A 72,089-nucleotide genomic window follows, 5' to 3' on the forward strand; every position below is an offset into this window, starting at 1 on the left:
CAGTGGCGGATCTGTCAAACATAGAATCATAGGAAACCCTACAGTGCAGAAAGAGGCCATTCGGCCCATCGAGTCTGCCCCAACCACAATCTCACTCAGGCCCTAACGCCATATATTTTACCCGCTAATCCCTCTAACCTACGCATCGCAGGACACTAAGGGGCAATTTTAGCATGGCCAAAATTGTGCTTTTCCTGTCTGACTTTGAGTATTCCAAACTCATGGGTTGAAAACCAGAGAAATGCATCTTGACATATTTTTAACTCTTCTTTATTTGAAAATGATTTGGACAATGCGGTGATTCACAGGATATATAATGATCCACATTCACTCCACAGAGATACAGCAGGACACACTGCTCATTAGGTTGATTGACCAGGTTAAAAATTGCCCCTAAGAGTCCTGGGATGCGTAGGTTAGAGGGATTAGCGGGTAAATATGTGGGGGTAGGGCCTGGGTGGGATTGTGGTCGGTGCAGACTCGATGGGCCGAATGGCCTCCTTCTGCACTGTAGGGTTTCTATGTTTTCTATGATCACATCATAGTAATTGGCTGAATTTGGGGATTTTAAGGCGAGATTTCGTTCAAGATCAAACCCTGTTTTGCATTCCACCTTTAATTTGACGTTAATGTTGATTTGCAGATTACTTCCCGCTTTAGTCAATGGGAAACGAATATCCCGTCAATAGCAGCTGCAAAGTGACTTTATCGGTGGTTATTTAGAATTGCTTCTCTCCTCAACAGCGACTGTCCCAGCTATTTGGAACTTAGACTAGTCTTAATAAAGGATGCTTTTCTTCTTGCACAATGTAAGAAACGTCAACTTCGCTGCGAAAGAATGCTTTTAGTTGGAGAGGGTGTTTCTCCATTCGTTCACACAATGTGTGGATCGCTGGCAAGGCAGCTGGCATCTGCAGTCCATCCTTAATTACACTTGGCAGTAGTTAAGAGTCCGTCACATTGTGATGACTCAGAAGTCACATGCCGAACAGGTCAGGGCGGATGGCAGATTTCAGCCCCTAAAGAGTAATAGTGAGTCTGGTGTGTTTTTATAACAACCAATGGTAATTTCATGGTTCGCGCCATTGAGACCTGCTTTCAATTCCAGATTTCATTAACATGTTGACAATGAGAAAACCGAGTCATAAAACTTGGAATGTTTAACATTGGGAATTTTAACATAAGCGACTGATTGGACAGAAGAGGCAGCTAAAGTGGAAAAAGAGATTCGTTTTCACAATGTGTGCAGGATAGCTTTCTAACCCATTAAAAAATATGCCAGGACGAGAATATATGATATTGGATCTAGTGATGGGGAATTAACCCGAGTGGAGTATGAGCAGGGGGCAAGTTAGGAGACAATAATAAGCATTCAATAGTAAACCTAAAGTTTCATGGAATTACATTCAGAGTCAGATTGCAGTTGGGGATTTAGGAATAGCTGAGATTACATTGTCCAATGCTGACAGAGGATTTTATTCAATGCGATCGGTACAATTTGCTCATAACTAAAAAAACGTGCACAGCAAATCATCGGAGGCGCCCATGGAAATTGCAATATGTGTTATAGGCATGAGCGAGCTGTGACACTAAATGTGCGGAAAATTCAAATAAGCAAACACACGTTATATACAAAGCCCAGAATATCGGCAAGGGTTGGCCTGGATTCGTGAAGGAAACTAGAACAACAAATGAAAGCTGAAAAAATCATTGAAAAAAGAAATAGGTGTCTGAAGATAATTAAATAATATTCAATAAAGTCTGGATAAAAATAAAACAATGAAGGAAAATGTAATGCAATGCCAAGCTGGAAACAGACATGTGTCTTCTCAGGAAGATGAATATCAATGCAAGTAGTAAATTCACAGTCCTCGGACCAGATTTTCCTGTGAGTACCACTGACAGATATATCAATGACACTGTTTTTCCTCACTGTTTCCTGTCTGGCGAAGAAATGAATTACATTTGCCTAAAAATCTCCTCAAACTTGTTTTCCTGTCTTCTGATTGAAGTGTTACAATGCCGCCACCTGCCGGCGTCTCCAGCTACTGCAGGCGCGAGTCTCAATCTCAAAGAGGTTGATGGCTGCATCTGAACAAAGAACAAAGAACAATACAGCACAGGAACAGGCCCTTCGGCCCTCCAAGCCCGTGCCGCTCCCTGGTCCAAACTCGACCATTCTTTTGTATCCCTCCATTCCCACTCCGTTCATATGGCTGTCTAGATAAGTCTTAAACGTTCCCAGTGTGTCCGCCTCCACCACCTTGCCTGGCAGCGCATTCCAGGCCCCCACCATTCTGTGTAAAATATGTCCTTCTGATATCTGTGCTAAACCTTCCCCCATTCACCTTGAACCTATGACTCCTCGTGAACGTCGCCACCGACCTGGGAAAAAGCTTCCCACCGTTCACCCTATCTATGCCTTTCATAATTTTATGCACCTCTATTAAGTCTCCCCTCAGCCTCCGTATTTCCAGGGAGAACAACCCCAGTTTACCCAATCTCTCCTCATAACTAAGCCCCTCCATACCAGGCAGCATCCTGGTAAACCTCCTCTGTACTCTCTCCAAAGCCTCCACGTCCTTCTGGTAGTGTGGCGACCAGAACTGGGCGCAGTATTCCAAATGCGGCCAAACCAACGTTCTATACATCTGCAACATCAGACCCCAACTTTTATACTCTATGCCCCGTCCTATAAAGGCAAGCATGCCATATGCCTTCTTCACCACCTTCTCCACCTGTGACGTCACCTTCATCTGGGAAGCGGTTGCTGAAATGTGAATATTGAAATGCATCGTTCGGGATTGAAGTTTTCAGCAGAAGCTCAGCTGCTGCATCCCAATGTTTTCTTGCAGCTCATTTTGATGTGATCAAGTTCAGGAGGATCTCCCGAATATACCTCCCCTAATCTTATCAACAAATTGGCCACCAGTAGCCCCAGGCTCCACTGATTTCCACTCAATTATCAAAAACAACATTGACAACTTCCTCTTCTTAGTTGTAGCTCATTCCAAACCCTGTGAAACATTTTGCTCAGGTTTCTTCCAGCATTTAATATTTTCTTGCCTTGTGACCTCATTTTGAAATGAGATTCACTTCAATATCCGAGACATTGACATCCTTCACTTTAGAATATGAGAAATTCGCGACAAATAAATCAATGTTTATTACCTGGGACAAGCTGCGACAGCCGGAACTCTGATACTGAGTCTAGTTCTACAGCGCAAAAGGGTGGGATGAAGAAGAAGAGAGCAGTAGTGATAGGGGACTCAATGGTCAGAGGTATGGACAGGAGGTTCTGTGGTCGGGACAGAGACTCCTGCATGGTTTGTTGCCTCCCAGGTGCAAAGGTCAGCGATGTCTCTGATCGCGTGCACAGCGGTCTAAAGTGGGAAGGTGATCAGCCAGATGTCGTGGTACACATTGGTACCAATGATGTGGGAAGGAAGAGTGAGGAGGTCCTAAAGAGTGAGTACAAAGAGCTTGGAAGGAAGTTAAAAAGCAGGACCCCGAGGGTAGTAACCTCAGGATTGCTACCTGAGCCACATGCCAGTGAGGGCAGGAGTAGGATGCTTGGGCGGATGAACACGTGGCTGAGGAACTGGTGCAGGGGGCAGGGTTTCCAATTCTTGGATCATTGGGACCTCTTCTGGGGCAGGTGGGACCTGTACAAGAGAGACGGGTTACACCTAAACTACAAGGGGACCAATATACTTGCAGGGAGATTTGCTAGTGTTATTGGGGAGCGTTTAAACTAGATTTGCAGGGGGATGGGAACCAGAGTGCCACAGCAGATAGTGGAGCAGGGGTAAAAAGACAGGTTAGTTCAAGCAAAATCACAAATGGAAGGGTAGAGTGTGGTGGAAATAATCTTTTGAGGTGTGTCTATTTCAATGCCAGGAGTATTGTGGGGAAGGCAGATGAGCTGAAGGCGTGGATAGACACATGGAAATATGACATTATAGCCATTAGTGAAACTTGGCTACAGGAGGGGCAGGACTGGCAGCTCAATGTTCCAGGGTTCCAATGTTTCAGGTGGGATAGAGGCAGAGGGATAAAAGGTGGGGGGGTGGCATTGTTGGTCAGGGAAAATATTACAGAGGTACTCAGGCAGGATAGATTAGGGAGCTTGTCTACAGAGGCCCTATGGGTGGAGCTGAGAAACAGGAAAGGTATGACCACATTAATGGGGTTGTATTATAGACCACCCAATAGTCAGCGAGAATTGGAGGAGCAAATCAGCAGAGAGATAGCTGACTACTGCAAGAAACACAAAGTTGTGATAGTAGGGGATTTTAATTTTCCACATATAGATTGGGACTCGCATACTGTTAAAGGTTTAGACGGGGTAGAGTTTGTAAAATGTGTTCAGGAGAATTTTCTACATCAGTATATAACGGTGCCAACTAGAGAGGATGCGATATTGGATCTCCTATTGGGAAATGAGTTAGGGCAAGTGATGGATGTGAGTGTGAGGGAACACTTTGGATCCAGTGATCATAATGCCAATAGTTTCAACCTGATCGTGGATAAGGATAGATCTGGTCCTCGGGTTGAAGTTCTGAACTGGAAAAAGGCCAAATTTGATGAAATGAGAAGGGATCTGGGAAGTGTGGATTGGCACAGGCTGTTCTCTGGTAAGGATGTAAATGGAAAGTGGGAGGCCTTCAAAGGAGAAATTTTGAGAGTGCAGAGTTTGTATGTTCCTGTCAGGATTAAAGGCAAAGTAAATCGGAATAAGGAACCTTGGTTCTCGAGGGAGATTGTAACACTGATTAAGAGGAAGAGAGAGTTGTATGAAATGTACAGGCAGCAAGGAACAGATCAGATGCTTGTGGAGTATAAAAAGTGCAAGAAGCTACTTAAGAGGGAAATCAGGAGGGCTAAAAGAAGACCTGAGGTTGCTTTGGCAGACAGAGTGAAGGAAAATCCAAAGAGTTTCTATAGGTATGTTAGGAGCAAAAGGATAGTGAGGGATAAAATTGGTCCTCTTGAAGACCAGAGTGGTAGACTGTGTATGGAACCAAAAGAGATGGGGGAGATACTAAATGGTTTTTTTGCATCCGTATTTACTGAGGAAACGGGCATGGAGTCTACGGAAATAGGGCAAACTGTTAGGGAAGTCATGGAACCTTTACAGATTAAAGGGGCGGAGGTGCTCGCTGTCTTGAGGCAAATCAGAGTGGATAAATCCCCAGGACCAGACATGGTATTCCCATGGACCTTGAGGGAAGCTAGTGTTGAACTTGCAGGGGCCCTGGCAGACATATTTAAAATGTCAGTATTCACGGGGGAGGTGCCGGATGATTGGAGGGTGGCTCATGTTGTTCCGTTGTTTAAAAAAGGTTCCAAAAGAAATCCGGGAAATTATAGGCCAGTAAGTTTGACGTCGGTGGTGGGCAAGTTATTGAAAGGTGTGATAAGGGATAGGATCTACAAATATTTGGATAGACAGGGACTTATTAGGGAGAGTCAACATGGCTTTGTGCGTGGTAGGTCATGTTTGACCAATCTATTAGAGTTTTTCGAGGAGGTTACCAGGAAAGTGGATGAAGAGAAGGCGGTGGATGTTGTCTACCTGGATTTCAGCAAAGCCTTTGACAAGGTCCCTCATGGGAGGTTAGTTAGGAAGGTTCAGTCGCTAGGTATACATGGGGGCGTAGTAAATTGGATTAGACACTGGCTCAATGGAAGAAGCCAGAGAGTGGTTGTGGAGAATTGCTTCTCTGAGTGGAGGCCTGTGACTAGTGGTGTGCCGCAGGGATCGGTGTTGGGTCCATTGTTGTTTCTCATCTATATCAATGATCTGGATGATAATGTGGTAAATTGGATCAGCAAGTTTGCTGATGATACAAAGATTGGAGGTGTAGTGGACAGTGAGGAAGGTTTTCTAAGCTTGCAGAGGGATTTGGACCAACTAGAAAAATGGGCTGAAAAATGGCAAATGGAATTTAACGCAGACAAGTGTGAGATATTGCACATTGGAAGGACAAACCAAAGTAGAACGTACAGGGTAAATGGTAGGACTCTGAAGAGTGCAGTTGAACAGAGGGATCTGGGAATACAGGTACAGAATTCCCTAAAAGTGACGTCACAGGTGGATAGGGTTGTAAAGAGTGTCTTTGGTACATTGGCCTTTATAAATCAGAGTATCGAGTATAAAAGTTGGAGTGTTATGGTAAGGTTATATAAGGCATTGGTGAGGCCGAATTTGGAGTATTGTGTACAGTTTTGGTCACCTAGTTACAGGAAGGATGTAAATAAGGTTGAAAGAGTGCAGAGAAGGTTCATAAGGATGTTGCCGGGACTTGAGAAGCTGAGTTACAGAGAGAGATTGAATAGGTTGGGACTTTATTCCCTGGAGCGTCGAAGATTGAGAGGAGATTTGATAGAGGTGTAGAAGATTTTGATGGGTATAGGTAGAGTGAATGCAAGCAGGCTTTTTCCGCTGAGGCTGGGGGAGAAAAAAACCAGAGGGCATGGGTTAAGGGTGAAAGGAGAAAAGTTTAAAGGGAATATTAGGGGGAGCTTCTTCACGCAGAGAGTGGTGGGAGTGTGGAATGAGCTGCCGGATAAAGTGGTAAACTTTTAACATTCAAGAAAAACTTGGACGGGTTCATGGATGAGAGGGGTGTGGAGGGATATGGTCCAAGTGCAGGTCAGTGGGTCTAGGCAAAAAATTGTTCGGCACAGACAAGAAGGGCCAAAAGGCCTGTTTCTGAGCTGTAATTTTCTATGGTTCTATGGTCATATAATCCGTACAGAGCTAAAGGAGGCCATTTGGCTTATTGAGCCTGCACCGATAACAATCCCCCCAGGCCCTATTTCCGTAAACCCATGTAATTACCCCCGACGCTAAGGGGCTAATTAGCATGGCCAATCCACCTAACCTGCACATCCTTGGAGTGGGAAGGAACCGGAGTACCTGGAGGAAACCAACACAGATAAGGGGAGAACGTGCAAACTCCACACAGTCACCCAACGGTAGAATCGAAGCCGATTTCTGGCGCTGTGAGGTAGCAGTGCTAACGACTGAGCCACCGTGTAGCCATTGTATGTCTCCATGTAGCACAGCTTCGCTAATGGGTAAGGAAGCGAAATCTGAGAGGCCGATCCTAACACAAGAACTGGAATAAAGCTACCAGGTGTGGTTGCGAGTTGATTTTTCCTCGCTGGCGTCTCTTGGCAAACCGATGTAACCACGGGTCACCTGGGTGATGCACGGCAACCTACAGGTAGTGCCGCCATTCTCTCTGGGCTCACTAAGTGACATTCCGGTATGAAAATCCATATTGTGATCCTTTCTGTCACACCCACAAGCATCCTGGAGAAGGAGCTTTGACGTCCCGCTGGTTGCTTGTCTCCATCTGCCTCGCCTTGTATATGTGACAATCTTCCACCCTGTGGACGGAGCAGAGGCCCTGAAACTGCATCTATTTGGCGAGTCTAACACATTTAGAAGCTTTGGCTTTGAGAGGGCAGATTCATTCCTGAACTTGTCCCGCCAGCAGGTATCCACAATGCGCCGCGCTCACACAGCCAAGATGGAAATGATTGAGCTTCTTTTCTGAGATCTGTGAATGGTCCATGTTTTACAGTCACTCGGCAAAGTCCTGAGAACGCACCCTGTAAACAATCAGTTTGCTCCTCAGGGTCAGCCTGATGTTATTCCATGTGTGTTTTAAGAGCGAGCTGCTAACTGCTTTCTCCATTGGTTTATCAATTCTGTCACCCTGGAATATGGGAGCAGAATTTGTGAATTATTTCCAGCCGGGTGATATATAACGTCCAATAACCAAGTTTTCCTTGATGTTCATAGTTACTGGGAGAAAGTGACAGCTAATGACGTTAGCTGAGTCACTGTTGGTCTTCCAATCTATCCTGTAAGACAATAAACCAGTAAATTTCCATTTCAATGTTATCTGCTGTAAACGGCACATTGAATGCCGGAGTCTATTCCCCACATGTTGTAACTGCAGTAAAATGCGTGCTCCAGGTGAGGCTCGAACTCACAACCTCGGCATCGCCCGCTGATTGCACTGCTTTATAAGTACCGCGCGCTAACCGATTGCGCCACTGGAGCACAGGAAAGTGACCTGACTTTATTTAATCACAGCAAGGAAAACGCCTGTTCGCATTTTCACCTGATCTGTCCATCGTAACTTGTGGCGTTGTTTTCGTTTCAGTATTTTTGAAATTCCAGTATTTTTGATATCGTCAGGATCAGCAGTATCAGCTTTTCCCCTTGTTTGAGGGGTCAAACACGAGGGGCCAGAGATTTAATGTCGAGCAAAAGATTCAGAGGGAATTCGAGAAAAACAAAATCAGTTGGTGGGTGTTGGGAATCTGGAAAGAACTGCCTGGGAAGGTGATGGAGGCCGCAAATGTTACAACCTGGAACAAAATATTTGGATGAGCAGTTTGAAACATAAGATTCAAGGAAAAGGGGCAAGTGAAGGAAAATGGGATTAGCGACTTTCCCGATAGTTGTTGACGATGCAGACTTGATGGGCCGAAGAGCATTTTCTGCGCTGTTGACTGTGTGACTGTGACACTAAGTGCCTCTTGATGAAAACAAATTATTGCTGATGCTGGAATGTGAGTTTCCAGCCACGGATTGAATGACTTTTTAAAAATGTATTCGTTCAATGAAAACACGACACACAACGTCTGTAAAGGGGGAAACTAGATTAATCTTCCAGCTGGATAAACTTGTTTAACAGTTGGAAATGCGACGCTGGCAAAGTGGTCCGCACTGCTGCCTTACTGCGCCAGGTACAGGGTTTAATTCCGGCTTTGGATGACTGTGTGGAGTTTGCACATTCTCCCCGTGTCTGCGTGGGTTCCGTGCGGTTGCTGTCACAGTCCAAAAATGGTTAGGTGGATTGGCCATGATCAATTGCCCCTTAGTGTCAGGGAGTCCAGCAGGGTAAGTAAGTGGGGTTACGGAGATAGGTGGGATTGTTGTCGGTGCAGGGTGAATGGGCCGAATAGCCTCGTTGTGCATTGTAGTGATACTATGGTATGGCAAACGCTGAAATTTAAACTATTGACATGTGTCAAATTTTGCCGCTTTCACGTCACATCTCAGACATTTCCACATCGATGAAACATTACCCACCAAAAAATTCACCCTGATTCTCCCTCCACTGATTATTGTAGAGTAACAGTGAATCTGGGCATACGATCGGCTTCATAGCTCAGAGGGCCAGTCATTGTGTCCGAATGGTTAATGTAATGGAGTTAAACTCCATCGGGATTTTCCGCTTTTCATTATTTCTGGTTTTAACTAACTGGTGTGTCTACAGAGCGAATTGAATCAAATCCATCCAAACACTCGGGAGTTTTCCCATTTCCGTTCATTCACAGAAATACGGATTTTGCAGTGAGAAATGTAGCGGAAACGGAGAAAGTTTGGCGTTAGGCTTGTTTTCAGTGTGCGTGTCTCTCCTTCGGCCTCTGTCACTTTGGTTGCGTGTGTTTGTGCGGGGTTCTCTGTGTGCGTCAATGTGCCACAGTTCCCCCTTGGGAATGAACAGTATTTTATCATCACAAAAGTATTCACATCAGTTCAAAAGTTTAATCATGAAATGTTACAGAGAAAAGATCAGTGTGAAAGATGCAAGAGGAGTTTGTAATGTTTGGAAGGAGGTGCAGCTAAGAAGTGGAAGATGTTATTGATGATTGAGAGAAATGCATTCTAACCTTGGGGATCCCATAGGTCGGTTAGAGTCATCGAGAGTCATAGAAGGTTTATAGCATGGAAACAGGCCCTTCGGCTCAACTTGTCCATGCCGCCCCTTTTTTAAATCCCTAAACTAGTCCCAATTGCCCGCGTTTGGCCCATATCCCTCTATACCCATCTTACGCATGTAACTCTCTAAACGCTTTTTAAAAGACAAAATTGTACCCGCCTCTACTACTACCTCTGGCAGCTCATTCAAGACACTCACCACCCTCTGTGTGAAAAAATTGCCCTTCTGGACCCTTTCGTATCGCTCCCCTCTCACCTTAAACCTCTGTCCTCTAGTTTTAGACTCCCCTACCTTTGGGAAAAGATGTTGACTATCTAGCTGATTTATGTCCCTCCTTATTTTATAGACTTCTATAAGATCACCCCAAGTTGGGTGTTGTTATTTTTAAACTTTGCTGTTTTCCTGGGTGAACTCCAGCTCCCCATTCCTCCAGCAGTGTCTTCAGCATTCTTCAAACTGACTCTTTCTCCATCTCGCTTTGTAATTTCACAGACTTCCCTAATTTCACAGTTACTGGTTTCTGAATGAAAACTGCTTCCCCATCAGTGGAAGGCAAAGAGTTTAGTTTAGTGTTTAATTCAGTGAGATGTTTTCTTCTCATTCGACGCAGATTTGGATTCAGATCTGTGCGATATTTCTGTCAATATGAACGATTAAATCTGACCCAATACCACCCAGATTTTACCTTGTATCGCCATTTCTATCGACAGGGCTTTGCAGCCTATCACTGTCCTTCACTATCTGTGAGTGTTCTTGGCCTGTTGCGTATGTGACATTTCCAACTCGGACTCAAAACTACAAATCTCACTCCGCTGATTCTGACGGAGCTGTTTTGATCAGGAAGTGAATCAAATATTAATAAATTGAGGCCGGTCTGAGACCCGGAAAGCGCCAGGTCCTAACCACTAGACCACCAGAACCTCATCTTTCTGATTCTCCCAGACACTGATTATAGGATTGTGCACAGTGCCAATTATTCACAGCCACACTCTCCTTCCAGTCTTATGCACACTGCCAAAATTTGAAATTGTTCATCTTTTCACTCTAGCTTCCAGTGGACGAAAGCAGAGCTGTGTTAAGCTGATGTTGTTCAGCAGATTGACCACAAGAAGGTTTATAACAGGTAGATGCTAACATTACTCTTTGAATGCGGTGAGCTACAGTGAAATGTAATGCTGTAGAAGGTAGCTTACTCACTTTGACAGAAGGAACCAGCGAGGGCAATGTAAATATGAATTGCTGTGGGATTATGGAATGAGACAGATTTTTCACCCTGCTGTTCAAACTGGCACAAGGATCGCTCTTGGTTGCGATCGGGAAGTAATTCCAGCTCCTCTTAACTCATGTGCTGCACGAGAGCAATTAAACTTCATTCCCTGACCGATATTCGAACCGGCACCACGGGCCTGGCAATTATTCAGCAAGTGTGTGTGTTTTGGAAGAAACGCCTTGCTCCTTGCAGAATATTGTTGGTTTCATGGTGTAACGGTTAGCACTCCAGACTTTAAATCTAACAATTCAAATTCGAATTTCGATGTAACCACTTCGAGGCCCCACCTTCTATTAAAATTGGGACAGATGAGTGAGTGACGCCTGCAGGTGGATCTGCGGCTTCTCTGCCTCGATTCTTGAGAAATCGCCCTCTGGGGCTCATGCAATGACGCCAGGAGAGACATTCGCTGCATCGTCTACAATGTGATTGGGACGGAATTTACTGAAATTTCCTCATTGTTTCGAATTCCACTTTCTGAGAATTTTAAACAAAATGCCGTTCAGCAAACCAATCATCAGCTTTAGCGAAGAAAAGCAGGATTCCGCTGAGATTTGAGTCCAGAGTGCTCACCATTTACACCACAGAACACAACAGCCACCTGCACATGATTACTCAAAGAATTTGACCTCGTTCATTCGATGTGGCAGCGCCAACAATATGTCGTTATCCGCCACCATTGATATGCAAAAAACTCACATGACACTGCTCCACAAATCTACCTACTGCAAATAATTTCATCCCAAGCCGTATCGGGAGATATCAGCAGAAATAGATATGTTTCACAGGGAAAAGTGCCCAGTCACTGAGTCACACAGAAACGGCCATTCGGCCCATCGCGTCTGCACTGGTCAAACAACAACCTCTCTATTTTAATCCCATTTGCCAGCATTAGTCCATAGATTTGCGTGTCTTGACATCGCAAGTACACATCTGAATGCTTCTTCAATGTTACGAAGGTCTCTGCCCCCATCGCAATTTCAGACAGTGAGTTGCAGACTTCCACCAGCCGCTCTGTGAAAAAGTTTATCCTCACATCACCTCTAAACCTCCTGCCACTTTCCTTAAAGCTTTAACATCTAGTCATTGATTCTTCCATCAGGGGAAAAGTTTTTCCTGTCTACTCTCGCTACAGCCCTTATTGCTAGGAGGGACATGGACAGAGTGGATAAGGAGCAGCTTTTCCCCTCAGTTGAAGGATCAGTCTCGAGGGACATAACTTTAAGGTGAGGGACAGGAGGTTCAGGGTTTGCGGGGAGGTTGGGGGGGGGAGGGCGGGGGGGGGGGGGGGCGGGGGGGGGGAGGGCGGGGGGGGGGGGCGGGAGGAGGGCGGGGGGGGGGGGAGGGGAGGGCGAGGCGGGTGGGGAGCGGGGGGCGAGGAGGACAAACTCTTTTTAAACCAGAACGTAGTGACGGTCTGGAATGCGCTGCCTGGGAGGGCGTGGAGGCTGATTGTCTCACATCCTTTGAAAAGTACCTGAATGAGAACTTGTCACGTCGCCAAGTGCTGATAAATGGGTTGAGGTGGGAGTTCGGATGTTTCTAATGTGTTGGTGCGGACTCGATGGACCGAAGGGTCTCTTTTGCGCTGTATGATTCTATGAAATCCCAGGTCCCGAGTCAAACCCAGACGGGGCGTGAATGACTTCTCAACCATGATATATTTAATGGTCACTCTCCAGTGTGACTCTGCTATTGTATCAGTAAATGCGATGACCGAGTGAATACTTTTTCACTGTCAGCTGGTGATGACCTTATTCACATTTCATTTTACCCATCAGTTTTCAGCTCAGAGGGGGATCTCAGAGCTCTCTTTGCAGTAAGTCCCACATTCTGAGAATTCACCAGTTAAATAAAGATATCATGCTACAGATGCTTGATTTCTGCGATAAAAACAGGAAATCCTTGAATTTTCAGCCAATCTGACTGCGTCTGTGAAGAGTGAAACATTGTTTACATTTCTAATCTATGACCTTTCATCAGAACTGCCCTGTGTCTGTGCACAACTCGATTCACCTTATCAATCAGTGAAAACTGCCCTCTACTTCACAGGGTGTAAGAGGGACATGTTTGTCGGTGCAGCCAAACAAATATTGCTTTATTGGGATCTAATGTATCCACCTGACAGGGCAGAGGGGACTTCAGTTTAAAATCTCAAAGGGCAGTGCATCTGCCAGTATAGCGCTCTCTCAGTATTCTGCGGGAGTGTTATGCTGTTCGATTGCTGTGCTGAAGTCTTAGTAATGAGATTTGACCTCATAACCTTCCAACATAAATTTTTTACCAACAGAGTCACAGTCAAACAAACTATTCAATATAACAGAATTAATGGCAGTTGTGGAGTAATTTACTTCACCCAGAAGGTGAGGTATAGAAGTCACTGCCTGAGCTGTGTTGAGGCGGAATCCTCCATTGGATTAAAAAGAGCACACTTGGAAAAAAACAGTTCAGGTCCCGTAACCTACAGGGATACAGAGTAGGTAGACTGTAGGATTAGACTGGATTCCTCATCCCCGAAGGCATAGACAAGATAGATCGAATGGCCTCCTTATTGGGATGAATATTTCCATGTTTCATCATTTCAATCCTTAAAAATAATTAAATTTTTCCAGTGTGATTTATGAGTTTTTTTCAACAAAAAGTTTGTGAAAAGAAACTGTGGAGAAGGATTGAGAGCTTTTAGTAAGATAAAAGCAAAATACTGCTGTTGCTGGAATCTGAAAGAAAAACAGAAAATGTTGGAAAATCTCAGCAGGTGTGACAGCAACTGTGGAGAGAGAATAGAACCAACCCGAAGCGTTAGCTCTGCTCTCTCTCCACAGCTGCCTTCAGACATGCTGAGATCTTTCAAAATGTTTCTGTTTTTGTGTTGTTGAGAGTTTTCAATGTAGGACAGGAATGAAATGGATCAACAGAGCAACACGTTTCCAATCAGAGCAGAAACAGGTGATAGATACAGAATGACTCACCTTTAGTTTCTTAATTTATCCAATTCCCACCACTTTTCCCTTTCATCCCCATTGTTATTTAATCTGTCCTGCCTTCCACATGATCACAAATCTTCTCCTCCTTTCGTACCACTCCCTGTTCCCTGTCTGTGACATTTATTGAAATCTGTAACATCTCTAACTTCTTTCCAGTTATGATGAAAAGTCAATGACCTGAGTCATTCACTGTTTCTCGCGCTACAGATTGGGTCTCACCCGCTGAGGACTCATCACATTTTCTGTATTTGAATGAGAGCAATGATTCCCCTGTATCCAGGGTGTCTGACACTGATTTTCACAGTGCACTGGTCAGAATGTTTGTTTACATTTGAAATTACCCAGTTTGATTCCACGTGGAGGATTTACATTTATATTCTATCCGGAAGATGGTGACATTGTGGTAAAATCAGTGGAGTATGAATCCCGAGGCTCAGGAACACAGGTCCAGATCCCACAGCCTAGAACTGAAATCGAAGTGAAAGCTAGGCTCACTAATTAAGCTTTTTTTCTGATTGTCATGAACACTCGTGTGGTCCCTTACGGAATGAAATCTGCCATCCTTACCGAGTCTGGCCTACGTGAGAGTCCAGCTCCACAGCACTGTGATTGACTCTTAACTGTGCTATGAAATGGCCCAGTTTCGTGACCCAGCGAACTCAATTGGTGTTATCATTATCTAAAGGAGACACTTACGTCATCCAAACAGGAGATTTTGAAGGAGAAACTTGTCTCTGGTGAAAAAGATCTGAGATTAAAATAATGAGCAAGGGGATATAGGGTAAGTCAGTTTGAAAAATACAGTTCACCGGTTACCTGATAGTCTAGTGGCTTGTGTTCAGCACTCTCCTAATGACGTTTTGGTTCAATTCCCGCTCTCCCCAAACTGATTTACTCTCCGATCGAAAGTGGATCCACTAGAATCAGCTGAGTGAGGTTTGCAAGTTTACATCAGAGCTGGAAATGTCACGTGTACAACAGTTAACATAGAACATAGAACATAGAAAGCCACAGCACAAACAGGCCCTTCGGCCCACAAGTTGCGCCGATCACATCCCCACCTCTAGGCCTATCTATAGCCCTCAATCCCATTAAATCCCATGTACTCATCCAGAAGTCTCTTAAAAGACCCCAACGAGTTTGCCTCCACCACCACCGACGTCAGCCGATTCCACTCACCCACCACCCTCTGAGTGAAAAACTTACCCCTGACATCCCCCCTGTACCTACCCCCCAGCACCTTAAACCTGTGTCCTCTCGTAGCAACCATTTCAGCCCTTGGAAATAGCCTCTGAGAGTCCACCCTATCCAGACCCCTCAACATCTTGTAAACCTCTATCAGGTCACCTCTCATCCTTCGTCTCTCCAGGGAGAAGAGACCAAGCTCCCTCAACCTATCCTCATAAGGCATGCCCCCCAATCCAGGCAACATCCTTGTAAATCTCCTCTGCACCCTTTCAATGGCTTCAACATCTTTCCTGTAATGAGGTGACCAGAACTGCGCGCAGTACTCCAAGTGGGGTCTAACCAGGGTCCTATAAAGCTGCAGCATTATCTCCCGACTCCTAAACTCAATCCCTCGATTAATGAAGGCTAGTACGCCATACGCCTTCTTGACCGCATCCTCCACCTGCGAGGCCGATTTAAGAGTCCTATGGACCCGGACCCCAAGGTCCCTCTCATCCTCTACACTGCTAAGAATGGTACCCTTCATTTTATACTGCTGCTCCATCCCATTGGATCTGCCAAAATGGATCACCACACACTTATCCGGGTTGAAGTCCATCTGCCACTTCTCCGCCCAGTCCTGCATTCTATCTATGTCTCGCTGCAACTTCTGACATCCCTCCAAACTATCCACAACACCACCTACCTTGGTGTCGTCAGCAAACTTACCAACCCATCCCTCCACTTCCTCATCCAGGTCATTTATGAAAATGACAAACAGCAAGGGTCCCAGAACAGATCCCTGGGGCACTCCACTGGTCACTGACCTCCATGCAGAGAAAGTTCAAGAACAAACACAGAAAGAGAAGGGTAGTGATAGACTGCAAGGCGCTGACAATAGAGATGGTGATGCAAGGTAAAATCTGGATGGTAATTGTCAGATTTTACCGTTTATACTGCCACTGAATTATGGAACTTTCCCCTCCGCAATGAAAAGCATTTGGAACTATTTCTATCCGGTTTCAAACCGTCAGAAGCGAAAGTGATAACTGTAGTGGAGTGTTTGTTGTGTGTTGTCATTGGCTAAAAACGTCACTGGTGTTGAATCGGAATGTGCAATTTTGCAGGAGAAACTTGTTTGTGGTGAAAGTAGTTTGGAGTGAAAATTAAAATAACAAAAGCAGCGTGTATAAAGCAAATTGTAAAACACGTTGTAATCGGCTAGGCTGCTGGTTAGAGTTTGCCACTTTCACTCCTGTTTGGATTGCAGATCAGGAAATGAAGATTTATTGCTCGCCTCCAAACCATGAAACCAAATATCAGTTATTTCCTGGAAGAACATAGAAATCTGAATCTCGCCTCGTGTCCTGTCCTTTCTGAAGTGAAGATCAGGAGCATATTCAACAGGAAGTTTTCTTGTCATTTCTGGCAGGAGATTGGGAATCAGACGAGTTTAAGGACAGTTTAAATGGTGCCGGCCCTTCACTGCAGCTCATCCTGCTTCTGACTGGAGATGATTTCTGTTTGTCACACAGTTCAGGATTACCTGATTCATTTAAGGAGCAGGCTCAAGCTGCCTGATGGCATTTCACAGTTCCATTGCTGCCAATGTATTTCAGTAGCAATATCAGTAAATAAAATAATCACCATATCGTTAAGCGTGGTCGAGCGGTCTACGGCTCCAGTCTCGCCGGAGACGTGGGTTCGAATCCTACTGCTGCCAGAGTTGCTTTAAATTTTGTTCATTGCCGCTGAAGTCTAACAGCTCAGATTGAATGCAGGAGTATGTGCGGTTTCGTTTTTTGGCAGGAACAACGATGAGAGACATTACCAATGTAACAGTTGTTGTGATAAATGAGCGTGAGTGGACGGAGTAGAGGTGCTCCCATGGAGAGCACACATGGGTACATTGAATGGCTGTTTGCTAATATAAACAACAGGATTGCAAACACTGAGACTGTGTTCCCAGCCCAGAGATGGACTGGGATTTTCTGACTGAAGTTCAAATCTTGTCATGTATGTTTCCCGTCATTCCTCATTGTGACTATGTCTTGAGTGAAAGTTATTTGAAATGAAGCAATGTGTGTAGAGATGATCCACTCATTGTAAATCTCTCACATCAGCTTCACTGGCGGTGTAATGATCAGAATTCGGCGCTGTCGCCCCGGGTTCCATTCCCAGTCACGGAATGAATAACCTTTTGCTTAATACTTCATTTAATGAAAACACTCTCATCATCCTTTATGGAAGGAAATCTGCCGTTCTTACTTGGTCTGGCCTACATGTGACTCCAGAGCCACAGCAATGTGGTTGACTCTCAACTGCCCTCGGGCAACGAGGGAGGGGCAATAAATGCTGGACAGCCTGTGACGCCCATGTCCCACGATTGAATAAATAAAAGAAAGCTTCACAGCGTATGTGAAGGGAGAAACAATATTAATCTTTCAGCTGGATGAACTTGTATCAGAGCTGGAAAAGTCAGATATGTAACATCAACAATAAGCTCTGAAGATGAATCACATGACACATACACCACATATGTCAAATAATGCACTTTCAAGTTGCACATTCAGGCACCTGCCTGAAAACCCGACTTGTTCCTCAATCCACTGATAATGCTACATTTACGCCAAATTAAGCGCAATACTTGGCTTTATAGCTCAGTGGTTAGAGCACTGGTCTTGTAAACCAGGGGTCGCGAGTTCAATTCTCGCTGGAGCCTACTGGTAAAATTTAAGCTGACGGGAGCTGTAGGAAAGGTGCAGAGAAACCAGAAGAAGACCACTTTGAAACGTGTGCAACAGAGCGGTTGTAATTTTGGAAAGTGAATACATATTCTCTTCTTCGTTAAAATAGAAAGAGCAGGGCAAATTTGAAAAGGTGAGAAAGTCATATTCAAAACAAAATAGATGTGTTTGTACAATGAATGAATAAAGCTAGCATGTGGATGCAGCAAATTATTAGGAAGGGAAGTTACATTTTGTTTTTTAATGCCGGCAGACTGGAGTACAATAATAACATGGTGTTGCTACAGTTGGTTTTGTTGAGACCACGTGTTGAATATTCTGTGCAGTTATGATATCCACATTTAATAAAGGATATGCTTGCATTGGAAAGGGCACAGGGAAGGTTCACCAGTTTGGACCCTGGGATGAAGGAGTTGTCCTGTGATGAGAGGCTGAATAAATTGGGCTGATATTCTCTGGAGTTTAGAAGAATGAGCGGCGATCTCATTAAAGCTACAAAATTTTGGGTTTGATAGGGTAGAGACTGAGAGATCTTTTCTGCTGGTTGGGGAATCTAACCCATGGTGGCACAGTCTCAGGATAGAGGCTGATCATTTAGGACTGAGATCAGAAGAAATTACTTCACTGAAAAGGTTGTGAGCCTTTGGAATTCTCAGACAGTTATGGTTGCTCCATCATCGAGCACATTTAAGGTTGGGATAGACAGGTTTCTGGTCTGTTGGGGAATTCAGGGATATGGGGTGCTGGTGGAAAAACTGAGTTGTAGCCCAAGATCAGCCATGGTGGTATTGAATGGCAAAACAGGCTCGATGGACCGAGTGGTCTACCCCTGCTCCTATTTATTGTGTTCATCTGTATGATAAAGCCAGTAATTCATATTATCATAAAAACAGAAAGTGCTTGAAGTTCTCAGCAGGTCTTCCAATAAATGTGAAGCACGACACAGAGTTAAGGTTCCGAGTACCATAAGACTCTTTTCAAACCAATAACTGAGGGTGTGTTACAACAATTAGCACAACATCGAGACAGGGAATCCAGGCAGTGAAAGCCCTGAATTTAAACTGCTGTAGTATTTTTGTTGTAAGCGTGTTCAGGAAAGTTAGCTGCCAACTGAAAGGTGGAGGCTTTAGAGCACCCTGAACCAAATAGACTCCCTCTATTCCTGCTTCTACTTATATTCCCAAAATATATATACTTTGTGTCCTTTTGAAACAGGGAAATAGTGTCTAAACTTTGCCAGTCTTGTTGTTATTCAGCAAGTTACCATACAAATAGATCTATGAATATTAATTTCAAATAAAATGATCATACTGCTGTATATTTCCAGCCAATTAGAAATATTGGGTTCACAGTAACTGACAGAAATTCATGCTGTGATTGCAGATATAGAGCTAGAACCCACCGTCACACCAAGTGAGTTCACTGTCTGTGTAAATGTTGCTCAGTGAAAATATCACCATCCTCTGCTGTGCAACATCTGAGCACTGAGTCAATAAACAATAACCACTCAAAACAAAAATCCGAAAGGGTCAATCTTTCTCACAACTTTCGAATCTGTTGTTATTTTCTGTACCATTTACCATGAAGGTACATGAATAAGTGAATGTAGTTTCTGACGGTAAAAATATGTTCACGCTCTCGGGGAGCTGAATCACATTGATGATGCATACACGCAAACAGACACCGAGTGACAGGGGCCTGAGGAGACACAAGCACCCATAAATCATGGATTTCACCAACTGGGTTCAGTTTTGTTCCATTTCTGGCTGGAGTTTTGGTGAATTCTCACTGATGAACAGAAATGAAGGAACCCAGAACTGAAGCAGGAAAATAAAACAGACGGGGATGTTTGGAAGGGTTGATTCAATTTAACCAATAATGAATTCTGAACCACCTAATGGAATGATTGCTGAGCAGTGCAGTGGGTAAGGTTCAAATCTCCGTGAGAAAACAACAATAGATTTCAAATCCATCGCCAAAACCACTTGGCCACCACCAAAGCTGATGTTAATGTGTTAGTCATACTCATAAAAAATCATAGAACAGTTACAGTGACAAAAGGGAGGTTTCAGCCCTTGCAGGTCACCCTGAAACTTCCATTCCTCTCGTTTCTCTTCTTAATACCACTCACTGAGCAGACGGACTTGAACCCACACCTCCATAGATACTAGAGCCTAAATCCAGTGCCTTAGGCCGCTCAGTCACAGTGGCAGTGGAAAGCGTAGCAAAAAATTCCCTGAGTGGTATCGGCACAGAGCTGAGCCTCTCAAAGTATCTGAGAAACACAGCGAAAGGCTTGTTGCCCACTTGTTACACCTCTAACCCTTCCAGCTCTGATGAAACATCATCTAGCTGGAAGATTTCCTCTTTTTCATGTTCTCTTGGTGTAATTGAATGAGAAATTCCTTTTTTAAAAGTTTTTTATTAGTGTACAAGCAGTCTTATATAAACACTGAAATGAAGTTACCGTGAAAAATCCTAGTTGCCAAATTTCGGCACCTGTCCGGGCACACTGAGGGAGAGTTTAGCATGGTCAAAGCACCTAAATAGCATTTCTTTCAGACTTTGGGAGGAAACCTGAGTACCCAAAGGAAACCCATGCAGCCACGGGGAGAAAGCGTAAACTTTGCACATTCTCAGTGATCTATGGCAGGAATCGAACGCGGGTCCTTGGCGCTAAAAGGCAACAGTGTGAACCGCTGTGCCAATATGCCACGCCTTGTCAGTTAACACAGCAATATAAACGCGTTATTCTCTGATTGGGGATTGAATCCAGGATAGTGATGAAAGCGCTGAATCCTAACCACTAGGCCAGCAGGGAAGTTGACAGTGACTTGGCCAATCAACTGACTATCATCTGTTTAGCCGTTGCATTCTTTCCGGTCCGTCACATAACAGACAGATTTCTCATAACAAATGCTCTGCTTAGTTCCCCATTTATCACTTTCCATTGAGCCGGGCCATGGTAGTGGAAGCATTGACCACCTAGGCCCCACCGTCACCAGCTCAATGTCCATCATTCCTTCTGTTAATTAATCAGGTTGCTCTCAATCACAAACTTTCCCTTTCATTCCTGAAAATGAGTTGGTCTCTTTGAAATGCAGTGTTTCCGTAGCATAGTGGGGACCAAGGTCACCTCACACACAGTGAGTTCAAAACTTGGCAGAAACATAATCAAAACGTGTTCACTGAAGGGTGACACTGACTATCACCCTTCAGATAGGTGACAGAATAAACAAATGAAATGTATTTCCAATTGAGAATGGAGGAAAACACATATAAGAAATTGTGTTTCCCTATCGCCATGGACTACCAGATCTGCTGAGCTTTTGCAATATTCTCTGTTGTTATTTCTGATGTCCAAGATCTGCAGTGTTTCACTTTTATTTACCTGGAGAATGTTGTGAATATGGAACCCATAACGACAGGGATTAAGATCATGGTTTTATGAAAGGCAAATCATGTTTGACTAATTTGCTAGAGTTCTTCGACGATGTAACAAGCAAAGTGGATAATGGGGATCCGTAGATGTAGTATATCTGGATTTCATGAAGGCATTTGATAAAGTGCCACACAAAAGGTTAATTCATAAGGTTAGATCACATGGAATTAGGGGTAAGTTATTAGCTTGGATAGGTGACTGGCTGATGGACAGAAGACAGAGAGTTGGGATAAATATTTTTTTCTGGATGGCAGGAAGTAACTAGTGGGGTGCCACAGGGTTTGGTCTTTTGGCCACAGCTATTTACAGTCTATATTAATGACTTGATACAGGGATAGAAGACTCTATAGCCAAATTTGCAGATGACACAAAAATAGGCAGGACAGTAAGTTGCAATGAAGAAATAAGAACCTTACAAGTGGATATAGATAGGTTGGGAGAGTGGGCCAAAATCTGCCATATGGAGTTTAGTGTGGATAAGTGTGAGGTCATGCATTTTGGTCGGAAAAATGGGAAGGGAACTTATTATCTAAATGGGGAGAGACTTTGGGGTGCTCCAGTGCAGAGGGATCTCGGTGTTCTCGTTCACGAGTCACAGAAAACTAGCATTCTGGTGCAGCAGATAATAAAGAAAGTGGATGGAATGTTGGCATTTATTGCTAAAGGAATAGAATATCAAGGCAAGTATTGTTGCAACTATACAAGGCATTGGTGAGAACGCATCTGGAGTATTGTGCACAGTTTTGATCCCCTTATTTGAGAAAATGTGTAGTGTCATTGGAGGCAGTTCAGAGGAGGTTTGCTAGATTGATTCCAGAGATGACCGGTTTGTTGTAAGAAATGAGATTGAAGTTTAGGCCTATACTCTATGGAATTTAGAAGACTGAGCAGAGATCAAATTGAGGTATACAAGATGATAAAAAGTATGGATAGACATGGAGCGGATGCTTCTTCTTGTGGGGCACTCTAGGATGAGAGGTCATAGTCCTAGGATAATGGTAGCAAAATTAAAACAGAGTTGAGGAGAAACTATTTCTCCCAAAGGGTTGTGAACCTGTGGAATTCGCTACCCCAAAGTCTGGTGTATTTCAGGAGGAGTTAGACAGATTTTTCATTGGTAATCGGTTGAAGGGTTATGGGGAGAAGGCAGGAAAATGGGGATGAGGAGCTTATCAGCCATTATTGAATGGTGGAGCAGACTCGATGGGCCGAATGGCCTAATTCTGCTCCTATATCTTATGAATTTATGATTAAGCTGGAAACTCAGGGACAAGTCCCACTTTAAAAGTAATGCTCAGCAGCTGAAAGTGGAAAGGGATTCACTCAGTCATCCTATTTACTGACAAAACATCACAATCACACCAGACAGAGAGCATTCAGATACTTCATGCATGCAAAGTGGTTTCTTCAGCTCCCCGCTTCCTAATACTCCAATTTCAAAAGTTCAAATGATTTGATCTATAGTCAGTGCATTCTTATTGTCAATACACTGCTTAAATGTACCGTGTCAGCAGAAAAAATAGTCACTTGCTCTTGACATCATTTGAGACTCCGGTATTTTATATTACACTGTAGAGGTTTGTTCTGCTGTCAATTACACCCAGGAGATAATTAAGGTGCCTGTGCACTTTCATTGCTGCATTAGTTATTTTGATAACTTTATATTTCGATCTCATGGTTGCAAAACATGTACGACAACAGCATCGTTCAATGGTAGATATCTTCCCCAGCATTCCCAGTCAATCAGAATGTTAAAAGCAAATTACTGCGAATGCTGGAATCTGAAATCAAGGGAGAAAATGCTGGAAAGTCTCAGCATGTCCGGCAGAATGTTCCCTATTCTCACAGCGAGCTTCGGCACATGCGCACCGGGGTCTCTGAGAAGGGGCATGCGCAGAATGTGTTCCGATTGACGCATGTGCAGTGCGGATTCCTCTGCTGCAAGAAGCAGAGCGTTTCGGTTCCGAAACTGGAGTTAAACAGGCGATTGTTGAAGGGTAATGGAGGCGGCGGAGTGGATGGGGAAGCTTCGTAAACACACAGTAGAGGCCGCAAAACCAAAATCAGATCAAAACCTGACAGGGTCAATCGATTCATCAGAAGCTGAATGTAAGTGTGTCTGTGGAAAAAAGATTCAAATCTGACTAGAAATAGGGAAGAGCAACAGGGAAGGATTTGAAAATGAGGATTTTCATTTAAAAATGAATTGTTTAACCGGGAGTCTGCGTCAGTCAGTAAGGACAAGGGTGATGGGTGACTAAATCACTCGGTGCAGAGGACAGGGATTCAGACAAACTCAAGATGATCATAGGTTGAATGTGCGAAACTTGCTGACTTAGACTCAGCCATTTTAAAAAGGTCTTGGTCCTGTTTTTAATTTTTAAAATATCCATCAGGATATCAATATGTGTTTTCTAAGTAATTTTCAGTGGAAAGTCTCAGACCCCTCACGAATAGAAACCTATTCTTGGAGATGACACATATGTGTGTTTGGAAGGTCATTTTAGAGTGAGACCCAGGATAATGCTCTGGGGACCCAGGTTCTAATCCCACCAAGGCAGATTGTGGAGTTTCAATTTAATTAAAGTATGAAATTGAAAGTCTAAGGATGAGCAAGAAACCATTGTGAATTGTCATAACCACCCATCTGGTTTACTAATGCAGCTTAGGGAAAAACCGTCCTCACCTGGTCTGGCAGACATGTGACTCCAGATCTACAGCAATGTGGTTGACTCTTAAATGCCTTTTGAAATGGCAGAATAAACCACTTAGTTGTATCGAACTCCAACCAAGTCAATAAAAGGTGTGAAAAAGGGCGGATGAATAGGCACCGGAAATGACAATGGCCAAATCAGCCAATCGACCCTGCAAAGTTAATAAATAAACATTTCGCCATGGTTGTGAACAGTCTCATTCAGCCTCAGACAGTTGCCAGGGAGTGAACGTAAGAACTCGGAGCAGGAGTAGACCATCTGGCCCCTCAAGCCTGCACTACCATTCAATAAAATCATGGCTGATCATTTTGTGGACTCAGCTCCACTTACCCATCCGCTCATCATAACCCTTAATTCCTCTACTGTTCAAAAATGTATCTATCTTTGCCTTAAAAACATTCAATGAGGTAGCCTCAACTGCTTCCACAGATTCACAACCCTCTGGCTGAAGAAGTTCCTCCTCAACTCAGTCCTAAAACTGCTCCACCTTATTTTGAGGCCATGCCCCCTAGTTCTAGTTTCACCTGCCATTGGAAACAACGTCCCTGCTTCTATCTTATCTATTTCCTTCATAATCTATATTTTTCAAAGTAGAATCCCTACAGTGCAGAAGGAGGTCATTCGGCCCATGGCATCTGCACCACCCACAATACCACCCAGGCCCTATCCCCTTAACCCCATGCAATTGCCCTAGCTAGTCCCCTTGACACTAAGGGGCAACTTAGCATGGCCAATCAACCTAACCTGCACATCTTTGGACTGTGGGAGGAAACCGGAGCACCCGGAGGAAACCCACGCAGACACGGGAAGAATGTGCAAACTCCACACAGACAGTGACCCAACCAGGGCCCCTGGCGCTGTGAGGCAGCAGTGCTAACCACTGTGTCGCCTCGCATTTGCCCCTAAGATCTCCCCTCATTCTTCTGAATTCCAATGAGTACAGTCCCAATCTACTCAGTCTCTCCTCATAAGCCAACCCTCTCAATTCCCGGAATCAACCTAGTGAATCTCCTCCGCACCCCCTCCAGTGCCAGTATATCCTTTCTCAAGTAAGGAGACCAAAACTGTATACAGTACTCCAGATGTGGCCTCATCAGCACCTTATACAGCTGTAATTTAACCTCACTGTTTTTAAACTCCATCCCTCTTGCAATGAAGGACAAAATTCCATTTGCCTTCCTAATTACCTGCTGCATCTGCAAACCAACTTTTTGTGATTCATGCACAAGGACACCCAGGTCCCTCTGCACAGTAGCATGCTGCAATTTTTTACCATTTAAGTAATAGTCTATTTTGCTGCCACTCATCTTAGTGTCATCTGCAAATTTTGACACATTACACTTGGTCCCCAACTCCAAATCATCTATATAAGTTATAAACAATTGCGATCCAAACACGGATCCCTGAGGCACACCACTAGTCACTGATCGCCAACCAGAAAAACATCCATTTACCCCCTCTCTTTGCTTTCTGTTAGTTAACCAATCCTCTATCCGTGCTAATACATTACCCCTAACACCGTGCATCTTTATCTTATGCAGCAGCCTTTGGTGTGGCACCTTGTCATTAGCCATCTGGAAATCTAGATACACCACATCCACAGGTTCCCCATTGTCCACTGTGCACCTGATATTCTCAAAGAATTCCACCAAATTAGTCAAACATGACCTGCCCTTCATGAACCAATGCTGTGTCTTTCCAATGGGACAATTTATATCCAGATGTCTCGCTATTTCTTCCTTGATGATAGTTTCAAGCACTTCCCCTACTACAGAAGTTAAGCTAATCAGCCTATAGTTACTTGCCTTGGGATGGAGTGGGATGGAGTCAGTGTCCATGGGGTGGAATTTTTAGCGTGGACTGAAGACAATGGCTTCATGTTTCTCATTAACTGGAGGAAATTTCTCTTAATCCAGGACTGGATCTCAGTCCAGTCAGGATACTGTGTGACTTTGAGGTGATGATGTTCACATACACATGCAAACCTGGTCTTTCTCGATGATGGAGGTTGAGGGTTTTGGAGATTCTTTCTGGTTGCAGATACATAAAATTGCTCTCCGTCATCTCTTCTCCTCCCAGCTCCCTTGAAATGAAAAGTATTAGAGTCATAAGTCAATTTACATAAACACTGCAATGAAGTTACTGTGAAAACCCCCTAGTCGCCACACTCTGGCACCTGTTCGGGGACACTGAGGTAGAATTTTAGAATGACCAATGCACCTAACTAGCACATCTTTCAGACTTTGGGAGGAAATTAGAGCACCCGGAGACCCATGCAGACACGGGGCGAACATGCAGACTCTGCACAGACAGTGACCCAAGCCGGGAATCAAAACCGTTCCCTGACCCTGTGAGGCAGCAGGGCTAACCACTGTATGATGCAACTCTTCATCCCACCCACCTGCTCCCTCCTCACATTGAAGCCCAGGTCTTGAATTGGTTGAGACTGGGTCACAGGTTACCTTCCCTGAAGGACATGAGTGAACCAGTTGGGTTTTTACAACAATCTAGCAGTTTTCATGGTCACATTTTTCTAGTGCCGATCCCACAAATGACCATATTCAATCAGCTCAATTTCACAACCTGCCTTTGTGATTTTCATAGAATCCCTACAGTGCAGAAGGAGGCCATTCAGCCAATCGAGTCCACACTGGCCACAATCCCACCCAGGCCTCTTTCCCGTAACCCCACATATTTACCCTGCTAATCCCCTGACACTGGAGTCAATTTAGCATGGCCAATCAACCTAACCCACACATCTTTGGAGTGTGGGAGGAAACCGGAGCACCTAGAGGAAACCCACACAGACACGGGGAGAACATACAAAATCCACACAGACAGTCACCTGATGCCAGAATTGAACCCATGTCCCTGGCACTATGAGGCAGCAGCGATAACCACTGTGCCACCGTGCCGCCCCACAGGTTCTCTCTCATTCACTTTTTTCTGTTTTAAATCAATTTCACAGAATATTAGAAGGGGAGGATTTGAGTCGGGAAACTGAAATCCAACATCGCATCAGGATCTGACAGAGTCACCTAATTTATCGTAATCTGCATATCATCGGATTTTGAATATGGAAGGAAAAAGCACCATTCACAGTGGGGAGAAACCATACATTTGTTCTGTGTGTGGACAAGGATTCAGCCATTCATCAGACTTGTCAGAACATAAATGCAGACACAATGCAAAGAAGCTGTTGGAGCCTGGGGATTGTGGGAAGGGATCCAACTCCCCGTCTGAGCTTGAAACTCATCCGTTCAATCACAGTGAGGAGAAACGGTTCACCTGCTCCGAGTGTGGGAAGGAATTTGGTCGGTTGCCTAATCTGTTGAAGCACAGGTACATTCACACTGGGGAGAGACCATTCACCTGCTCCACATGTGGGAAAGGATTCACTCAGTCATCTAACTTACGATCACACCAGCGAATTCACACTGATGAGAAACCTTTTAAATGCCCAGATTGTGGAAAATGTTTTAAACGTCCTGGGAACCTGATTTCCCATCAACTAGTTCACACTGAGGCGAGACCTTTCAGTTGTCCACACTGTGGGAAGGGTTTTAAGAGTTCTGGGAAACTGATGACCCATCAAATAATTCACAGAGATGAGAGACCTTTCAACTGCTCGCACTGTCAGAAGTGCTTTAAAAGTTCAAGGGAACTGAAGTTCCATCAACGTGTTCACACTGATGAGAGACCTTTTAAATGTCCCAACTGTGAAAAGTGCTTTAAAACCTCTGGGGATCTGATGTCCCATCAAAATGTTCACTCTAACGAAAGACCTTTTAAATGCCCAGATTGTGGGAGGTGTTTCAAACGTTCCAGTGAGCTGAGGTCCCATCAACGACTTCACACTGACAACAGATCTTTGAAATGCTCAGACTTTGAGAAGTGCTATAAACGTTCCAGTGAGCTGATGTCCCATCAGCGAGTTCACACTGACAAAAGAACTTTGAAATGCTCAGACTGTGGGAAGTGTTTTAAACGTTCCAGTGAGCTGATGTCCCATCAACGGGTTCACACTGATGAGAGACCTTTCACGTGCTCTCACTGTGGGACTGGGTTCAAGCATTCAACCAACCTCACTAAGCATCTGCGCAGTCACAGCGGAGAGAGACCGTTTACCTGCATCAGATGTGGGAAGGGCTTCACTCAGTCATCCCACTTACTGACACACCAGCGAGTTCATACTGATGAGAGACCTTTTAAATGCCCAGATTGTGAAAAGTGTTTTAAATGTTCCAGTGACCTGATGGCCCATCAACATGTTCACACTGATGAGAGACCTTTTATTTGCTCAGACTGTGGGAGGTGCTATAAATATTGGCAGGGTCTGATGTCCCACCAATGTGTTCATATTGTGGAAGGATTAGATTGATGAGAACATAGGCTGCAGCAGAACTAGCAGAAAGGGTTAAAGCCGCAGCCAGGCTGCAATATTAAAGTTTACTGCAGGAAGAAAAATTGTGAGTAACCATCCTGACCTCCAGATAGAACCAGACAGTTACACACCAGGTGGTGAGTACCAGAGATAGTAATAACAATGGAAATCCAAGGCACTGTTTATCATGACTCGACCATGTCTCGAAAGAATGCATAAAGTCTTTGTCCCCCTAGAAAATCTAATCCAAAACCAAAGACATGGTCGGTGAGGTGATAGTTGTAGCAATTAACAAATTTACATGTCAGAAGGTGTTTATAATGATTTCATATTACATTGAAATAGAAACAACCAATACAGGAGGTAAAGGGGGAAACAGTACAAAATAACATCACCAGGGTAACTGATAGAGCATCTTTATGCGAGATTGCCTAATCAGGAAAAGAGGACCACAGATCCCATCATCATTAATCACAAGTATAGTTCTGTAATGACAAAAACTGAATTAACAGATAATGGCCCAACCTGAAAACTGAACGTACACATTGTAACATAAAATAGTATAAGAATGCTGTTGGATTCCACCTGAGCACAGTCAGAAGAATAGCCTTCAGTTGATTCGCTGAGTGCTCTCCTGTATGTACAGTCCAAGCTTGAATAAACTCCATGTTGAACTCCATATAGTCTCAAAGATTCCACTCGTTTGATCCCTCCAACAACACTGACGAGAAACCAGTCAGGACCTCTCAATTGGGGGCTGGACTCAAGAAATCATCAGACCTGATTAAACAGTGAGGAGAGATCTTTTAAATGCCTAAAATGTGTGAAGCGCTTTACACGTTCTGGCAATCTGATATCCTATCAAATTGTTCACAGTAATAAGAGACCGTTCAGGTGCTCTCACTGTTGCGCTGGTTTCAAACATTCAAACTACCGCACAAAACATCAGCGAGTTCACACTGGGGAGAGACCATTCACCTGCTCTAAATATGGCAAGGGATTCGCTCAGTCATGCAACTTACTGAGGCAGATGTGAGTTCACACTGACGAGAGGCCTTTTAAATGCCCAGACAGTGGGAAGTGATTTTAAAGGATCCGGGAACCTGATGTCCCACCAACATGTTCACACTGAGGAGAGACCTTATAATTGCTCAGACTGTGGAAAGTGTTCACTGGAGTTTAGAAGACCTGCCAAAGACCGCAAGAAACTACAAAAGGTCGTGAATGTAGCCCAATCCATCATAGAAACCAACCTCCCATTCATTGACTCTGTCTACACTTCCTGCTGCCTCAGCAAAACAGGCAGCATAATAAAGGACCCCATGCACCCCGAACATACTCTCTTCCACCTTCTTCCGTCAGAAAAAAAGATACAAAAATCTGAAGTCATGTACCAACCAACTTAAGAACAGCTTCTTCCCTGCTGCCATCAGACTTTTAAATGGACCTACCTCGCATTAAGTTGATCTTTCTCGATACCCCAGCTATGACCAAAACGCTACATTCTGCACCCTCTCGTTTCCTTCTCCATGAAAGGTATGCTTTGTCTGTATAGCGCGCAAGAAACAATACTTTCCACTGGATACTAATACATGTGACAATAATAAATCAAATCAAATCAAAGAGTGAGAGGGGATCTCATAGAAACTTATAAAAGTCTAGCAGGGTTGGACAGAGTAGATTCAGAAAGAATGTTCCCAATGGTGGGGGTGCCTGGAACTATGGGTCATAGTTTCAGGATAAGGATAACCTTTTAGAACTGAGGTGAGGAAACTTTCTTCACCCAGAGGGTGGTGAATGTGTGGAATTAATTACCACAGAATGTAGTTGAGGCCAAAACTTCTGATTTCAAGAATAAATTAGATATGGCTCTTTGGGCTAAAGAGATCAAGGGATATGGGAGGAAGGGAGGATCAGGATATTGCATTCGATGATCAGCCATAATCAAGATGAATGGCAGAGCAGGCTCGGAGGGCCGAATGGCCTATTCCTGCTTCTAGTTTCTGTGTTTCCACATAAAATATCTGGGGAACTGATGACCCATAAACTAGTAACTGTGACCCTACATTATGCTTTCCTTCTCCCCTATGTACTTTATGAATGCTTTGTCTGTGTAGAGCAGGAAACAATAATTTTCATTGTATTCCACACATGTGACAATAATAACTCATGTCAAGATGAGGCAACTTTTCCTCACACTGAGAGATGCATACATTTTAATGTTTGTCCGGTTTCTGACAGGTAGCCTTTAATGAGTCAAGTGAACATGATAACCACCGCAGTTAAGAAACAGATAAAACAGAGAAGTGTTTAGAATTTGATGTGTGTCAGTTGCTTTCACTGATGAATGTCAGCTGTGTGTTGCCTTGTAAGTTTCACAGGAGCCGCAGTGATGAGGTTGGTGGGTTGTCAAACTTGTAAGTTACATGCAAGCAGCTTCTGGGACTATTTCACCTCATTGGTGATTTCATGAAATATAAAACATGTTTCACTCGTCACAGATGTATTTAGGTCAGCTGAAAATTCCAGGATTTTCTGTATCTAATACAGATATCAAGCATCTACAGCATGTGGTTTTTGTTTCACTGTTAAGTTCTTAGAATGTGGAACTTGTTGCAAAAGATTAAAATCCCCCTCTGAGCTGAAAACTGATTGGTAAAATCACATTGTGAATAAGATCACCACCATCACCATCTGACAGAAGAAAGGGATTCACTCAGTCATCCCATTTACTCACACAGTAGCAGAGTCACAGCGGACAGAGACCATTCAGATACATCATGGTTGTGATGGGATTCACACCCCAGCCAGGTGTGACCTGGGATTTTCTCCGTTTTCCCACCTGTAAACACTCCAGCTATAAAGGTTCTGGGGATTTCATCCACGATATGTGCATTCTTACCCACAATACGAGATTTAAATGTGTTTGGGGTAGGAGTCACTTGTTCCCTCCACCTGCTGGAACTCCATTGAGTTCATATCTAACTTTATGGATTTTTCTGTTAGAACATAGAACATAGAACATTACAGCGCAGAACAGGCCCTTCGGCCCAGGATGTTGCACTGACCAGTTAAAAAAAAAAACTGTGACCCTCCAACCTAAACCAATTTCTTTTCGTCCATGAACCTATCTACGGATCTCTTAAACGCCCCCAAACTAGGCGCATTTACTACTGATGCTGGCAGGGCATTCCAATCCCTCACCACCCTCTGGGTAAAGAACCTACCCCTGACATCGGTTCTATAACTACCCCCCCTCAATTTAAAGCCATGCCCCCTCGTGCTGGATTTCTCCATCAGAGGAAAAAGGCTATCACTATCCACCCTATCTAAACCTCTAATCATCTTATATGTTTCAATAAGATCCCCTCTTAGCCGCCGCCTTTCCAGCGAAAACAATCCCAAATCCCTCAGCCTCTCCTCATAGGATCTCCCCTCCATACCAGGCAACATCCTGGTAAACCTCCTCTGCACCCTCTCCAAAGCCTCCACATCCTTCCTGTAATGTGGGGACCAGAACTGCACACAGTACTCCAAGTGCGGCCGCACCAGAGTTGTGTACAGTTGCAACATAACGCTACGACTCCTAAATTCAATCCCCCTACCAATAAACGCCAAGACACCATATGCCTTCTTAACAACCTTATCTACTTGATTCCCAACTTTCAGGGATCTATGCACACATACACCTAGATCCCTCTGCTCCTCCACACTATTCAAAGTCCTCCCGTTAGCCCTATACTCAACACATCTGTTATTCCTACCAAAGTGAATTACCTCACACTTCTCCGCATTAAACTCCATCCGCCACCTCTCGGCCCAACTTTGCAACCTGTCTAAGTCTTCCTGCAAACTACGACACCCTTCCTCACTGTCTACCACACCACCGACTTTGGTGTCATCAGCAAATTTGCTAATCCACCCAACTATACCCTCATCCAGATCATTAATAAATATTACAAACAGCAGTGGCCCCAAAACAGATCCCTGTTGTTAATTACATTAGAATAAAGCTTTGGTTGTAGGACCCCGTACACTTTGGATGCGATATTAATTGATTTAACAGTGTTATTTTGTTTTTTGATGTTTCAATCACAATGGAATCAGTGAACAGCCCAGCATTGGTTACAGTGCGGAATGTCCTCTATCCGTAGCAGAGAAGCTGCTGGCGCAGGCGCAGTGGCGAATTGTGAATTGAACATGCGCATTGCTGTCTCATACTAGAGCATGCGCAGTGTGGGTACTGCTCTTATTGGTAGGCGGTTACTGGGCTCCGAAACCGGAGTGAAATTGTGGATTTTTGGAGGGTAATGGAGACGGCGAAGTGGGTGGGGAGGCTTCCTAAGCACCCAGTCGAGATGGTAAACCCAGAGTAAGAACATCCCGGTCCCTGGATTGCAGTAATTGCGGGACCGCTTTTTCGCCGGCAGACGCCAGTTACCGGCCACCATCTTGATAGGGCAATGGGCAGCATGGCGCTTGCGCGCTGATGCTGTTCCAGACAGCAAAAGAAAAGTTGTGAATTTCTATCCTGGGCTCATGCTAATGATGGCTTTTGGAAAACCCTTTTACGGGGGATTAGAAGGGGAGCATTTACACACACAAAACTCAAATCAAGGGAAATCTTTGTCTCTTAATTTCTATCCTGTATTGATAGTGATGATTTTCTTGCAGGATATTTGAAGATCAGGATTTCAAGGTGGAAATCTCAAACCAAACATCAGATCAAAGACTGACAGAGCCACTCGATTCATCAGAACCTGAATGTAAGTGTGTCTGTGGAAAAAGGTTCAAACAATCTGTGTGACTGGAAATAGGGAAGGGCAATGACAAGGAGGGATTTGAAAAGAAGGATGAGAATTTTAAGTTGAGTTGTTTAACCGCGAGCCTGTGCAGGTCAATAAGGACAGGGGTGATGGGTTCATGAATGGCTCAGTGAAGAGGATATAATTAACAGAGGTGTCATTAATATGGAGAGATGCTGCAATTGTGTTTATGTGACCGGACATAGGGCATTAGGCCTTCTCTTGCACTGTAGGGATTCTATGATTCTAAGTGTGTCTGTGGAAACAGATTCAAACATCTGTGTGACTGGAAATAGGGAACAGCAACACCATGGAGAGATTTGAAAAGAAGGATGTGAATGTTAAATTGAGTTGCTGTTTAACCGGGAGCCTTTGTAGCTTAGTGAGGACAGGGTGATGGGTGAGTGAATGGGACTCAGTGCAAAGGATATAGGCAACAGGGGTGCAAATAATATGGAGTGTTGCTGAAATTGTGTTTCTTTGACTGGACAGTGGAACCTTAAGCTACGACGTGACCCACCTCTATGAACGTGCTATCCGCGTAGCTCTGTATTGCAGATGCGCCGCAGGGACTCCAACCGCCGCTCGAACTCTGAAACCCGGAGCTCAAGTTCTGCAGCTGGCAGCACACGTGGACGTTCAGGACACCGGTAGTGTCTATGACTTTGCATGTATTACAGGAGATGCATTCCACTAGACTGAGCTTACCTGCCATGACTTAAGTTTAATTCTCTTGAATTGATTCAATTCTATTTTGGATTATTTGAATTACATTACTATATGTTGGCCATAACTCCCTTATTCCAGATGCAAGATTTTCACATACTGCTCCTTACATTGAGCACTCAGCAGCCAATCAACTGGGCAGTTTCCTGTGATTGCACAGTTGTCTTTTTTGCCCACTGCTGCCTCACAGCAGCTGAAATAGTCACCAAATAACCATCCTCTTCCCCTGCAGCAGAGCAAGACCATTTTCTGAAGGGAGAAAGAGTTATAGAAAGAGAGGGGGGGGAGGTGCCGGAGGTAGGAGGCTCAGGTGTGGAATATTATACATATTATGTAGTGAATTCCTACTTTGATCCAAATTCCCAAATATGTTCTTTCCAACTGTGTCTCACTCACTTTGACCTGATAGAGGTGTACAAGATGTTGAGAGGTATAGATCGGGTGGATTCTGGGAGGCTTTTTCCCAGGGCTGAAATGGCTGCTACGAGAGGACACAGGTTTAAGGTGCTGGGGAGTAGGTACAGAGGAGATGTCAGGGGTAAGTTTTTCACTCAGAGGGTGGTGCGTGAGTGGAATCGGCTGCCATCAGTGGTGGTGGAGGCAAACTCGATAGGGTCTTTCAAGAGACTTCTGGATGAGTACATGGGACTTAATAGGATTGAGGGTTATAGGTAAGCCTATATATAAGCCTAGGTAGGTAGGGACATGACCGGTGCAACTTGGAAGGGCCTGTTTGTGCTGTATTTTTTCTATGTTCTATGTTAAGATGAGGTCGCTCACCGCTGGTGTCCCACTTACTGATGCAGATTAATGCCTGGAAGTTCAGCTTGGGGTAAAATATGACACTGAATTTGTGAACAGCCTAAGAGAGTTGCCAGGGAGATGGGTGGAGTCAGAGTCTTGGGAGTAGAGTTTGTAGTGGGGACTGAAAACAATGGCTTTTGTCTTCTCATTATTCAAATGGAGCAAATTTCTGTTCATCAAGAATTGAATGTCAGACAATTCAGGATGGTATGTGACTTGGAATGGAACCTGGAGCTGATTGTGCTCACATGCACCTGCTACCCTGCTCCTTCTTGGTGGTGGAGGTTGAGGATTTGGGAGATTCTGTAAGAAATCTGCTCAAGTTGTACATGTATAATCATAGAAATCCTACAGTACAGAAAGAGGCCATTCAGCCCATCGAGTCTGCGCCAACCACAATCCCACCCAGGCCCTACCCCCATATCCCTACATATTTTACCCGTTAATCCCTCTAATCTACACATCCCAGGACACTAAGGGGCAATTTTAGCATGGCCAATCAACCTAACCCGCACATCTTTGGACTGTGGGAGGAAACTGGAGCACCTGGAGGAAACCCACGCAGACACGAGGAGAATGTGCAAACTTCACACAGACAGTGACCCAAGCCGGGAATCGAACCCAGGTCCCTGGAGCTGTGAAGCAGCAGTGCTAACCACTGTGCCACCATGCCGCCCTAATATTCCCTACCTAATATTCCACACCTGATCCTCCTACCTCCGATGCCTCCCCCTTTCTCTTTTTATCTCTCTCTTTCTGTCTCTCTCATCCCATAGAGGCTAGAGTCATGTATAGGCCTACACTGGGTGGCAGGTTCCTTCGCTAAAACACATTAATAAACTAGTTAGATTTTTACAACAATCCAGCAGCTTTCATGGTCACTTTTTCCCAGTGCCGGCCCCACAAATTACCAGATTCATTCAGCTCAATTTCACAACCTGCCTTTGTGTTTTTGTGGGTTCTCTCTCACTCCCTTCTTTCTGGTTTAAATCAATTTCACAGGGTATCAGAAGAGAAGGATTTGTAGTCGGGAAACTGAAACCAAAACATCACATCAGGATCTGACAGATTCACCCTATTGATCGTAACCTGAATATCATTGGATTTTGAACATGGAAGGAAAAAGCACTGTTCTCAGTGGGGAGAAACCATACGTATGTTCTTTGTGTGGACAAAGCTTCAACCAATCATCTGACCTGTCAGAACATGAATGCAGTCACAATAGGAAGAAGCCGTGGGAATGTAAAGATTGTGGGAAGGGATGCAAATCTCCATCAGAGCTGGAAATTCATCTGCGCAGTCACACTGGGGAGAGACCGTTTACCTGCTCTGAGTGTGGGAAGGGATTCACTCAGTTATCCAACCTGGTAGCACACCAGCAAGGCCACACTGAAGAGAGACCGTTCATCTGTTCTGAGTGTGGGAAAGGATTCACTCGGTCATCTTACCTGCTGATACACCAGCGAGTTCACACTGGGGAGTGGCCGTACGCCTGCTCCACGTGTGGGAAAGGATTCTCTCGGTTGTCAGACTGTTCGATGCACGAGCGAATTCACACCGGGGAGAGACCATTCACCTGCTCCACATGTGGGAAAGGATTTGCTGTGTTTTCCACCCTAGTGATACACCAGCGCACACACACTGGGGAGAGGCCGTTCATCTGCTCCGTGTGTGGGAAGGGATTCAGTCAGTCCTCCGCCCGACTGGCACACCAGCGAGTTCACACTGGGGAGAGACCTTTCAAGTGCCCGGACTGCAAGAAATGCTTTAAAAGTTCCCGAGATCTCCTGTTCCATCAACGTGTTCACTCTGACGAGAGACCGTTCAGGTGCTCTCATTGTGGGACTGGGTTCAAGAGATCTTATCAACTCACTGCACACCAGCGCGTTCACACTGGGGAGAAACCGTTCACCTGCTCCAAGTGTGGGAAGGGATTCAGTCGATCATCAGATCTGCTGAGACACCAGCGAGTTCACACTGGGGAGAGACCTTTTAAATGCTCAGACTGCCGGAAATGCTATAAAAGTTGCAGAGATCTCCTGTACCATCAACGTGTTCACAGTGATGAGAGACCATATAGGTGCTCTCACTGTGGATCTGGGTTCAAACATTTGTCTCAACTCACTGCGCACCAACGAGTTCACACTGGGAAGATGCCACACACCCACTCCAAGTCTGGGAAGGGACTCATGCAATCATCTGACCTGCTGACACACCAGCAAGTTCACACTGGGCAGAGACTGTTCACCTGCTCAGAGTGTGGAAAGGGATTCTCTACCTCCTCAAGCCTACAGATACACCAGCGAATTCACACTGGGGAGAGACCTTTCAAATGCCCGGACTGCGGGAAGTGCTTTAAAAGCTCCAGTGAATGTCTGTCCCATCAACGTATTCACACTGAAGAGAGACCGTTCAGATGCTCTTACTGCGGGACTGGGTTCAAGCAATCATCTACTCTCACTGTACATCAACGCACTCACACTGGGGAGAGACCATATATCTGCTCCAAATGTGGGATGGGATTCACTCAGTCATCCGCCCTAGCGAACCACCACCAGCGAGTTCACACTGGGGAGAGACCGTTCATTCCACCCAAATTTGGGAAGGGATTCACTACTTCATCCATCCAGCAGACTCACCAGCAACTTCACAAGTAAGTACAGTGATTGGGTGATAATGGTACATCCAGAACTGAACCATGTTTTCTGGGGTTTATTTCTATTGATGGTAATAATCCAGCGCAGTTTTTGGAGTTAGAATTCTGGGTAAAAGCTAAATCAGTCAGCTTTGTTTGAGGGTTTTGAATACCCCCATCCTTATGTGGGAGGCTGGGGATAGTCCAGTTTCAAGGTAACAAAGGAACAGATGAGTTTCAGCAGCAGATGAGCTAAGGCAGGAGTGAAGTTAGACAAAGTTACTGAGATGGAAATAGGCACTCTTAGTGATATGTAGGCAGAACCTCAGCTTGGCGTGAAATCTGACACCAAGATTGTGAGCAGTCTGGTTCAGCCTTAAAGCTGTAAGATAGATGGATGGTATTGATGATTAGGGAGTGGAGTTTGTAGCGGGGACTGAAGACAATGACTTCAGTCTTGCCAATATTTAATTGGAAGAAATTTCTATTGATCCAATACTGGATGTCTGACAAGCCAGGACAGTGTGTGACTTGGGAGGTGACGGTGTTCACATACACCTGATACCCTGGTCATTCTAGGTGATGGAGTTCTATCAATGTTCTTGTCCAGTTAGAGATCAATAAGATCCCACTCTTCATCCTTGCCTCTCATCTCCCTCTGTTTCCTCCCAGAGATATTGGATGGTTGTAGAGGGTGGGTTTAAACTAGCCTGTCAGAGGTTGGGAACCTGAAGGGTGGCCGAAATTGGAAGGAAGTTGGTTACAAGAAGTGATAATGGGACTAGAAGGCAGGAGAAGCAAAGCAACAAGTATGTGTGGATTGTTGAATGGTGTCAAAAAGACAAAGGTAAGGAGCTCTACCTGAATGCACGCAGCATTCATAATAAGGTAGATGATCTAAAGACACAAATAGAGGTATAACATAATTCTCAGTTCAGAAACATGGCTGCATGATGTCCAAGACTGGGGTTGAATATTCAAGGATGTTGGAGGTTTAGGAAGGACAGACAAGAAGGGAAAGGAGGTGGAGTTCCGCTGATAACAAAGGATGGGATCAGTGTAGTAGTAAGGGAGGATCTTAGATCGTAAGAACAATGTGTGGAATCTGTTTGGATGAAGCTAAGAAACAGCAAAGGGCAGTGGACATTGGTTAGAGTTGTTTATTGGGCACCGACGAGTAATGGTAATGTGGGACATAGGATTAATCAAGAGATGAGAGAAGTATTTTCCATGGACAATACTATGATCATGGGTGACTTCAATCTGCACATAGATTAGTTAAACCAAGTTAGCACTCATGCTGAGGGAGACAAGTTTCTGGAGCGAGTTAGGGATGAGTTTCTAAAGCAGTTTGCTGAGGAGCCAACTAAAGGACAGACTATTCCAGATCTCGTAATGAAAAAGGGCTCATTAATAATCCAGTTGTAACAGAATCCTTAGGGATAAGTGATCATGATAGAATTTTACATTATGTTTGAAAATGAGGAAATTCAATCTGAAGCTAGGGTGTTAAAGTTGAATAAAAGAAATTGTGAAGACATGAGGGACAAATTGGTTGAGGTGGTTTGGAGAAATACATTAAAAGGAACGACTATGCATAGGCAATGGATAGCACACATTACCTATCCATTCCTTCAGAGTGCAAACCCATCCCTCCCCCCCAAAAAAGCAGTCAACAATGGCTGACAAAGGAAGTTAAGGATTATATAAGATTAAAATAAACAAATTATAAATTTGCCAGAAATACGAGTAAACCTGAGGGTTCGAGGTTTTTAGAAAAAAGCAAAGGAAGGCCAAGAAACAGATAAAGAAAGGGAGAACAGAATGCAAATGCAACCTAGCAAAAAACATAAACACAGACTGTAGAAGTTTCTATAGGGATGTAAAAGGGCAGCATTTGAATAAGCCAAATGCAGGTCCATTACTGGCAGAGAATTCAGAATGGGGAATAGAGAAATGGCAGAAAAACTAAATGATTACTTTGTATGTGTTTTCACTAAGGAATAGACAGCAAATTTCCCAGCTGTAAAGACTAAAGGGACTAGGGAGAATGTGGAGTTGAAGGAAATTAGTAGAAGTAAGAAGGTTGTATTGGAGAAATCAATGGGACTGAAAGCTGAAAAGTCTCCGGGTCCTGATATTCTACATCACAAAGTGTTGAAAGAGGTCGCTATTAGAGATAGTTGATGCATCGATGATCATCTTCCAAAATTCTATCGATTCTGGAATGTTTCCTGAACATTGGAAGGTAGCAAATGTCATACCACTATTTAACAGTGGAGGGAGAGAGAAAACAGAACTACAGATCTGTTGGCCTTACACCAGTGGCAGGGAAAATGCTGGAATCTGTCATAAAAAATACGATGAATAGATACCTGGACAATCATGATCTGATTGGGCATCGTCAGCATAGGTTTACAAATGGGAAATTATGTTTGACAAACATAGAACATTACAGCGCAGTACAGGCCCTTCGGCCCTCGATGTTGCGCCGACCTGTGAAACCAATCTAAAGCCCATCTAACCTACACTATTCCAATATCATCCATATGTTTATACAATGACCCTTTAAATGCCCTTAATTTTGACGAGTCCACTACTGTTGTAGGCAGGGCATTTCACGCCCCTCCTACTCTTTGAGTAAAGAACGTACCTCTGACATCTGTCCTATATCTATCACCCCTCAATTTAAAGCTATGTCCCCTCGTGCTAGCCATCACCATCCAAGGAAAAAGGCTTACACTGTCCACCCTATCTAATCCTCTGATCATCTTGATTGCCTCTATTAAGTCACCTCTTAACCTTCTTCTCTCTAACGAAAACAGCCTCAAGTCACTCAGCCTTTCCTCATAAGACCTTCCCACCATACCAGGCAACATCCTGGTAACTCTCCTCTGCACCCTTTCCAATGCTTCCACATCCTTCCTATAATGCGGCGACCAGAACTGTACGCAATACTCCAAGTGCGGCCGCACCAGAGTTTTGTACAACTGCAACATGACCTCATGGCTCCGAAACTCAATCCCTCTACCAATAAAAGCTAACACACTGTACGCCTTCTTAACAACCCTGTCAACCTGGGTGCCATCTTTCAGGGATGTATGCACATGGACACCGAGATCTCTCTGCTGATCCACACTACCAAATATCTTACCATTAGCCCAGTACTCTGTATCCTTGTTACTCCTTCCAAAGTGAATCACCTCACACTTTTCCGCATTAAACTCCCATTTGCCGCCTCTCAGCCCAGCTCTACAGCTTATCTATGTCCCTCTGTAACCTGCAACATCCTTCTGCGCTGTCCACACCTCCACTGACTTTACTGTCATCCACAAATTTACTAACCCAGCCTTCTACGCCCTCATCCAGGTCATTTATAAAAATGACAAGCAAGTGGCCCCAAAACAGTGGTACACCACTAGTAACTGAGCTCCAGGATGAACATTTCCCATCAACCACCACCCTCTGTCTTCTTACAGCTCACCAATTTCTGATCCAAACCGCAAAATCACCCTCAATCCCATGCCTCCGTATTTTCTGCAATAGCCTACCGTGGGGAACCTTATCAAACACTTTACTGAAATCCATATACACCACATCAACTGCTTTACCCTCATCCACCTCTTTGGTCACCTTCTCAAAGAACTCAATAAGGTTTGTGAGGCACGACCTACCTTTCACAAAACCGTATTGACTATCCCTAATCAAATTGTTCCTTTCTAGATGATTATAAATCCTATCTCTTATAATCCTTTCCAAAACTTTTCCCACAACAGAAGTAAGGCTCACTGGTCTCTACTCCCCTTCTTGAACAAGGGGACAACATTTGCTATCCTCCAGTCTTCTGGCACTATTCCTGTAGACAATGACGACATAAAGATCAAAGCCAAAGGCTCTGCAATCTCCTCCCTGTCTTCCCAGAGAATCCTAGGATAAATCCCATCCGGCCCAGGGGACTTATCTATTTTCACACTTTCCAGAATTGCTAACACCTCCTCCATATGAACCTCAATCCCGTCTAGTCTAACAGCCTGTATCTTAGTATTCTCTTCGACAACATTGTCTTTTTCCTGTGTGAATACTGACGAAAAATATTCATTTAGCGCCTCTCCTATCTCTTCGGACTCCACGCACAACTTCCCACTACATGTTGCAGTTTTTTTGAAGATGTTACTAATAAAATTGATAAAGAAGAGTCAATGGGTATAGTATACTTGGACCTGAAGAAGGCTCTTGACAAAGTTCCCCAAAGGAGGTTGATTAGCAAAATGAAAACACATGGGATAGGAGATGACGCACAATGACTGAGAATTGATTAACAGGTAAAAAACAGAGAGTAGGAATAAATGGATCATTCTCACGTTGGCAGGCTGTGACTAGTGAGGCACCACAAGGATCAGTACTTGGGCTCCAGCTATTCACAATATATATCAATGATTTGGATGTGGGGACCAAATGTAATATTTGTGGATGATACAGAGCCAGGCAGGAATGTGTGCTGTGAGGAAGATGTAAAGTGGCTACAGGACGTCTTAGACAGACTCAGTGAGTGGGCAAGAACATGGCAGATGGAATATAATGTGGAAAAAATGTGAAGTAATCTATTTTGGTAGAAGGAATAGATGTGCAAAGTATTTCCTAAATGGTAAGAAATTAGAAAGTGTAGATGTACAAAGGACCTGGGTGTCTTTGTCCATAAGTTACTGAAGGCTAACATGCAGATGTAGCAATATATTAGGAAGGTTAATGGAATGTTAGCCTTTATCACAAGAGAATTTGAGAACAGGAGTAGTGAGGTCTTGTTTCAATTGTACAGGAGCTTGGTTAGACCACACCTGGAACACTGTGTGAAGTTTTGGTCCCTTTCCTCAGAAAGGACATTATTGCCATAGAGGGACTACAATAAACGTTCACCAGACTTGTTCCGGGGTGAAACTGTCCTACAAAGAGAGATTAGTCAAACTAAGCCTGTATTCTCTACAGTTTTGATGAATAAAAGGCAATCTCATTGATAGTTACAAAATAGTTAAAGGAAATGACAAGGTAGATGTAGATAAGATGTTTCCCCTGGGTGAGGAGGCTCGAACCAGGAGAACAATTTCAAAATAAGGGGGAAGCCACTTAGGAACAAGATAAGAAGAAATGTCTTTACCCGGGAGGGATTGTGAACCTTTGGAATTCTGTACCCCCGAGGGCTATGGAAGCTCAGTCACTGAGTATGTTTAAAGCAGTGATTCACAGATTTCTGATTAACAACATAAAGGGTTATGGGGATAGTGTGTGTAAAAGGCATTGAAGCATCCAATCAGCCATGATCGTATTAAATCGTGGAACAGGCTCGACAAGCTGAATGGCCTACTCCTGTTCCTATGTTGAAACCAGATGACAGATCCCCTGAAGGAAAAAAGTGACTGAGTTGTTTTTTATGACAATCAAGAAATTTTCCTGGTGACTTTATCCTAATGCAGATCCCACAAATTACCAGATTCATTCAGCTCAATTTCACAACCTGCCTCTGTGTGTTTTTGTAGATTCTCTCTCACTCTTTTTTTTCTGTTTTAAATCAATTTCACAGGGTGTCAGAAGGGGACAATCTGCAGTCAGAAAGCTCAGACCTATCATCACCTCAGGATCTGCTGGGGTTTCTTAATTTATTGTAACCTAAATATCATCAGAATTTGAACTTGGAAGGATAAAGCATCGTTCACAGTGGGGAGAAACCGTCCGTGTGCTCTGTGCATGGTCAAAGCTTCAGCCAGTCACCTGGCCTGTCAAACTACAAATGTCGTCACACTGAGGAGAAAGTGTGGGATAAGGATTCAATTACCCAGCTCAGCTGGAAATTCGTTGGCGGAGTCACACTGGGGAGAGGCAATTCACTTGATCTGAGTGTGGGAAGGGGTTCACTCAGTTATCCACACTGCTGACAACCAGCGAGTTCACACTGGGGGGAGACCGTTCTCCTGCTCTGTGTGTATGAAGGGATTTGATGATTCATTCAACCCACTGAAACACCAGTGAATTCACACTGGAGAGGCTGTTCATCTAAACTATGTTAGAAGCAACTGACTGAGTCATCCCACCTGCTGAAACACCAGCGAGTTCACAAGTTACTGAATGTTAATTGTTTCCAAATCACTAACTTTAGTGTGGCAGCCATTGTGTAACTTGAATCAATGTTATTTAGTATTGTAAACTAACATGTTCACAAGCCATTTTGAACTTATCGAGAAGACATTTTAAAAACTAAACCAATTACTGCATTATCAGAAACCAGCCACATTAATCAAATAAAGAGCCTGAATTGTCAGACAATTAAAATGTGAGCATTTAATCATTTGGTGCATAAGTAAGATTGGTAATATAACTTGTAACACAATATCTGTGTTATATTGATATATAACATCTTTCGTGTTGTATGATTACACATAATTAAGTATACTGGTCATAAATCAAGGGAATTGCCAGTCTGGACAGATACGCTGCAGCCCTGGAACCTTTATAACCTTGACAAGCTACATTCAGTTGGATAATGAATAAACCTTTATTCGAGCTGCCTGATCTTTCAGTAAGATTCTGCATTAAAATAGCAGGAGATGCCAGCAGGTGTCAGGAACCAAGTATAAATCGGCAGACAGTTACATTACCAAATTATTCTTCGACACTTTGGCAAACTCAAAATAAGAGTTAGAGTTTAAGAAACAGCATTGTTTCAAGGTAAAGACGACATGTGTCATAAGCTAAAACTAATGGGGTTCTTATCTCACTCAAGCCAAATTAGAGACTAATTCGCTATTTCCAACATCTTGGTTAAGGAGGGCTTGCATTTTTGAAATATAAAATAAAGGTTTCAAGAAGCTGTTTTTGTTAACATGTTATCCACATTTTAGGATTATCACTCCACCCCTTCAGCCTGTTCTACTGAGGGAGTTGTCAAAAGTCTGTAAAATTGTTAAAGTTAAGCTTTGTCCTCCTACTGTTAATTACTGGGATGGCACAGTGGTTAGCACTGCTGCCTCACAGCGCCAGGGATTCAGGTTCAATTCCGGCCTCGGGTCACTGGCTGTGTGGAGTTTGCACATTCTCCCCGTGTCTGCGTGGGTTTCCTCCGGGTGCTCCAGTTTCATCTCACACTCCAAAGATGTGTGGGTTAGAACAAAGAACAATACAGCACAGGAACAGGCCCTTCGGCCCTCCAAGCCCGCGCCGCTCCCTGGTCCAAACTAGACCATTCTTTTGTATCCCTCCATTCCCACTCCGTTCATGTGGCTATCTAGATAAGTCTTAAACGTTCCCAGTGTGCCCGCCTCCACCACCTTGCCCGGCAGCGCATTCCAGGCCCCCACCACCCTCTGAATAAAATACGTCCTTCTGATATCCGTGTTAAACCTCCCCCCCGTTTCACCTTGAACCTATGACCCCTCGTGAACGTCACCACCGACCTGGGAAAAAGCTTCCCACCGTTCAGCCTATCTATGCCTTTCATAACTTTATACACCTCTATTAGGTCACCCCTCATCCTCTGTTTTTCCAGTGAGAACAACCCCAGTTTACCCAATCTCTCCTCATAACTAAGCCCTTCCATACCAGGCAACATCCTGGTAAACCTCCCCTGCACTCTCTCTAAAGCCTCCACGTCCTTCCGGTAGTGTGGCGACCAGAACTGGACGCAGTATTCCAAATGCGGCCGAACCAACGTTCTATACAACCGCAACATCAGACCCCAACTTTTATACTCTATGCCCCGTCCTATAAAGGCAAGCATGCCATATGCCTTCTTCACTACCTTCTCCACCTGTGACGTCACCTTCAAGGATCTGTGGACTTGTACACCCAGGTCCCTCTGCGTATCTACGCCCTTTATGGTTCTGCCATTTATCGTATGGCTCCCCCGTACGTTAATTCTACCAAAATGCATCACTTCGCATTTATCTGGATTGAACTCCATCTGCCATTTCTTTGCCCAAATTTCCAGCCTATCTATGATTGGCCATGCTAAATTGACCCTAGTGTCAGGGGGATTAACAGGGTAAATATGTGGGGTTATGGGAATAGGGCCTGGGTGGGATTGTAGTCGGTGCGGACTCGGATCAGCCAAATAGAATCCCTACAGTGCAGAAGGAGTCCATGAATCTGTACTGTTAATTTGATAGTTTGCTTTTGACCTTCTGATTTGTTACCATTCTACATTCAATGGTTTAATATCTCTTTTAAATTCAGCATCTGAAGTGTTCATTCGTGCCGGATGGTTAAATCTTGTTAAATCTGAATTGATTTACAATTGGGGATTTATTACAAGCAACCTGTATCCCACAATTCAACAGACTCTGTAACAGGTTGTACAGCAAGGGGAATTAGATTGTATATCGACTGGGAAAATGATGACATTCTTGATCAGAATAATCTTTTAAATATCCCATGTGAAATACATTTCACAAATACATTTTATTTTTAAATTGTATATTCTCAAGTGCAACTCTTCCTGTCACTGTGTCAGAAAAACTGTTAATTTTCACACACAATGCATGGACATTGCAGAATGTTTCAACGATGATGTTCTGAACTCAAGAGTTTTCAAAATGAATTGGACAATTTCTTGAAAAGGAAGAAAACTCAGGATTATTTAGAAACAGAAGGAAATTAGTATTAACCATGCAGATCTTTGATAAAAGCTAGTCCTGGCGTGATGAGTCAAATGGCCTCCTATTGAGCTGTGTTGTTTTAAAATTCATCGAATCAAATCATAGTCTCATGCAGTAAGCGGGCATTCGGCCCATTGAGTCTACACCAACCCTCTGAAAGAGCACCCCACCGAGGTCCTCCCCTTGACTCTATCCCTGTAACCCCGTGCATTTACCACGGCTAATCCACCCAACCTTCATGTTTGGATACTAAGGGGCAATTTAGCATATCAGTCCGCATAATCTGCACATCTTCGGGTTGTGGGAGGAATCTGGAGGAAACCCGTGCAGACCCAGGGAGAACATGCAGACTCTGCAGAGACAGTGACCCAAGGCCAGAATCCTGATTGTCCTTTGAACTGAGTGTCTTGTTCAATCATTTCACAGGGCAATGAAGAGTCAACTACGTTTCTGTCAGTCTGAAGCCGCATGTAGATCAGACCAGGTAGGGACAGCAGATTTACTTTTCTAAAGTAGTTTAGTGGACAACAATCCATGTTAGTTTCATGGTCAGCATTGTTGGAACATTATTAGACACACTCATATTGTGTGTACAAATTATTATACACACATGATAATGTTTTGATTTCTCTTTGATTAGAGGAGACTAATTGATGTCATTATTGATTATTCAATGTTGTCATTTTCTCTTATTCCAGATAATTTCAGTTCTCAAACTTTTATTTATAAGTCCCAACTCCTTAAAGCTGTCCTTGAATGTCCTTTCTCACTGCACTGTGTATATTCTCTCCAATAATCCCTGCTGTCTGTACTGATTGTTGTCAATGATGAAGGTAACATCTACAGAACCTGGAGCTCTTGTACCCAGAATTCCTATCGGTGATGTCCCATTAACGTGCGCCTGTATTTGGAGCATGCGTAATCCAGCCCAATGATTGGCACATGCGCATGCAGGTGATTGCAATGCGGCTTGTTTGTTTCTCTGTGCAGCCGGTGTCGGAAAGGCGGCCTTTTGGCTAAGATCAAGTGTAGTATGGATAGGATGCTGCACTTGGTTGAGGTCATTAGGTTACATTTAAGCTTCATTTTCATATGAAGCAATTTTTAAAAGCGGCATCTCGGCCTTTTGGCTAAGATGCAAATGAGATCAAGCCTTGGAGGAGGAAGACCTGCGCCTACTCCAATCAGCTTGGCTCATGTAGATCAGGCCCAAGACAGGGGTTGCAGACCCTGTCGTGTCAGCTTGGATCGGGAATGTCTCAACTTGTTGAGACTCTGAATTGGACTTGATTTGATAGAACTGGAAAAGTATAAAAAAAAGGAAGTGATGGAGGCAATGAGCGGGTGGGGAGGCCCCAACTATGGAGCCAGCGGCCCCGCGTTGTTCCCAGCTGTGGGTCTTCTCCCGATCAGAGACCTGGCCGCCATCTTTACAATAAAAAGTCTGACAACACCAACTTAAAGTCCAACAGGTTTACTGACTTTAATCTGGTGTGAGAGTTCTTACTGTGTAGGGGGGAGCTATACGATAAATGGCAGAACCATAAAGGGTGTAGATACGCAGAGGGACCTGGGTGTGCAAGTCCACAGATCCTTGAAGGTGACGTCACAGGTGGAGAAGGTGGTGAAGAAGGCATATGGCATGCTTGCCTTTATAGGACGGGGCATAGAGTATACAAGTTGGGGTCTGATGTTGCAGAAGTATAAAACGTTGGTTCAGCCACATTTGGAATATTGCGTCCAGTTCTGGTCGCCACACTATCAGAAGGACGTGGAGGCTTTAGAGAGAGTGCAGAGGAGGTTTACCAGGATGTTGCCTGGTACGGAAGGGCTTAGTTATGAGGAGAGATTGGGTAAACTGAGGTTGTTCTCACTGGAAAGACGGAGGATGAGGGGTGACCTAATAGAGGTGTATAAAATTATGAAAGGCGTAGATAGAGTTAATGGTGGGAAGCTTTTTCCCAGGTCGGTGGTGACGTTCATGAGGGCTCATAGGTTCAAGGTGAGGGGGGGAGGTTTAACACGGATATCAGAAGGACATATTTTACACAGAGGGTGGTGGGGGCCTGGAATGCGCTGCCGGGCAAGGTGATGGAGGCGGGCACACTGGGAACATTTAAGACTTATCTAGATAGCCACATGAACGGAGTGGGAATGGAGGGATGCAAAAGAATGGTCTAGTTTGGACCAGGGAGCGGCGTGGGCTTGGAGGGCTGAAGGGCCTGTTCCTGTGCTGTATTGTTCTTTGTTCACCCCAGTCCAATGTGGGCATTATAGGAGAAAATGCTGGAAAATCTCAGCAGGTCTGGCAGCATCTGTAAGGAGAGAAAAGAGCTGACGGTTCGAGTCCAGATGACCCTTTGTCAAAGCTTTTTTAAAAAAATGCGACGGAGGTGAAGGAGATGAGAGAAAGGGATGGAGTCCTTACATGATGTGGGGTGTGAAGAACAGTAGTCCAGATAGCTGTGGGAATCAGTGGGCTTGTAATGGATATTGGTAGATAGTCTATTGCCGGAAATGGAGAGAGAAAGGTCAAGGAAGGGAAGTGTCTGAGATGGATCAGGTGAACGCAATGGAGGGGTGGAAACTGGAAGTGAAGTTGATGAATTTTTGACAAAAGGTCATCTGGATTCAAAACGTCAGCACTTTTCTCTCCTTACAGATGCTGCCAGACCTGCTGAGATTTTCCAGCGTTTTCTCTTTTGTTTCAGATTCCAGCATCTGCAATAATTTGTTTTTAATGAGGAAGGAAACCCTGGGAGCAAAAGATAAAAGACTGGAAAATCTCAGCAGGTCTTACAGCATCAGTAAGGAGAGAAAAGAGCTGACGTTTCGAGTCCAGACGACACTTTAGCAAACCTAAAAGGCATAGAACGTGGGGAATATTTATACTATCGGGTGAGGGAATGAAAGATGTGTCATAGCCACAAAAACAAGGAGTAAGGCTGCCAATGGCAGTCCACAGATAGAATAGCAGGTATGAGTGGCCAAACGGCAGAGAAGTTGAAATCAGAGGGTAAGCTGTGACAGGTGAAGATGTGGGGGAAGGGGGGACATGGGTTGGAGAGAGGTAAAATTGAGAAAAGGGATAGGGGAAATAAAGTGGGAGAAAAGGTAAGAAGGGGGGATAAAATAGGGGGAAAGAGTGGGGGAAGAAAAATAAAGAAAGACAATAAAGAAATAAAAGTTAGGGAACAGTTAAAAATAAATAAAATGAAAACAAAGAGGTCGAGGTGGGGTCGAGCTAATCATTTGAAGTTGTTGAATTCGATATTGAGACTGGAAGGCTGTAATATGCCCAGTCAGAAGATGAAGTGGTGTTCCTCCAGTTTTCATTGAGCTTTACTGGAACATTGCAGCAGGCCTAGGACAGACATGTGGGCATGGGAGCAGGATCATGTGTTAGAATGGCAAAAAACAGGAAAGTCAGGGTCCTGATTGTGCACAGACCGAAGGTGCTCAGCAAACCAATCACCCAGTCTACGTTTCTCTTCGATATAGAGGAGACCACATTGGGAGCAGCGAATGCTCTTCTCTCTACGGACTGCCTTCAGCAGCCTTTCCCCTTGTTTTTGTGGCTATGACTCATCATTTATTCCCTTACCCTACAGTATAAATATCTCCCAGTTTCTATGCATTTTAGCTTTGACAGAGGGTCATCAGGACTCCAAATATCAGCTCTTTTCTCTCCTTACAGATGCTGCCAGACTTGCTGAGATTTTCCAGCCTTTTCTCTTTTGGTTTCAGATTCCAGCATCCGGAGTAATTTGCTTTTATCAAGTCAAGTGATTTATTGCCCCTGGGATAATTTGCAGATGGGAAATTTAAACGAATCATTGCATCAAGATCTGATAAAGTCACTCAATTCTTCAGAATCTAAATATCATTGTTTTTGAATGTGGCAGCAGAAATATTTGTCTGTTCCGTGTTTGGAAGAAGATTTTAAACATCTGTGACCGGAAAAGCACCAAGACACACACACTCCCGAGTGAGAGTGTTCCAGTGAACTAACTGTGGAAAGAAATTTAATCAGTTACACCGCCTGAAAAGCCCGTTCACCTGCCCTATATGTGGAAAAAAATCACACCATTCACAGTGGGGAGAAACTACACGTGTTCTGTATGTAGATGAAACTTCGACTGACCATCAAATCTGGAGAGACACAAGGATACCATCACCAGGGAGAAACTGTGCAAATATGAGGACTGTGAGAAACGATTAAATTATCCACCCCAGCACTGCCATACTGGGGAAAGGATGTTCACCTGCTCTGAGTGTGGGATGGGTTTGGCACATTTAAAGAACCACCTATTGACTCGCACTGATGAGAAGCCATTCAGCTGCACTTCCTGTGGAAAAACTTTCAGAAAGTCATTCGGCCCCATTTCACACTGGGATGAAGCCATTCACCTGCTCCGACTGTGAAAAGCGATTCACACAGTCATCCAACCTGCTGATGCACCGGCGAATTCACACTGGAGAGAAACCATTCACCTGCCCTGTATGTGGGAAAAGATTCCCAGGGTTCCTCTGATCTGCTAAGTCACCTGCAAATTCACACTGAGGAGAGGCCAGCGATACTAACTGTGGAAAGAGATTCAGGTCTTCTTCCAACCTCACCATACATCAGCGAGTTCACACTGGGAAGAGATCTTTCACCTGTTCCGAGTGTGGGGAAAATTTCACTTAGTAATCCCACCTTGTGAGACGCAAATGAGTTCACAAGTAATGCATAGATTTGATTCTGCCATTTATGCTGCTATTAATCACTTCCAGCACTGAACCATGTTCATTCTGACATTTGGAGTTTGTTGGCTGGCTGGACCTTTGTTTGCTGTATCTGGATACTTGCCTTTTACCAGTGAGTCTTTTTGAGGATCAGAGAATAATATGAATTTATATTCTGGAATTTTGTAATCTCTTCTCTCAGAGGATGAGAAGGGACAGATTTTTATTTCATTTTGTTCTTTCAATGTTGGCATCGCCGGCTGGGCCAGGGTTTGTTTCCCGACTTGAGAAGGTGGTGAGGAGCCAGGTTCTAGAATGGAAAATGTCATAATCCACAATATTCTAAATCGTTGTGTGTTCCATCACTGTGCACAGAGGCCCAATGAGCATGTGCAGCACCTGAGTGGGGTCCGAGCATATTCAGTACAGGTACTGGATGAGAAACATCTGATCAGGAACCAGTAGGAGATTACGTTGAACTACAGAGAATATGGAGTTCGGAAACAGACCATTTGGTTCACCTAGTCTCTCCTAATGTTTATATTTCATGTGAATTTCCTTTCATTCCAATTATCTAATTTTTCCAATCCCTTTTCTCTCATCTAGTTTATTTTTGAAAGGATTTAATCCACCATTGTGGTGACAAATTTCACATTCCAACCACTTGACGAATAAGTCGGTTTCTCCAACAAGCACTAATCTGTTAAATTTTTCCCAATAATTGCAATCTCTCAGTTCTTGTATTGTCCTTGCAAATCTTGTTTTCCAGATTCTATAGTACTGGCTGGCGGTGCACAGGGTCTACACGTTGGATATATCTTCTATATTTCTGAATTCAGTACCCTTGGAAATAAATCTGTCATTTCTGAGCATTTATAATTGATTTGCTGACTTTCATGATGCCTTAGATTATTTGTTCATTTATATCATAAGATTGCTTTGCTATTCTACTCCATTAACTTCCATATTTTCTAAGTCTGGCGACATTTGTATGTTTCCTATCAAAATACATCATCATAGATTATCGTGTCAAAGTTAATGTGCCACTTAAGTGCCCAGCCCACAAGTTTTCAAATATTGTATTTTAGAAACTAGAAACAGGCGTAGATCACTTGGCCCTTCGAGTCTACTCCTCCATACAATTTAATCATGGCTGATCATCAAATTTAATATCTTGAGCCCACCTTCCCCCAAATCTTTTGAGCCGTTTAGCCCCGAGACCTATATCTAATATCTTCTTGAAATTTATAATGAATGCTTCCTTGCTGCCAGCTAAACTGTTTGGTATCAGCTGCATATTATGAAATTGGGGTATGTATTGTCAATCCAAAACATTAGTGTAAATTATGAGTAACTGAGGGATCAGCAACCAATTCTTGCAGATCAACACTTTTAGCCTTTTTCGAATCCGAAATTAAAAGAAGGATGGTGGTGAGCTGTACAGGTTTCCCCTCAGAGCAGCGGGAACAGGAATTCTGGTTACTACATAACTTAAGTGCTTATTTTACATTTTGCTTCACCTCAACAGAAATGCCAAAAGGTCAATTTTCTTTCATTAAATAAAGTAGTAATGATGGACATTTTTTTTTGTTTATATATACAATTCAATCCAATCAAAGTCCAATTCAGAGTCTCAGCAAGTGAGACATTCCCGATCCAAGCTGACAAGACAGGCCTCTCACTTCCTGTCCTGGGCTTGATCTACATGATCCAAGCTGATAAGAGCAGGCATTGCACCTTCTCCAAGGCTTGATCTCATTTGCATCTTAGCCAAAACTCCGAGATACCGGTTTAAAAATTTGCTTCAAAGGAAGCCTCAATGTAACCTTATGACTTCATATTGCTCAATATGCGCCAGGCTGCAGACAGTCACCGCTCAAGGCGAGCAGGAAGCCAGTGCGCAGGTGCAGCAGCAGCAGCAGCCCGGGCTCCGAGCATGCGCATCTGCAGCAGCGGCCTGTGCACCGAGCATGCTCAGTGAATGGCTGGTGACGGACAGGAGGAGGGACGGTTCGAGGCGATTGTGAGCGAAAGGGGCGGTCTGGAAACCCTGGGCGGAAAACGAAGGGCGCGGGGTCCTCGAAACCGCGGGCGAACAAAGGGCGCGGAGTGCCTGGAAACGGCAGGTGGACAAACGGTGTTGAGGGCCTGGAAACAGCCGCAGGGTTCGGAAGCTCCGAATCGGAGTGCCGCCAGGGCCACAACACTGGTAAATGTCACTGAAGCCGGAACAGTGGCAGGGGATGGGTTTGGGGAGGACTCACAAGGCTAAGGGAATACACCAAGAACGGCAGCACATTGACAGGTACAGAGGGAGCTTGGGGGGAATGTCCAGAGATCCCCGAAGGCAGCAGGACAGGGAGATAAGGTGCTTCAGAAGCAAATGGGATACTTGTCTTAATTCACCGAGACATTGGATATAAGAGCACAGAGGTCGTGATGGAGGGCTGTTTCAAACACTGGTTAGGACACAGCTAGAGCACTGTGTGCAGTTCTGGTCACCGCACGATAGGTTTCCTCCGGGCGCTCAGGTTTCCTCCCATAGTCCAAAAAATGTGCTGATTAAGTACATTGATTTGATTTAATTTATTATTGTCACATGTACTACTAAACAATGAAAAGTATTGTTTCTTGTGAGCTATACAGACAAAGCATACCGTACATAGAGAAAGAAAGGAGAGAGTGCAGAATGTAGTGTGACAGTCATAGCAAGGCTGTAGAGAAAAATCAACTTAATACGAGGTCAAAAGTCTGATGGCAGCAGGGAAGAAGCTGTTCTTGAGTGGGTTGGTACGTGTCCTCAGACTTTTGTATCTTATTCCTGACGGAAGAAGGTGGAAGAGAGTATGTCCGGGGTGCGTAGGGTCCTTAATTATGCTGGCTACTTTTCCGAGGTAGCAGGAAGTGTGGATGGAGTTAATGGGTTGGAGGTTGGTTTGAGTGATGGTCTGGACTTCGTTCACGACCTTTTGTAGTTATGGCTTAAATTCTCCCTCAGTGTACCCGAAAAGGTGCCGAAGTGTGGCGACGAGGGGATTTTCACAGTAACTTCATTGCAATGTTAATGTAAGCTTACTTGTGAAACCAATAAATAAACTTTAATTTTTTAAGATAGGAAGGATGTGATTGCACTGGAGAAGATGCAGAGGAGATTCACCAAGATGGTAAAAGCTAAATACAGTGAATGCTGGAATCGGAAACAAAAACATAAATTACTGGAAAATCTCAGCAGGTCAGACAGCATCTGTGGGTAGAGAATGGAGTCAAAATTTAAAATCTGTCTCATTAGCTCATCCAGACTCAAAATGCTGGCTCTATTCTCTCTTCAGAGATGCTGTCAGATCTGCTGAGATTTTCCAGCATTTTCTGTTTTTGCTTCACCAGGATGTTGGCTAGGCAGGAGCATTTGAGCTATGGAGAGAGACTGGATAGGCTGGTGTGGTTTTCCTTCGAGCAGAGAAGGCTGGGTGGGAGAACTTGATTGAGGTGGCTGCCAGCCTCTCTTCTGTGGCCATGTCCCTGCCCAGGTGGCCATGCAGAGGGAGAATGTGGCTTGATACCTTCCACACCAAGTGGGCGCCTCTAGATACGAAGTGTCCCATAGACGCTGGAAAAAACATTCTGGTTCAGTTAGGAAATTTCCCTTCGCTTTTGTTGAGATTTTGTTACTGATTGTGGATTTTCTTACTTCGAACCATATCTGTGGGGAAATAAGAGAGGTGGTCGAGCAGTCTAAAGTGCTGGCTTATGGCTCCAGTCTTGGCGGAGATGTGGGTTCGAATCCTATTGCTGCCAGAATTGCTTTATGGGCGGCACGGTAGCACAGTGGTTAGCACTGCTGCTTCACAGCTCCAGGGACCTGGGTTCGAATCCCGGCTTGGGTCACTGTCTGTGTGGAGTTTGCACATTCTCCCTGTGCCTGCGTGGGTTTCCTCCGGGTGCTCCGGTTTCCTCCCACAGTCCAAAGATGTGTGGGCTAGGTTGATTGGCCATTCTAAATTGCCCCTTAGTGTCCCGGGATGCATAGGTTAGAGGGGTTAGTTGGTAAATATGTAGGAATATGTGGATAGGGCCTGGGTGGGATTGTGGTTGGTGCAGACTCGATGGGCTGAATGGCCTCTTTCTGCACTGTAGGATTCTATGATTCTATGAAAGAATGTTCCATTGAAACTAGAATTGTCTGTTATGAGCTTCCATCCTGTACTTATTTCCGCTGGCGATTAGATGAGTGAGGAGTGACTTGATTGAAGTGTATAAGATCCTAAATGTTATTGACAAGGTGGATGTGGAAATGATGCTTCCTTTTGTGTGTGAGTCCAGTATTAGGGGGCACTGTTTTAAAATTAGAGGGCTGCCCATTCAGGACAAAGATGAGAAGAATCTTTTTTCTCCCAGAGAGTTGTGTGACTTTGGAACTCTCAGTCTCAGAAGGCAGTGGAGGAGGAGGTCATTCAAGGTTTTTAAGATAGAGGTAGATAGATTCTTGTTAGACAAGGGAATCAAAGGTTACTGTAGGTGGATATGAATGTGGAATTAGGAACAAACAGATCAGCTGTGATCTTATTGAGTGGCAGAGCAGTCTCATGGAACAAATGGCTTACTTCTGCTCCTATTTCTTATGCTGGTAAGTATTGATAGTGATTCCTTTTGTCAACTCCTTTTACAGGGAATTAGAAGGAGCAGATTTCCTTGCAGAAAACTCAACCAAACATCCTACTGAGATCTGACAGTATCACTCGATTCTTCAGGACCTGAATATTATCAGACTTTGAATGTGGAAGAAGATAATGTTCATCTTGCTGTCTGTGGGAAAGATTTCAAACATCAGTCTGACTGGAAAAGCACCAAGACACGCACATACCTGAGTGAAAAGGAGCTTTAACCAGTTGCACAGCCTGAAAAAAGCACCATCCACTGCCGAGGGAGACCGCACACATTTTGTGGACGAGGCTTCAACTGATTGTCCAACCTGGAGAGACACGAGAACACCCGCTCCATGCAGAAACCATGGAAATGTCCAGACTGTGGGAAGGGATTCAGTTACCCGTCAGAGCTGGAGATTCATCAGCGCACTCACACTGGGGAAAGACCATTCACTTGCTCTGTCTGTGGGAAGGGATTCACTCACTCTTCCCATGTTGCGACGCACCAACGTGTTCACTCCAATGACAAACCTTTTAATTGTTCTGACTGTAAGAAGAGCTTCAAAAGCAAAAAGGATCTGATAACGCACCAATATACTCACACCGGCGAGAGGCCATTCATGTGCTCTGTGTGTGGGAAGGGATTTGCTCGCTCATCCACCCTGGTGAAACATCAGCGCCTTCACACGGGGGAACGGCCGTTCACCTGCTCTGTGTGTGGGAAGGGATTCAGTAACTCATCGAACCTTCTGACACACCAGCAGGTTCATACGGGGGACAGACCGTTTATCTGTTCCGTATGTGGGAAGGGATTCACCCGTTTATCTCACCTACAAACACATCAGCGAATTCACACCGGGGAGAGGCCGTTTACCTGCTCTGACTGTGGGAAGGGTTTCACTCAGTCATCCAACTTGCTGACGCACCAACGAGTTCACAGGTGACTGCTGGATTGTATTCTACTATTGGTATTGTTTTTATTTTTTGGGCTTTTGAGGTATAAATTTTACATTTACTTAAAATAGCTGGTCAGAATTCTTAATTTGGGTATCGCTGACATGTAGAAACTTTTCGTTGATGACTCATCAGATCACTTCAAGAAGAGGACGTACTACCATATGTCAATTCTTCATCTCTAACAATGGACTCCTCAGTTGTGCCTGACCTAACAAGGTACAAAAACCTCATATTCATAAATCTAGTGGAATTTATTAAGCAAGATGTTGCACATACTTAACAAAAGCAGGGATGACAATGTGGAAGTTTATTATCCCTCAAGGTTCTAGGATTCCTTGTGTGCTGCCAGCACAGGATGATGTCTTTCTTCCGCCGTCTCTGAAATAATGTTTAACTGTGCCTCAGAGGAATCATATCACTGAACTGATTTTTAAAAACTGTGCTAACAAACACTCTTGATTTTCCAAATTTTATCCCTAATCCTGACTGTCCCTCTTCAGAAATTATCCAGATTAACCTCTTACATTGCCTTAGGGTGAAGGTCATCTGGTGTCACCCCACCTCTGTAACTGGAGTCAGGTAGACGAAGCCAAATGTCCATCTCTTATTTCCCACCCCACCGAATTGCAAGCCATTTACATCCTCGTAGATACAGAGCAGTTGTACAAACAATGTTGCATCCTGTTATGAATTGTGTAATTGATATCAACATGCAGACCTATTCTCACGGATAGTGAGACAATTTGGAGCAATGATTCCCACCATAATGTCAGGAAAGGAACATCTTTGTTATTCTGTGCTACAGATATTGGTCATAGATTGAGGCATTAGCTAATCTGGTTCAAAGCCCTGACGGTTCCGGTTTAGAGATCAGGTATTATTGGAAATTCAAGCTGCTGAGTTCAAACGTTTTGCTTTCTCTGAAACTGACAAAGAACGCGTGAATTGTGCAGAGTGTGGTGTAAGGAAGGTGGTTGCATTGTGGTATTGTCACTGGACTAGTAATCCAGAGACTGAGAGAAGTGGGTTCCAATCCCAGCATGACAGATGGTGAAATTTGAATCCGGAAAAGTCTGAAATTTGAAGTTTAATGATTACCATAAAACTATGGTTGTCATAAAACTCCCACCTGGTTCACTAATATGCTTGATGCCATCCTTATTTGGTCAGGCCTACATGTGATTGACTCTTAAATGTCCTCTGAAACGATCTCAAATCAACAGATGCTGGCCCAGCCAGTGACACTCACATCCCATGAATGAGTAAAAAACAATTCTTCAAACCCAGATCTTTTGGCATCTTTAAGATCATTTTAGGCACTCATGACTCTCGCTTAGCTGTCCATTGTCTCATTGACCTGTTTAAAAAGGTAGCTAAAGCAAAATCATAAAATGTGAACCTGCGACCTCTAGCACTTAGAAGGAGAAGGATAGCAGATGCAGAATAATACCATCACCTGCAACTTCCCCTCAAACCCGCGCAACATCCTGACTTGGAACTGTATCATAGTTCCTTCACTGTCACTGGGTCACAATGCTGGAACCCCTTCCCTAAGAGCACTGGGTGTACCGACACCACATGAACTGCGACAGTTCAAGAAGGCAGCTCACCACCACCTTCTCAAGGGCAATTAGAGATTGGCAATGAATGCTGGTACAGCCAGTGAAGCCCATTTCCCAAGGAAATTAAAATCTAAAAATTTAGGGGTATTATGTTTTTAATCACATGTAAGACGGAACTATTTTTATTCTAAGAGGCAGTGTTTGTTTCTGATATTAATTAATGTGCCCCCCACCGGCCCTCCAAACCGGGCTGGTGTTTAATGTTCTGGATGAATGTGAAATAAATCAGCTTTGTTTTAAACACATTGTTGCAGATTTTTGTCTTCCCACCCAGGTGTTTAACATCACCAGGCTGGAGCTCAGAAAGGACAATCTGGGGGAGGATCATACAGCAGGAACCAGAACATCAGGCTGGACACAGTCCTTCAGGGTCACACTGAGTGGGACAAAGAGCACTTTGGTCTTTCTCATCTCTCTTCACTGACAGCGAAGTCCCCGTTTGGTTAATCCTGAATGTGTAAGAAATGTGTCGCAGCCGCTCTCTTCCATCGTTCAGAGCTTCTAGACATGGAATGGAAGCTCCTTTACAACTGTGTTCAGAGTCAGGAAGAACAATGGTGAATGCTGGAAAAGTGCTGTCAGACCAGAGATGGGTGTCAAACTGTGATCTGTTCCTTGAATTGAAATGGCAGCTTTCTGTTTCCAGTCTGAAAATGTCTGTGGTCATTATTCTACAAAGCTTTCACCTGTTTGGTCATTCTGAATCAACCACTACTATTTACAGTTATTCTGTTTCTCATGGTTCATCTCTGAATATCTCATCTTCTGGGAGACTTAACCTTTCAGTCAGTAGCAAGAACATACATATATGTCTGTCCTTTCAGATAATTGGTCTCTTCATGTCTGGTCATAGATTCTAATATTATCCTCAGCATGATGTCCAAGAACTTGCTTATATTGCAAATTCTTACTTGTAATGTATGTAAGTGTTTATTATTGGGAAATATTTCATAATGTCATTGCAATTATTTAGGTTTTCTCCACCCTGCCTCCCTCTATCCTCGATCAAGGAAGCAATATCAAGACATTTGGAAAGTCAAAATGCTATCCAGCAGAGTCAGCATGGTTTTATGAAGGGCAAATGATGTTTGACTAATTTGCTAGAGTTGTTCAAAGATGTAACAAGCAAAGTGGATAATGGGGATCCTGTAGATGTAGTATATCTGGACTTCCGGAGGTATTTAATAAGGTGCCGCACAAGGTTAATTCACAGGGTTAGATCACATGGGATATGGGATAATTTATTAGCTTGGATAGGTGACTGGCTGATGGACAGAAGACAGAGAGTCCGGATAAATGTTTTTTTTCTAGATGGAACAAATTAACTACTGGGGTGCCACATGATTTGGTCCTTGGGCCCCAGCTATTTACAATCTGTATTAATGACTTGGATACATTGATAGAAGGCTCTATAGCCAAATTTGCAGATGACCCAAAAACAGGTGGGACAGTAGTTGCAATAAGGAAAGAAGAACCTTACAAATGGATATAGATAGGGTAGGAGAGTGGGCCAAAATGTGGCAGATGGAGTTTAACGTGGATAAATGTGAGGTTTTGCATTTTGGTCAGAAAAAATGGGAGGGCGATTTATTATCTAAATGGGTAGAGACTTTGTCATACTCTGGTGCAGAGGGTTCTGGATGTCCTCGTTCGTGAGTCACAGAAAAGTAGCATGAAGGTACAGCAGATAATAAAGGAAACAAATGGAATGTTGGTATTTATAGCTAAAGGAATACAATATATAAAGGTTAGGAAGTATTGTTGGAACTATACAAGGTGTTGTTGAGACCGCGCCTGGAGTATTGTGAATAGTTTTGGTCCCCTAATTTGAGTAAAGAGATAGTGGCATTGGAGGCAGTTCAGAGGAGGTTCAGTAGATTGATTCCAGAGATGAGGGGTTTGTCATATGAAGATAGATTGAACAGTTTAGGCCTATACTCTGGAATTCAGAAGAATGAGGAGAGACCAAATTGAGGTATATAAGATGAAAGGTATGGATAAAGTAGACATGGAGCGGATGCTTTCTCTTATGGGGCAATCTAGGACGAGAGATCACAGTTTTAGGATAAGGGGTAGCAAATTTAAAACAGAGTTGAGGAGAAACTACTTCTCCCAAAGGATTGTGAATCTGTGGAATTTGCTATCCCAAAGTGTGGTGGATGCTAGGACAGTGAGTAAATTTAAGGAGGAGTTGGACAGATTTTTAATTGGTAATGGGTTGAAGGGTTATGGAGAGAAGGCTGGAAAATGGGAATGAGGAGCATATCAGCCATGATCGAATGGCAGAGCAGCTCCATAAGATATAGGAGCAGAATGGCCTAATTCTGCTCCTATATCTTATGAATCACAGTCCCTACCTACAGCAAGGTTCTTCCTTTTGTTGTTTCAAAGCTTATCTCTTGGTTAATGCACATGTTTATATCATTTTCTTTCTCTACCTTAAAATTCTCGTTATCAAGCAGATCATTAATATAAGGGGAATCAGCCCGTCCACAGCCCCAAAGGTAAAGGACGTCGTTCTGTACTTTACACTATGTTCCCAGCTGGTCTGATCACCCAGGGAATCAATAGAATCTATATGTATATATATGTGTGTGTGTGTTGCCACTCTCCAAATGTTCAATATTGATCAAACGTTGAGAGAAAACAGTAGAATTATATGATTAAAACTGCTTGCAGTCAAGATTACTTCTGTAATTTTGTGGACTTATTGACGCCAATAATATATTCCCGTATTAGTCAAATTGACTGCTGTTGCTTATGCAATGGAAATGAAGTGTTTGTAGGTGCAGTTGTCCATACATGTGTGGTTGTGTGTCTGTGAATATGTCAGTGTGTGAATGGGGGAGATTGCAACTTCTGAGCGGCTGGAACTCAAACATCTCACTCTGGGAATCCCCGCCCCTCATTCACTAATTGGTTGGAGCACTCGCCTGTGCAAATCAGTCCTCCAACTCCGCCCTCCCTCTTCCTATTGGTTTGGAGATGCTGTCAATCATTGTGATTGGAGCATGCGCAAGTCCGTGCAGGCAGACGGCGAGAGCTCGAGCGAGGGAATTTAAAATGCGGGCTTTATGAAGTAAGAAGTCTCACAACACCGGGTTAAAGTCCAACAGGTTTATTTGGAATCACGAGCTTTCGGAGCGCTGCTCTTTCAGCAAGTGAGTGGCGAGGTGGGTTCACAAACAGGGCAAATATGGACAAAGACGCAATTGCAAGATAATGCTGGAATGTGAGTCTTTACAGTAATCAAGTCTTTACAGGTACAGACAGTGCGAGTAGAGAGAGGGATAATCAGTTTAAGGAGATATCAATTGTCTCAAGTCAGGACAGTTAGTAGGATTTTGCAAGCCCAGGCCAAATAGTGTGACATGAATCCAAGATCCTGGTTGAGGTCCTCCTCATGTGTGCGGAATTTGCTATCAGTTTGTGCTCGGTGATTCTGTATTGTCGCGTGTCTTGAAGGCCACCTGGAGAACGCTTATTGGAAAAACAGAGGCTGAATGCCCTTGACTGCTGAAGCGTTCCCTGACTGGAAGGGAACATTCCTGCCTGGCGATTGTTGCGCAGTGTCCGTTCATCTGTTATTGTAGCGTCTGCATGGCCTCGCCAATGTACCACACCTCGGGACATCCTCTCCTGCAGGGTATGAGATAGACAACATTGGCCAAGTCGCATGCATATGTACCATGTACCTGGTAGGTGGCATTCTCACGTGTGAAGTTGGTATCCATGTCGATGAACTGGTACGTCTTGCAGAGATTGCAGTGGCAGAGTTGTGTGCTGTCATGGTTGGTTCGCCTGAAGGCTAGTTTTCTGCGAACAATGGTCTGTTTGAGGTTGCATGGTTATTTAAAGGCAAGTAGTGGGGATGGCCTTGATGAGATGTTCGTCTTCAATGATGACGTGTTGAAGACTCCAAAGATGTCGTAGCTTCTCCGCTCTGGAAAAATACTGGACGATGAAGGGTACTCTGCCGGTCATGTCCCATGTTTGTCTTCTGAGGAGGTCAGTGCAGTTTTTCGCTGTGGCGCGTCAAAACTGTCGATCGATGAGTCGAGTGTCATATCCCGTTCTTACAAGGGTGTCTTTCAGTGTTGGTAGATATCTGTTGCATTCCTTCTCATCTGAGCAGATCCTGTGTATACGGAGGGCTTGTCCAAAAGGGATGGCTTCTTTAACGTGTTTCGGGTGGAAGCTGGAGAAGTGGAGCATCATGAGGTTATCCGTGGTCTTGCGGTAGAGTGAAGTGCTAAGGTGACCATTCTTGTTGGAGATGTCTTGTGAGTGCGGCTGATGAATCTGGCATTGACGCATCTTCTGACAGCATGAGCAAGTCTAGGGCGGCGGCCTTCCGGAGCAGCCAAACTGTCAGGAGATGCGTCAATGCCAGATTCACCAGCCGCACTCACAAGACAGCCCTGAACATCATCCAAGCATAACGCAATGCCCTCCACGCTCTCAGGACCAAACTCAACATTGTCATCAAACCAATAGACAAAGGAGGGGCCACTGTCATACTGAACAGAATGGATGACTGCAAAGAAGTGTACCGACAACTGAACAACCAGGAACACTACAGACAGTTATCCGCAGATCCAATCAAAGAACACGCCTGTCAACTCAACACACTGATCAAGACCTTTGATCCAGACCTGCAGAGAACCCTACGTGTTCTCATCCACGTACTCCCAGTTGGAGATCTCTGCTGCCTTCCGAAGGTGTACAAGGCCAACACACCTGGCCGTCCCATCATAATCAGGCAATGGGACCCTGTGTTCGAACCTCTTCAGTCTGCTCACTGTTTAACTGGAGTTATTAGTCATCAGGAAGAGAAACAGGCACTGGAATGGACCAGGAGACTGAGTCCAGGATTAGCTTAGTTAGAGAGGGAGGGAAAGAAGGAAGGAAACACTGGGAGGTTTGGAGAAACCACTTGCACCATCGCTCATTAAATCTCCACACAATCAGTTTTGGACACAAGATTAACGTCTGCTATTCTGTATGGTCGGTCAGGGGGTTTCAGATTAATGTTTTGTCATGAGTAATGACTGAAGTGAATAATCAAACACATCATTATCTCTAGTTGTACAGGTTTATTAAAAAGATACAGAAAAAATTGTCCAAAACTGTGTTTCGATTTCAGTACAGGAAGCAGAGAGAGTGTGTGGGACAGGAATTTGCAGCTTTGTGGGAAAAGAGAGAAAAAAATAATGTTCCATAGAAACTAGAAATGTCTGTTGTGAATTTCTATCCTGGACTGACAGTGATGACTTTTGTGAACCCTATTTATAGAAGCAGAGTTTGAAAGGATTTGAAGACAGCTTTCACTGATCATCCGACCTGGAGAGATGATCTGGAGACACCAGCATCATGGAGAAACCACTGAAATGTGAGGACTGTTGAAAAGGATTCACTGTCATGCCAGCTGGAAAACAATCGACATACACACTCTGGGGAGAGGCCCTTCACCTGCTCCAATTGTGAGAAGGAATTCAGATTGTTATTCCACCTACAGACACACCAGCAAGTTCACACTGGGGAGAGACCATTTACCTGCTCCCAGTGTGGGAACGGATTCAGTCAGTCATCCAATCTGTTGACACATCAGTGAGTTCACACTGGGGAGAGACCATTCACCTGTCCTGTATGTGGGAAAGGATTCACTGAGTCCTCTGACCTGCTGAAGCACCAATAAACTCACACTGAGGAGAGACCGTTCAGCTGTACTTCTGGTGGAAAGAGATTCAGGTCTCCACCTGACCTCAGTGTACACCAGTGAGTTCACCCTGGAGATAGAACATTTGCCTGTACTACCTCTGAAAAGAAATTTAGGTCTTCATCTGAACGCACTGTACACCAGTGAGTTCACACTGGAGCGAGAGCATTCACCTGCTCCCAGTGTGGGAAGAAATTTACTCGGTCATCGAAGTTGCTGACACACCAGCAAGTTCTGATGTGGAGATGCCGGCGTTGGACTGGGGTAAACACAGTAAGAAGTTTAACAACACCAGGTTAAAGTCCAACAGGTTTATTTGGTAGCAAAAGCCTGAAGAAGGGGCTCAGAGCCTCGAAAGCTTGTGTGGCTTTTGCTACCAAATAAACCTACCAGCAAGTTCACCAGGGAATGCAAATTTAGATTCTGCTGTTATTGTTGCTGTTAATCACATGCAGGACTGAATCATGATCTGGCAGTTGGGATTTGTTTTTGCTGATGTCGATAACCTCTGTAACTGGGCTGGAGTTTAATATTTTGGATTTATAGCTGATTGTGTTCTCGGGGCTGCAGTGTCCCTTTAAGAACCGATGTCTGTGATATTTCCCCGTAATTCAGGAACTCTCATCAGGAATTAGTTTACAACAAGATTCTGAACTTTTACTTCAATCCTAAGATGTTCTTTGATATAAATTCTACAATTCAGTGTCTGAGAGGTTCCACTGATTAACATCTCCAATTAGAAAGTATTGATTAATCCTTGCTGGCAATTCTTACTGACTTGCACATTACACACAGTGACCATAAGACCATAAGACCATAAGACATAGGAGCGGAAGTAAGGCCATTCGGCCCATCGAGTCCACTCCACCATTCAATCATGGTTGATTTCAACTCCATTTACCCGCTCTCTCCCCATAGCCCTTAATTCCTCGAGAAATCAAGAATTTATCAATTTCTGTCTTGAAGACGCTCAACGTCTCGGCCTCCACAGCCCTCTGTGGCAATGAATTCCACAGACCCACCACTCTCTGGCTGAAGAAATTTCTCCTCATCTCTGTTCTAAAGTGACTCCCTTTTATTCTAAGGCTGTGCCCCCGCGTCCTAGTCTCCCCTGTTAATGGAAACAACTTCCCTACGTCCATCCTATCTAAGCCGTTCATTATCTTGTAAGTTTCTATCAGATCTCCCCTCAACCTCCTAAACTCCAATGAATATAATCCCACGATCCTCAGACGTTCATCGTATGTCAGGCCTACCATTCCTGGGATCATCCGTGTGAATCTCCGCTGGACCCGCTCCAGTGCCAGTATGTCCTTCCTGAGGTGTGGGGCCCAAAATTGCTCACAGTACTCCAAATGGGGCCTAACCAGTGCTTTATAAAGCCTCAGAAGTACATCCCTGCTTTTGTATTCCAAGCCTCTTGAGATAAATGACAACATTACATTTGCTTTCTTAATTACGGACTCAACCTGCAAGTTTACCTTTAGAGAATCCTGGACTAGGACTCCCAAGTCCCTTTGCACTTTAGCATTATGACACCTCTATTATCCACCAGAAAGAACGGAATGGGAATTTGTGGAGAATCAAGAGGTCCCAAAGGTTACCTCACCCACCTGGTACAGAATTCCCCTTGACACGGGAATGGAGACTAGTTCAGTGCAAGTCACAGACTGTAAGAAATTGCTGCCGATTAATTTTACAAAATTTTCAGAATTTTCTGGACTGTTATAGAAACATCTCACTCTCTGTCAAATGAAGAAAATTTCCATAGCAGCTTGCTGACTGACAAACACAGGACAGGTCTGTTATCTCTGTCAAGGACATGGCTCTAGCACAAGCCCTGAAACAAGACATTTCTAACCCTGATACAATTAGATCTCATGACTCACATGTAACCCAACTGTCTGTGTAAAGGTTAAAACAGGCTCTTGAAAGGAACAAGATTTTGAAGTGATCCGTATTGGCTATCACTCACACTCTGGCTCACACCAGTTAACCATTCAGAGGAGACTACCACCAGCAGCTACAGAGACCAGCACTCACTCTGCGTCATCCATCCATTTGTCCTCCGGGACCAGTAAACCATTCTCACCTATCGCGGATGGTGTGTTTTTTCTGTCGATTTAGCTTCCACATCATATTTAAAATGTTGCTTCTCAATAAACTACTTTAAAATTACTTCTGAGCTCAACACCCTTTTTGGGTAATCGGTGACTCCAGGACCTAACTCTTACCAGCCAAAATGAAGAAGGCAGTTCTGGTCAGCAAGTTATAGATAAAGATATAGAGTCACTGGATAGGACCCAGAGTAGATTTATAATGATTGTGGTGGCACACTGGTTAACACAACTGCCTCACTGCGCCAGGGATTCGGGTTCAATTCCAGCCTTGCATCACTATCTGTGTGGAGTCTGCATGTTCTCCATGAGTCTACATGGGTTTCCTCCAGGTGCTCTGGTTTCCTCTCTCCACCCAAAGATGTGCAGGTTACCTATGCTAAATTACCCCTTAGTGTCGAAGATGTGTAGGTAAGGAGGATTAGCAGGGTGTATATGTGGGGTTACGGAGATAAGCCTTGTAAGATGCTCTGTCAGAGAGTCGGTGCAGGCACAATGGGCTGCCGGCCTCCTTTTGCAGTGTAGGTATTCTATGATTCTAGTAAAGTAGAAATGTGCAGGTAAACAGATCAGGAAAGCATTGAGAGGTTCAATCTTTTTTCTCCTCAGAAAATAAGGCTGAGGCTAATCAATGTTTTTAAAACGATGAAAGGCTTTGATGAAGTGGATATGGAGAGAATGCTTTGTCTTGTGGGGAAGAGCAGAACTATCATAAGATAATCACTGAGAAATCCAATCGGAAATTCAGGAGAAACCTCTTCCCCCAAACAGTAGTAAGAAAGTGGAAATAGCTAGCACTGGCTGCAGTTAAAGTGAATCGTATCGCTTTTGTTTAGTTGAAAAAGGCACAATGCATTGATGTGGTTTTTTTTGTTAAGGACAAGACCCTGTGTGTGAATATATGAAGCTTTGAGCATGTGTAAGTGAGCCTCGCTGTGAACCCGAGTAATCATCTTAAATTGGTTGTTACTGTAAATAAGGGGTTAGCAGAATTTGGATCTCACTCATTGGCTGAAAGTCTGCCTCATTGAGGAAGCTAATTGGTGTGAAAGTCGAGGGGAAAAGTGACCCTTTGCATTTGTGTCTTTAACCAGATGAAAGGCTGTGGGTATGGAGCAAACATTTCAACATTTGTTACTGCAATGTGCAAACATGAAGGAGCAATGTACTAACTATTCAAGCACTGACTTCAAGGGCATAACTGGGCAGACAGGAAATTAGAACAAGCAGAGACCTTGGTTTCAATAAATGAACCGGCAGAAGGGTTAGGACAGGTTAGGGAGAAGGTTCATACTGTCAGTGTTCAGAACAGCACAGGAACATCAGGGTCTGAGAGAGGGAAATCCCCCACAGACAAGAGGGAAAGTACCTTTGTCACAGTCATACAGGATGCCGTTGGAGACATGGATGAGAGCTGGTTCAGTACAAGGTGTTATAATCAGGTCTGAAACTCCAAGGTATTTTATGAAGTCAGCCTAGACCATAGGTTTTGCACTTTGAATTTGGCTAGGGTAAACACGAGATGGTATAATTTAAATGACCCACGAGGCAGCTTTTATCGAGCAAAGTTTAATTAAGAATACAGTTAGTACATAGAAAATTAGCAATAGATTTTACCAGTTACAAACAAAGGGGGAAAAAAACCATGATATTGAATCAACCTTAACAACTGAATGCACTGTTTCAATACAACAAACCTCCTTATAAACATACCTGCCATAGGTTTAGCACAGAAAATAAGAATGCTAAGGTGGTTCTGCAGCTCAGCAATATCTGCTGTGAATTCATCCTTTGGATAGAATTGAAACTCTGACTTTGCAGCCTTGTAACTTTCAGCAGACCTCGAGGTAGAGACAAAGCCACTGCTGGCCTCTAGCTTTTAGCCAGCAAACCACTTGCAGCAAAGTTTCCACTGCAGGCAAGGCAAGAAAAACTGCTTCCAATATTGTGGAATTTCTAATAACAGGAAGAGAGAGACACATAAACGGTCTTCAGCCAGGAGTCCACACACCTTCTAACTGAAACAACAGCCAGCAGCCTAAAACTGAAAGTAAAGGAACTCTTGTCAACTGTGCTGTCAATCATTCATCCCCCTAGCAATTCAAAAGGGTCGTAAACTCTTAAAACATTGGGACATCACATTAAACCCAGATTAAAAATAAACAAAACCCCATTTAAACCATTTAAGCAGCAATAAAAAGACATCTAATGAGGCAGCTCGGTGCCAATATCAAAAACAAAAGGCTTGCTGACAAACTGCAGAGAACACGATTTTAAAAATAAATTTCTTAAAGGCACAGTACCGTCACGTAGAGCAGAAACATTATTGGAGGAGTTGAAACATGGAGTTCAGGAAAGATGTTTGACTCAAAGTGATGTTGGTGATGAGGAATTACTTTTCAACAGTGGGGTAGTGTAAAAGGTCGCAGGCCCTAACTGCCTCCTATTCACCATGGATATGCAATCTCTCTAGACCTCCATCTCAAACCAGGATGGCCTGAGAGCTCTCCGCTTCTTTCTTGAAAAGAGGCCTGAACAATTCTCATCCACCACCACTCTCCTCTGCCTGGCTGAACTGGTTCTATCTCTCAACAACTTCTCCTTTAACTCATCCCACTTTCTCCAAATCAAAGGAGTAGCAATGGGTACCCGCACGCGTCCTAGCTACGTTTGTCTTTTTAGGGGTATGTGGAACTTGTTCCAGGCCTACCCAGGTCCCCTCCCACAACTCCTTTACTGGTACATTGATGAATATTTTGGTGCCGCTTCATGCTCTCGTCCAGACCTCGAAAGGTTCATCAACATTGCTTCCAGATTCCACCCCTCCATTGCCTTCACCTGGTCCATCCCTTCCCTTCCTTGACTTTTCTGTCTCTATTTCTGGCAATAGACTATCTACCAATATCCATTAGAAGCCCACTGACTCCCACAGCTATCTGGACTATAGCTCTTCACAACCACATCCTGTAAGGACTCCATCCCTTTCTCTCAGCTCCTTCGGCTCCATCGCATTTGTTCTGATGATGCCACTTTCCAAAGTGGTACTTCTAATATGTGCTCCTTTTTCCTCACCCATGGATTCCCATCTACAGTCATCAACAGTGCCCTCAATAGTGTGCAGTCCATCTCCCATGCCATGACCCTCACCACCCACCTCCCTCCCAGAACAAGGATAGAGTCCCCATTGTTCTTACATTTCACCACACCAGCCTCCGCATGCAAAGCATAATCCTCCGCCATTTTCGCCAACTCCAGCGTGATGCCACCACCAAACACATTTTCCCTTCACTTCTGTTGGCATTCTGCAGAGACCATTCCCTCTGGGATAACCTAGTCCACTCCTCCACTATACCCAACACCCCTCCCGTCACTCATGGCACCTTCCCATGCAATCGCAGAAGGTGTAACACCTGCCCCTTTATCTCTTCTATGCTCACCATCCAAGGTCCAAAACATTCATTCCAGGTTAAGCAGCGTTTCACTTGCACCTCTTTCAATTTCGTGTATTGCATTTGCTGCTCCCAATGTGGTTTCCTCTATATCGGAGAGACCAAGCGTTGATTGGATGATCGCTTTGCTGAGCACCTTCGGTCTGTGCGCAATCAGGACCCTGACCTTCCGGTTGCCTGCCATTTTAACACATGATCCTGCTCCCATGCCCACATGTCTGTCCTTGGCCTGCTGCGATGTTCCACTGAAGCTCAACGTAATTTGGAGGAACAGCATCTCATCTTCCGGCTAGGCACTTTACAGCCTTTTGGTCTCAATATTGAGTTCAACAACTTCAGATGATTTGCTGTACTCCACCTCGGCTCCCTTTGTTTTCATCCTATTTTATTTAATTTTTTACTGTTCTCTACCTTTCATTTCTTTATTGTCTTTCTTCATTTTTCTTCCCCCCCCCCTCTTTCCCTGTACTTCATCCCCCTTCCCTTACCTTTTCTCCTCCCACTTCCCCTTTTCTACATTCTACCTCTGTCCCATTCCGCCCCCCACCCCAACATCTTCATCTGGCGCAGTTTACAGCTTCTCTGCCGTTTGGCCATTCGCACTCTTTATTCTCTCTGTGAACTGTCATTAGCAGCCATTTCCCCTGGTTTTTGTGGCTATGACTCATCTTTCATTTCCTCCCCCTGCAGTATAAATATCCACAGTAAGAAGTTTAACAACACCAGGTTAAAGTCCAACAGGTTTATTTGGTAGCAAAAGCCACACAAGCTTTCGGAGCTCTATAAATATCCCCCACTTTCTATGCCTTTTAGCTTTGACAAAGGGTCATCTGGACTCAAAACGTCAGCTCTTTTCTCTCCTTCCAGATGCTGCCAGACCTGCTGAGATTTTCCAGTATTTTCTCTTTTGGTTTCAGATTCCAGCATCCACAGTCATTTGCTTTTATCCAGTGTAAAAGGTTGGTTTATTTGAGGACAGGGATAATGATGGCAGATTGAAAGGAGATAGGGAGAGTACCTTGAAGTACAGGGCGGCACGGTAGCACAGTGGTTAGCACTGCTGCTTCACAGCTCCAGGGTCCCGGGTTCGATTCCCGGCTCGGGTCACTGTCTGTGTGGAGTTTGCACATTCTCCTTGTGTCTGCGTGGGTTTCCTCCGGGTGCTCCGGTTTCCTCCCACAGTCCAAAGATGTGCGGGTTAGGTTGATTGGCCAGGTTAAAAATTGCCCCTTAGAGTCCTGGGATGTGTAGGTTAGAGGGATTAGCGGGTAAAAATATGTGGGGGTAGGGCCTGGGTGGGATTGTGGTCGGTGCAGACTCGATGGGCCGAATGGCCTCCTTCTGCACTGTAGGGTGTCTATGTCTATGTCTACCCGAAGAGAGAAACCATTAACAATATCAGAGAGCGGGATAATCACAGGTTAAAGAGGTGTGAATTCTCTCAAGCCAGGACAGTTAGTAGGATTTTGCGAGCCCAGGCCAAATGGTGGGGCTCATGGTCCATGTAGTGTGACATGAACCCAAAATCCCAGCTGAGGCGATCCTCATGCATGAACTCGGCTATCAGTTTCTGCTCAGCGATCAACGCAGAATCGTTACAAAAGTGTGGAAAGGGGAAGGGCAATCCCAAATCCATTCCTTGCTTGCTCCAAAAAACAAATTCAAATTGCATCCAATTCAAGGTCTCCATAAGAAAGACAAACAAATGTCAAGCTGAAAAGATATGGCACCGCCAAAAGGCTGAGAAGCTGTCGTTACCAGAACTATACAATGCTCTCCAGGTGTAATCTAACTAGGGCTTTGCATAGCTGTAGAAAATTAGAATTTATATATCGACTGAGAAAAGTGAGAACATTCTTGATTAGAATATATTTTCTTTAAATATTCAATATGAAATCGAATGCCAACATATTTTTATTAATCCTGTTTTGTTTAGAATTTCAAGTCTAATTCTTCATGTCATTGGGCCAGCAGAATGTTGTTAATTTTCGTAATTTTCATTAATTTTCATTTTGTGCAGGGACACTGCAGATGCTCCTGCACTTTTTTCAATATTGTTTCTTTTTTCAGCTCAGATTGTTCCGAAGGGAGTCGGCAATGATTCGAGATGGAAAAGTAAAGAAGTATTATGGAGTAAGGGAAGGTTATTTTATAACTGGACAACACATTAGAAAAAAGCTGGCACGTCCATGATGTGCAGAATTGTGAAATGTCTGTTCACATAGATTAATTCAATGTGTGAGAACCAAGTGCAGCATCACTATACAGTTTGAAATTCAATAAGTCATTTTGACCGAAAGGTTCTGTAGTGTAATGGTTACCACATTGGCATAACACTCGAGAGGTTACTGGTTCAAAAACGGGCAGGAGCATCGCCGTTTTGTTTTAAATTTCAGAGTGTGGAAAAATCACTAGTTCATGTTTACAGTTAATATTTTTCTGACTAATGATGTGACATTTCCTCTTCCCTTCCACAGCTCTGTACACATTCAAACCCGAAAGAATATCTTTCACTGACTCCCGTTTCCAGCTCTGACGGTTCAGAAAGCTTCTCTCAAACCTGCACGTTCCGGCTGATTGCTGTCGATTTGTGTCAGGTTGTTAAAGGCTCCAGCAGCGCCAACTCTGTTAATAAACATCTGGCCCATTACCACCCAGATTTTAACCTGGATTAACATCTTTGTCGCTTTCCAGCCGATCTCTGTCCCTTTCCAGCCGATCTCTGTCCCTTTCTGGCTCTGGATTTGCTCCTGGCCAGTTGCCCACGTGACTGGAAACA

At 44.1% G+C, this 72,089-nt stretch overlaps 2 protein-coding genes and 2 non-coding genes across 11 annotated transcripts; 3 read left to right on the plus strand and 1 right to left on the minus strand.

Annotated features, from left to right (window-relative positions):
- Positions 1-7,988: 7,988 nt before the first annotated feature.
- Positions 7,989-8,083, minus strand: trnai-uau (transfer RNA isoleucine (anticodon UAU)). The gene is made up of 2 exons: positions 8,046-8,083; positions 7,989-8,024 (listed from the first exon to the last, which is right to left on the minus strand). It is a non-coding gene; the product is annotated as a tRNA-Ile (tRNA).
- Positions 8,084-17,825: 9,742 nt separating this feature from the next.
- Positions 17,826-17,898, plus strand: trnat-ugu (transfer RNA threonine (anticodon UGU)). The gene has a single exon. It is a non-coding gene; the product is annotated as a tRNA-Thr (tRNA).
- Positions 17,899-23,281: 5,383 nt separating this feature from the next.
- On the plus strand, positions 23,282-44,393 carry LOC144510490 (uncharacterized). 7 transcript variants are annotated; one of them, XM_078239950.1, is made up of 5 exons: positions 23,282-23,474; positions 33,138-33,229; positions 33,761-33,918; positions 35,801-37,451; positions 43,009-43,757. In XM_078239950.1, the coding sequence occupies exons 4-5, from the start codon at positions 35,911-35,913 to the stop codon at positions 43,091-43,093; spliced, it is 1,626 nt and encodes a 541-aa protein (XP_078096076.1). In that variant the 5' UTR covers positions 23,282-23,474; positions 33,138-33,229; positions 33,761-33,918; positions 35,801-35,910; the 3' UTR covers positions 43,094-43,757. The 7 variants fall into 7 exon arrangements, with proteins under 7 accessions (XP_078096076.1, XP_078096072.1, XP_078096079.1 ...); XM_078239951.1 differs by lacking the exon at positions 23,282-23,474 and adding an exon at positions 32,691-32,718 and having other exon boundaries at positions 43,009-43,758; XM_078239946.1 differs by lacking the exon at positions 33,761-33,918 and having other exon boundaries at positions 43,009-43,834.
- An 8,369-nt stretch (positions 44,394-52,762) lies between these two features.
- On the plus strand, positions 52,763-58,263 carry LOC144510492 (uncharacterized). Of its 2 annotated transcripts, none has more exons than XM_078239955.1 (2): positions 52,763-52,826; positions 55,470-58,263. In XM_078239955.1, the coding sequence occupies exon 2, from the start codon at positions 55,800-55,802 to the stop codon at positions 56,388-56,390; it is 591 nt and encodes a 196-aa protein (XP_078096081.1). In that variant the 5' UTR covers positions 52,763-52,826; positions 55,470-55,799; the 3' UTR covers positions 56,391-58,263. The 2 variants fall into 2 exon arrangements, with proteins under 2 accessions (XP_078096081.1, XP_078096080.1); XM_078239954.1 differs by having other exon boundaries at positions 52,780-53,012.
- Positions 58,264-72,089: the final 13,826 nt, after the last annotated feature.

Source organism: Mustelus asterias, chromosome 23 (assembly GCF_964213995.1).
Source record: "Mustelus asterias chromosome 23, sMusAst1.hap1.1, whole genome shotgun sequence".
NCBI lineage: Eukaryota > Metazoa > Chordata > Chondrichthyes > Carcharhiniformes > Triakidae > Mustelus > Mustelus asterias.

What these genes read in the sequence shown, in the direction of transcription:
- LOC144510490 (XM_078239946.1), top strand. Translation starts at nt 35,911, where the DNA reads ATGGAAGGAAAAAGCACTGTTCTCAGTGGGGAGAAACCATACGTATGT. An exon ending in ACTCACCAGCAACTTCACAA is followed by an intron (nt 37,452 to 43,008) that starts GTAAGTACAGTG and finishes TCAATTTCACAG; the next exon opens with GGTGTCAGAAGGGGACAATC.
- LOC144510492 (XM_078239955.1), top strand. Translation starts at nt 55,800, where the DNA reads ATGCAGAAACCATGGAAATGTCCAGACTGTGGGAAGGGATTCAGTTAC.